Source organism: Eimeria mitis, genomic scaffold (assembly GCF_000499745.2).
Source record: "Eimeria mitis Houghton genomic scaffold, Emh_scaff33, whole genome shotgun sequence".
In the NCBI taxonomy this organism is placed as follows: Eukaryota; Apicomplexa; class Conoidasida; order Eucoccidiorida; family Eimeriidae; genus Eimeria; species Eimeria mitis.
The window spans coordinates 8,193-62,636 of record NW_013571639.1 but is presented as its reverse complement, the minus strand read 5'-3'; the positions used below and the strand labels follow the sequence as shown (position 1 = coordinate 62,636).

General features: G+C 51.4%; 9 protein-coding genes across 9 annotated transcripts in view; 5 read left to right on the top strand and 4 right to left on the bottom strand.

Moving 5' to 3' along the window:
* Positions 1 to 142: 142 nt before the first annotated feature.
* EMH_0035690 (lysyl-tRNA synthetase, putative) lies at positions 143 to 2,110 on the top strand (the record flags this gene model as incomplete). The annotated part of the gene is made up of 5 exons (XM_013498279.1): positions 143 to 395; positions 493 to 682; positions 818 to 1,155; positions 1,300 to 1,769; positions 1,895 to 2,110. The coding sequence occupies 5 exons, from the start codon at positions 143 to 145 to the stop codon at positions 2,108 to 2,110; spliced, it is 1,467 nt and encodes a 488-aa protein (XP_013353733.1).
* Positions 2,111 to 2,903: 793 nt separating this feature from the next.
* On the bottom strand, positions 2,904 to 13,996 carry EMH_0035580 (elongator complex protein 3, putative; the record flags this gene model as incomplete). The annotated part of the gene is made up of 17 exons (XM_013498278.1): positions 2,904 to 3,613; positions 4,038 to 4,148; positions 4,331 to 4,521; positions 4,732 to 4,821; positions 4,947 to 5,119; positions 5,239 to 5,385; positions 5,492 to 5,671; positions 5,811 to 5,877; positions 6,039 to 6,125; positions 6,231 to 7,210; positions 9,170 to 9,542; positions 9,767 to 10,086; positions 10,258 to 10,403; positions 10,639 to 10,810; positions 10,987 to 11,305; positions 11,426 to 11,924; positions 12,127 to 13,996. 17 exons carry the CDS (start codon positions 13,994 to 13,996, stop codon positions 2,904 to 2,906), a joined length of 6,435 nt encoding a protein of 2,144 aa, XP_013353732.1.
* A 5,549-nt stretch (positions 13,997 to 19,545) lies between these two features.
* Positions 19,546 to 27,081, top strand: EMH_0035470 (alanyl-tRNA synthetase, putative; the record flags this gene model as incomplete). The annotated part of the gene is given in 19 exon segments (XM_013498277.1): positions 19,546 to 19,825; positions 20,264 to 20,320; positions 20,616 to 20,820; positions 21,187 to 21,285; positions 21,514 to 21,605; positions 21,715 to 21,849; positions 21,947 to 22,074; positions 22,488 to 22,634; positions 23,282 to 23,448; positions 23,818 to 23,875; positions 23,879 to 23,989; positions 24,249 to 24,314; positions 24,457 to 24,651; positions 24,788 to 25,081; positions 25,377 to 25,610; positions 25,883 to 25,990; positions 26,106 to 26,261; positions 26,463 to 26,615; positions 26,824 to 27,081. Coding segments are annotated over 19 exon segments (2,943 nt in total).
* A 1,185-nt stretch (positions 27,082 to 28,266) lies between these two features.
* Positions 28,267 to 30,634, bottom strand: EMH_0035360 (RNA binding motif-containing protein, putative; the record flags this gene model as incomplete). Its single annotated transcript, XM_013498276.1, has 8 exons — positions 28,267 to 28,322; positions 28,498 to 28,768; positions 28,921 to 29,043; positions 29,367 to 29,410; positions 29,572 to 29,696; positions 29,875 to 29,977; positions 30,090 to 30,202; positions 30,342 to 30,634. The coding sequence occupies 8 exons, from the start codon at positions 30,632 to 30,634 to the stop codon at positions 28,267 to 28,269; spliced, it is 1,128 nt and encodes a 375-aa protein (XP_013353730.1).
* Positions 30,635 to 34,058: 3,424 nt separating this feature from the next.
* EMH_0035250 (uncharacterized protein) lies at positions 34,059 to 34,421 on the bottom strand (the record flags this gene model as incomplete). Its single annotated transcript, XM_013498275.1, has 1 exon — positions 34,059 to 34,421. The coding sequence occupies one exon, from the start codon at positions 34,419 to 34,421 to the stop codon at positions 34,059 to 34,061; it is 363 nt and encodes a 120-aa protein (XP_013353729.1).
* Positions 34,422 to 36,068: 1,647 nt separating this feature from the next.
* EMH_0035130 (uncharacterized protein) lies at positions 36,069 to 39,578 on the top strand (the record flags this gene model as incomplete). Its single annotated transcript, XM_013498274.1, has 1 exon — positions 36,069 to 39,578. The coding sequence occupies one exon, from the start codon at positions 36,069 to 36,071 to the stop codon at positions 39,576 to 39,578; it is 3,510 nt and encodes a 1,169-aa protein (XP_013353728.1).
* Positions 39,579 to 41,075: 1,497 nt separating this feature from the next.
* Positions 41,076 to 43,004, top strand: EMH_0035020 (uncharacterized protein; the record flags this gene model as incomplete). The annotated part of the gene is made up of 5 exons (XM_013498273.1): positions 41,076 to 41,273; positions 41,412 to 41,827; positions 41,980 to 42,245; positions 42,478 to 42,623; positions 42,972 to 43,004. The coding sequence occupies 5 exons, from the start codon at positions 41,076 to 41,078 to the stop codon at positions 43,002 to 43,004; spliced, it is 1,059 nt and encodes a 352-aa protein (XP_013353727.1).
* A 1,087-nt stretch (positions 43,005 to 44,091) lies between these two features.
* EMH_0034910 (uncharacterized protein) lies at positions 44,092 to 46,837 on the bottom strand (the record flags this gene model as incomplete). The annotated part of the gene is made up of 7 exons (XM_013498272.1): positions 44,092 to 44,317; positions 44,486 to 44,608; positions 44,868 to 44,950; positions 45,267 to 45,552; positions 45,737 to 46,241; positions 46,378 to 46,514; positions 46,734 to 46,837. The coding sequence occupies 7 exons, from the start codon at positions 46,835 to 46,837 to the stop codon at positions 44,092 to 44,094; spliced, it is 1,464 nt and encodes a 487-aa protein (XP_013353726.1).
* Positions 46,838 to 51,642: 4,805 nt separating this feature from the next.
* The window catches only part of EMH_0034800 (Similar to uniprot|Q06679 Saccharomyces cerevisiae YDR324c, related), a gene marked incomplete at both ends in the record, with an annotated part of 6,394 nt that continues 3,592 nt past the window's right edge, over positions 51,643 to 54,444 (top strand). Inside the window, 7 exons of the mRNA XM_013498271.1 lie at positions 51,643 to 51,668; positions 51,772 to 51,901; positions 52,027 to 52,248; positions 52,436 to 52,673; positions 52,941 to 53,102; positions 53,534 to 53,817; positions 54,092 to 54,246. Of these exons, the coding sequence (XP_013353725.1) occupies positions 51,643 to 51,668; positions 51,772 to 51,901; positions 52,027 to 52,248; positions 52,436 to 52,673; positions 52,941 to 53,102; positions 53,534 to 53,817; positions 54,092 to 54,246 (1,217 nt within the window). The remainder of the gene's footprint in view (positions 51,669 to 51,771; positions 51,902 to 52,026; positions 52,249 to 52,435; positions 52,674 to 52,940; positions 53,103 to 53,533; positions 53,818 to 54,091; positions 54,247 to 54,444) is intronic.

The following is a 54,444-nucleotide window of genomic DNA, read 5'->3' as shown; positions in this document are numbered from 1 at the left end:
TAGGTTACCATGACTCTTGAGGAGTTTCAGAAGAAGTACGGAGATTTGGCTGATGGAGCGCATCTGACGGAGGAGGAAGTTTGTGTGGCAGGTTCGCTTTTTTGCACTGCTGTTCCTCGAGTGGCTCGCCTGCTCGAAGAAGATGCCGCTCCTCGGTTTACTTGTTGCTGAAGCTTTTCCTGAATGCTTGGGGAGGATGTATGAAGGGAATCTCGTGTGGTTTTTGTGCACAGGTCGGTTGACTCGTGTGGCTGCAAGTGGACAGAAGCTCCGCTTCTATGACGTCCGTGGGGACGGATACCGTCTGCAAGTGATGGCAAATCTGGCTGACCACGATCCCTCGACTGGCGACTTTGTGGAAATTCACAATGCCTTCCGCAGAGGAGATATTGTCGGTAAGGCAGAACACAATCTCTTCGTTAGTTGTGGGCATGCTTCTGGGCGAAGAAGGCTGTAAGGGAGCGGTGGTGTAAGATATTCCATTTGTTTCAGGCATCCGAGGGTACCCAGGGAAATCCAAACGCGGCGAGCTCTCCATATTCCCTCACGAGATGAAGTTGCTTACACCGTGCTTGCACATGCTTCCCGAACGAAACGCACTAAAGGACCTGGATACGCGCTATCGGCATCGATTCATTGATCTCATCGTCAACGATGAACCGCGCCGCATATTTATCATCAGGTACTGCATCATGAAGATGCTAGTACTGCCCCCCTTTAGATGTGTGATATCAGAGTATTGTGAGTACTCGCATTTCGGGGACTGCGCGCCTTGTTGAGTCGAGTTCGCGCTGTTTTCCTTGTCTGCTGAGCTCAGGTCGAAGATAACGCGCTTTATTCGTGATTTTTTGGAGAAGCGTGGCTTTGTCGAAGTTGAAACGCCAATGATGCATCCTATTGTTGGCGGTGCTAATGCCAAGCCGTTCGTGACACATCACAATGACTTGAACACAGATCTCTACATGCGGATTGCCCCTGAGCTCTACCTCAAAATGCTTACCGTCGGTGGGATGGACAAAGTTTTCGAGATCGGAAAGAACTTCCGAAACGAAGGCATCGACATGACACACAATCCAGAGTTCACAGCGTGCGAGTTCTACTGGGCTTATGCGGACTACAATGATACCATGAAGCTCACGGAGGAAATGCTTTCAGGTACCACATGCGCTCTGCTTGCTGTCACCTTCAAGTAGCCCTAGTTGAGCAAATATTACACTCTCCCATGTTGCCTCGGTAAGTTTTGTAACGCCTTGCACTGAAGTATTTCTGAACATGGTTGTTTTCGAATATGAATTTCAGAGATGGTGATGGCCATCCACGGCACTTACAAGATTCCATTTCATCCTGAGGGTCCGAGCGGACCTGTCGTCGAGCTTGACTTCACGCCACCTTTCCGGCGCCTTTCCCTTGTCGAAGAAATTGAAAAGCAGGCGAATGTCACTCTGCCAAGGCCTCTGGATGGCGATGAGTGTTTGAGTTGTTTGAAAGGGTTGATGGAAAAGCACAACATTCAGCCGCCTAACCCGGTGACTCCTGCAAAGGCATTGGATGCAGTAGGCGCGCACTTTGTAGAGAGCCAATGCACCGTCAGGCCGACGTTCATCATCGAGCATCCGCAGGTCATGTCGCCGCTGGCTAAGTGGCACAGGTCTAAACCCGAATTGACTGAGAGGTTCGAGCTTTTCTTGATGGGGAAAGAACTGTGCAATGCGTACACCGAACTTAACGACCCTAAGAAACAGCGCGAATGCTTTATGCAGCAGCTCAAGGTGAGGAACATTCCATGTTCTTTTGTAGAATGCTGAGCAACAGTAGCAGTTGCTAAGTCGCAGTTGCATGATGGGGTTTTAAATGCTAGCCGTATGTGCCTTTGTTCATCTGTGCTTATCAATAGGCGAAGGAGGCCGGAGACGATGAAGCGTGTCCCATTGACGAGAACTTTTTGATGGCCTTAGAATACGGCTTACCTCCGACTTCTGGTTGGGGCATTGGAATTGATCGTTTAACGATGTTTCTGTCTGACCAGATCACCATCAAGGAGGTTATCCTCTTTCCTTCGATGCGGCCCAAGGGCAAAGAGGAGCCGAAAGACGAGAAGAGGGCTGCCTAGACTGCGTGCAGTTTTCTTATGGACAGAGTGTCTTAGTGCTGGGCACTTCACTTGATCTATTTGGAATTGGGTGTTTTCGAAGGCCAAACAGAAGCGGAACCTCCTCGTAGTATACGCAGGAGGCACGCGGCGGTGGCATAGATGATAGGACTGCCGAGTGTCCACGCCTGCGGGGTTTGATGAGCATTTAGCCAGAAGGAGTCCCAAAAGTGCTTGGCCTGGGCTCTAAACGTGACTTTATTTTGTGTGCAGCGTTCGCGATAGGAGGAGATGTGTTTGACTGGTGACGCTTGTGCCACCAGGAAGATGCGTGAATGGGAAAGGTACCAGCCAGTGCATGAACCCACGTTGCCGGACAACTAGGCGACAATGTTCAAGCCCCTCAAGCTGCCGGCAGCATCTACTTAGGAAGCATGGCGAAATTCAACCGTCCAAGGAGGTTAACCGTGCTTCATTGTGATTTAGGCCAACGGCAAACTATACGAAGCTGCGGTGACTAAGACCACCGCGGGGACGATTTTTCCTTGCAGACAATGCTTCTCAGGATGGGAAGGTGATTATTGTCGGCCCATATTTGCCCATTCAAGCCCGAGCGTGAACGATCCACCTGAAATTAACATGGACGTATTTTGCACGCTCGCGGCACCGACCGCACCCGACCAGGACAAATTTCTGTAGAGCGTAGCAGGGCTTTCGTCACTGTCAACGCAGCATCCTGGAAATAATCATTAGATGTATATATAGTTTATATATATATATATATATATATNTATATATATATATATATATATATTTACTGCCGTCTACGAACAGCAAACCACAGAAGACCGGTTGCCACGCCGGCAACAGCGACGGTTGCAGCTGAGGCGGCGATTAGCAAGACGCTCGATCCATACGCATCCGCATTGCCACCCAACAGCCAGGACGGCAGGCAACGGTGAAGAAAGGAAAGTGCAGAAGTGCTGCCTGCAGTCGATTTTTGGGATTTCTGTAATGAGGCGTACATACTGCAGTGCTCGGCAAATGTATCCTTGTCGGCAAACAGGGAGGGCGATTCTGGTGTGTCTAGTTGTGTTTTTTTGCTATCCTTCAGCCTCTGCAAAAGTGCAGGGACGTTAATAGACTCTACTTTTGTTGTATACTCTGTAAGGAAGGCACTTGCTCTTTCTCTCGTCTCCTCAATGGATGCGAGGAGGGCTGAATCCACCCCTGGCCCGCCCTTCGCCTTCCCCTTGCCTTTTCCTCTGTTTCCTTGCATCTCCTTGCGTTTCCTGAGCGGTGCCTTGGGTGGCAATGGAAGTAGCAGTTGTGCGGCTGCTCGCGGTAAGTCTTGGAACTCAATTAGCAGCTCCTTCGGCTGAACAGCAAGCAGATCCGGCCGCCCGGCATGCAAACCCGAAACAGTCAAATCTTTCACCATGTACGAGTCCTCCAGCTCGTAGCCGCTTGCGCGGTAGTACTCCCTCGTTCCGATCCCGGCAATGACTGCCATGCGCCAGTACCCTGGTTCACAACATCAACCCACCAGCTAAAACAAAAGCAATCGAACCCGCGATGCAACGAAAGGAAAAACCGCCCCCTGCGCTGTGAAGAACAAGGCAGTGGAATTCCCACTTTGAAACTGCCGAATGTTCACAGATATCCCTTCAAACTACGCACGTGGTACCGCATGCGATGGAACCAACAGCCGCGCTCCAGTACAGAACACGGCACAAGTAACCCACATCGTTACAGCAGGCCCCACTTTCAACATTCTAAAGTGTGGGAATATACAGAGAAGTGCATACATGCGTGCAGCTGTGTGTACACATGAAGCACTATCCATGCACAGACAGGCCCATCCAGAACCAAAAAAACGTCGTATGTCTAACAGGAGTTCGACTCCCAAACATGCGCATGAGAACACGCGAACAGAGAAGACTCGTACCATTGGCCATGGCAACAATTTCTGCGGCCTGTATCAACCGCCTGCCGAATCCCGCGTGTTGAGGCCGCAAGTCCCCGCTGCTCTTCGCTTCTCCGTGAGGAACTAGCCGTCCTGCGCTCATACCACAATCCCTTGCATAAAAATTCACGTTGTAGCACGACCCTGCACTGTAAAGGGCAAAGCAGCCATATAGCCATATATTTCCCTTCTCATAGTGCAATACGTACTGCAGAGACGCTCAAGATCAGCGCTCTTGCAGCACAGGCGTTCGGGTGCACGTTACAAGGACGTACCGTAGACGTGCAGCTCTCTTAAAAGCGCTGCCCCATTCAACACGCTAAAGGGGCAGTCCCGAGGAGCCCTCCGAGCACGAAGTCTTAGCCGAAGAAACCCAAAAATTGTTTTTCTATCTGGCGTTTCGAAAGACAAGAAAAACTCCACTCCTCCGTTCGTTTCGTAGCGGCGAACACACAACTCCGCTGCCCTAAAGGCGCCAGAAGACACGTAAACAATATCCAAGTTTGCTCACCAACGTTCGGGGGTGCCTGCTCCGAGAGTCACCGCATGCGTGCTCCAAGCCTAGGCACGCGGTGGCCCTTAAATATGCTTGCACACAACAGAACCGAGGACAAGCCCCACTCTGCCCCCATCGCACAACAGCAGAAATATGGGGTAGCAGAAGTTCGTGGCTCACCCCAAATCAAGCTGTTCATCCTTCACTTCGCGACAGCGGATGCACTTGCAGCGCAAATGTCGGCTTTCCAGCTCCCTAGAAAGTTCCTGCCTGCAATGAATAGACACCACATAGCGGCTAACCCCTAAACATGACAATTTCGTGGCTATACGACTGCTAATGCGAGTACTTCATTTAAGCGAGAAAAACACACAATTGGGAATGCCTCGACCTACCGGAGGTTTGTGACGTTGTTGCCGCCTATGATGGACTGATTTGGGATGTCCCGCACTACTCTATTCAGTCGCACCCACGGATGTACGGCCGCCTTTACAGAGCAAATAAGGGTCAAAAGGGCTTCCCCGTCAACGTCCGCATAGGGAATGAACTTGCCTTCCTTATACCATTGCTGAATTCCACACACAAACAAACTCGTCACCCTCCGCTCAACAGAATACCCATGCGCGAACAAACTCCCATTATATATTAGGGCACACAGCAGCGTTCAAATGAAACATAGTTCCCCACCTCTATCGTTGAAAAAGGCGTCACTTCACACGGGTATATTTTCCACTGATCAGCTTGGAGATCGGGGGAGGAAAGGACGTAGTAAAACATCTGACGGTCTGCATCTGGACTGCTTGATGGTAGATCTGGCATGAGGTGCACGTCAACCTGCGATTCGCACATATCTACAAGTTTCTATAGGGTTTCATATCTAAATGTTTCATATTCAAATCTCCGAAACAGCTCCGCTGCACCCAGGTGTACACGAACGAACCTTGAAACCCGCGTCCTTAAGCATTCGTATGGCTTTTATAGCGTCACGACGAGTGCATCCACGGTTAATGTACTGCAGCACATTGTCGTCGACGTGTTGCACGCCAATCTGCACTCGCGTGCAGCCGAAACGACGAAGCCGGCGCAGTTCGTAACGTGAAATGAAGTCAGGCCGTGTCTCCTGAACCCGAACAGCCAAATAGAGGGCGAAACAATGACCATAATTCCCAAGAAGCAGCAAGGATACTACGGTCCAGTATGAAAACGTTCCGTAAGGAGCTACAGAATGTCGACAGAATCACGTTTTATGAAAGCCTTACCAGCGTTAAGCCCACAATGCGACACCCTGCAGTTTCATTGAGGTTTTGTTCCTCCTCCAAAGAGAGGCTGCGTCAAAGCATCCAAAATACAAACAACGCACACCTGACAGAACCTTGTCCGTTCTCCCTCCCTTCCCCAGTCGTCTCAGTCGGAGGAAACTATGTCGACTGCAAAGTACGCTCTTAGGATGCAGCGCATCATTCACGCAGAGAAAGAATAGGGCTCACGGGTCGCGGACGGGCTCAGGCAATCCAAAGACATTTGCAGCGTAGTATATGTCTCGGATAAATTCTTCTTGATAGTCCTGAGGATACCTGAAGTTGCAAGGGGACAAACCTGAATTTTCTACTCTATATCCGAAGGAGGTTGAGTCTTCACAGTGCAAGCAAACACAAGCTCGATCGCAGAAAAGAACTTACCCGCTCCATGTACCTCCCAGCACAAGGACTTCTATCTTGTCAACCGCATGGCCATTCCGCTTAAGCGTACCCGCCCTGTCACGAAACTGTTTAAGAGGGCTCCACCCGTTCTGGTTGGCTCGCAACACGGCCGGCTCAGTTGAAAGGTATGAGCGCGGCTGTCCAGGTTCATTCGGGCAGTAATGGCAATCTTGCGGGCAGGAGAAACGGCCGGGGGCAGTCAAAACGGTGATCACAAGAACCCCGCTATTTGTGCGCACTGCCTTCCGCCGCATTAAGCTTTCTAGCATCGGATTGCGCAGCCCGTCTGAACAGCTTTGACTGTCCAGAGACTCCGCACCACATGGCCCCACAGGGTTGGCGTCCTGAGTCTTCTGTGAATCTGCCTCTCCATCGAGTAATCGCTTGTACGCAGCCACAAGCTGCGACTTGGCCGGAGCAACCTTATATTTTTTCCTGAGGGCTTGTATTGCGGAATCAAACTCTTTGCTCGTTTTGGGCCTTATCCTTAGCAAGTCGGCAAGAAAGGCGTTCGCCGTTTCCTCTTGCATCACATTCCTTATGCTCGGATCGTATGCTTCCCACTCCAGCATGCTCTGTTTAAAAGATTCCAAGTGCTTTCGTCTGTGGGGGTCCTCTAGATCCTCCTTTACGAGTTGTTTGACGTCGCCACAGCGGGCCTTGTAATCTGGGCAAGTGGCAGGGAACCACCTGCGCAGGGCGTCTTCATCCGCCGCTTCATATTCTGTGGCGGCGGAAGAAGGAGGCTCCGACGCCGGAGTACTAGCTGATGGTACTGCTGAAGAGGCCGAGGACGTAGCAGAAGCAGTTACTGCTGTCGAAGCACTAGCCAAGAGCTCATCCATTGTTCCACGTGAGGTTAGAGCCTTAGGGACACGACCTCCAAAGGGAAGCGCCGTGGGTATGATGCTGATCAAGGGATCATCTACGATTTCATCTGTCTCTTTCGCCTCTCCGCCCTTCGCATAGCAACGCAATGTTCAGCAGCGTGGCGTTCGGTTAGAAAAACAACGGCGACGATGAACCGCCATCTGCAGGAACTACTGCCAAGTGGGTTTTTTCAAAAATACGTCAGTACCGCTTTACGAGACCAAGGGTTAACGCCGAAGCTAAACAGCATTCGCTGCACTGCAAAGGCGGCAGCACGGGTTGCGAATTCCGGACCACTGCAACACCAACGCGATTTCTCCTCAGATGTATTTCAGTGATTCAATGACCACTGCATTAAAGATTTATTTAGATAAGTATGAAATTGTTCGTTCTAAAGGCTCCTTCGCTGCTCCAGATGAATGACTGTGGGGCCGGACCTTACCGAACCCTGCATGTAGACTGATCGGTTAGTATACCGTTCAGGCCTTAAAGAAGCCACTCAGGTATGTAAAGTTCGCGATTCATGCATTTTAAGATTATTTAGAGCTGAAAGACACATGGGTAGTGGAATGCTTTGCTAGGATGCTGCAAGCTGGCCCCTACAACTACCCTTCGAGTCTGTCACCTTGTCACGCACACTGTAGAAACGGGTGATCAATAGTGTATGTACGCGTACGTACAGAACCCCTGTACGGCAGTAATTTGGGCAGGACCCCGTTGTTTAGGCACTTCGTTTGCGCACCACCTCCCATCCCACCACGTCTCGACGCAATATTCTTGGTGAATGTTTTCTGTACGAGTAGGCAGCACCGCTACCGATGTTGTCCCTCTCAAGTAGATAGGGCCATGAGTTATATCAGTTCAAAGCCTACGAATCGATGCAATGAGAGATTAATTGATACAGCCGTTTCGAGGTGCAGGATGCAGGGAGAACAGCTCCAAAGCGTGCTACAGAATCTAATACTTGCCGACTTCTTTGCCTAGCAACCTAGGTGGCATTGTTCCCTATCGAATCAAAGCAAACTATTGCGCTCAAACTGCAAAAGTAGGACAGAAGAGGGAGTCCAATTTTGCCTGGTCTGCAGTAAGGGAGACGACTGCCGAGAGGGTCTGGAGTGTTCGCTCGCTCAGACTGGAAACGTAATAAATTGCATCATAAATAAAGCCCAAGAATGCCTGTCTAGGAGTGTCCATAAACTATCAGCATATTGTATGAGGTTGAAGCAACGGGTGACGTCGCCGAACGGAGTGCCGACCTTATGCACTCACGTCCCGATGCAACAACTTGGTGAAGCCGGCTGAGACTTCAATCTGTGAGCCACACTTGCATATAAGTGCGTCCCATTCAACGCAAAGGAGGGGAGAGACCTGCCGGGGGGCTGGCCTGCACCGACCTGAGCCGTGGCTAGTCGCAATCGGCTCAACGGAAGAATAGCTGTTCCGCGATTTGCTGCCGTTCTTTCCTTACAAACGTGGGAGAGTTCGCATGAACCGATCATTTCAAGAAAACAACCACTGGGCATCTTAATGAAAACCAAGTTTGCTGGAGCCCCTTGGTCCAGCGCTGACCGAGCTCTCCTGCTTGGAGCCTGAACTGCATTGTCTCTCTATATTGTCTGTCCTGCTGTAAAAAAGGCAATATGCCTCTGCAGAAAAAACATCTGCCTCTGAAACGGGCAGCACCAAACCGTCGTCGAAGCGAAACCACTGCAGCAGAAGGCAACAGAAACAGTATTTGCAGCATTTATTAGTTAGGCATTGGCATGTCGTCCGGTATCATGCAACAATGCAAGCAATGCTTCCACGAAGTTCATCACACATAGTGACGAGATTTCATGAGCAAGCAGGACAGCGCAACATGGGACGGAGAATATTTTTGCACTTCGAATGAACAGCATGTTGAAAAATGATGAAAGCGATGGAAGATCCTTTTTAGGACGAACAGGCTACAGCAACCAGCTAACTAGCCGCAGCATCTCGCCGTTCAGTGCAAGTTCAAGATTTTGCGAGTGGCTTGGCATGCCCTTCCGAGCAGAGGATTCCCTTACCTCTGTGCCATCGTCGGCCATCCCCTCAAATGACATCGCTTGTCTAGGCGGCCTGAGCGGTGACTCATGCGGGGGATCCCGTGGAGACGGGCCCGAAAGAGGTGCGGTTGAAGGGCCATTAGGATGCCGCAGAGAGTGGGATGCAAGGCTCGTGAAGCCCTTTAAAATGCCTATGCGCTTGAGGAATTCCGATGGAGAGCATGCAGAGCTTCTGGGTGTCTCAGGTTTTCCTGAGGCTGCCCCTGCAGTTGAGGAGGGGAGTGCAACCGGAGCTACAAATCTCCTTCGTCGCACGTACGCCACGTAGTGGCCAGACTGACAACTGCTTCCATTGTGCTCTATCACTGCAATCAAACGAAATCTGGCAGATCCGCTGCATGACATACAAACAAACAAACCCTACCTTCGCATTAGAGGGGTTCTAGAGATCACGAGCGCCACAACAGTAGCCAGAAAAAAGAACTAACTTCACTGAGCAGCTGCAGACCACTTTCCTAAAGGTAACTTTGTGCCAGGAATGTGCTGAAACAGCTGCAGATTCACGCAGTACCCCTTGAATGAGGACTGCCGCATTCATTATGGTGCTTTGCTTCGTACCGCTTTGTTTTAATGACAAGTTCTTCGAGAGGGTACTCGACGCGAGTTCTCCGCTTTTGTCCGGAAGCCGAAAACCGCTTTATTTGCAGTAAAAGCACTTTTGGAGGGTGTGTGTATCTGATTGTCCTGTGGGCCTTGCAAGCAGGGCTGTGGCAGCTGCTGCAGCTGAATTCCAGCTCCTCGGAGCCAAAGAAGCCCTCCAATAGGCTATTTAAAGATACTTTGTTGCCATCCGCGGGGAGCGGCAAAGACAAGTCCCACGCGGGCTCATATATGAACAAGGATTGGCGACATCCCGCACATTGGATCTCGCTGCAGAGCTGCAAAAAAGGCAAATAAGCATTCCTCATGATTTAGCACAGCTCCTTAAAAACGGGTTTACTGAAGGGCTACCCAGCGCTACCCTACGACCGCTACCAACTTGTTGTATACGGGAACCCCACTGGATGACCGTAACCTTCAGCTTTAAGCTCTACATCTCTAGCCCTCACCTGTCCAGCGAAGAAATCTGCCATAGGAGAAGCTTGATCTCCTATATATTCCCTCCACTTCTTTTCTGCACGTTCAGCATCCCCCGCATCGCCTCCTACCGCTTTGCCAGGGTCGCTACTTTCGTTATCCTCAGTCGGAGTGTCAGCTGAACACACACAAGCAAGCAGTCTCATGTATGCTTCATTAATCCTGCTGACAGGGGCACCACTGGGTGACGCAGGTCCCCGGCAAGAGCCATGCCTTCTGAGCCGTGCATTCTGAGCCGCTCCGACATCGCCAAGCAACGCGTGGGAATTGTGCGAATGTAAATAGCCCAGGACCAGAATCAGCAACAAAAGCAGGCGGTGACATGGCAGAAGACAGCTGCCACCATTGCTCACTTCGCTGTGCTCGAGTCTGGTTCTTGTGATGTTGCGTTGGCTGATCATTGTCCACAGCTAATGGGATGTGGAGAGAGCCGAAGGAGGTCATAACCCACGGCTCCACATCAGCCACAGGCGAAATGGCCTGCAGTTGCAGCAGCTGTTCTGCTGCTGCTGCTTCCTCTCTCTCCTGCAGCATACCAAAGAAGACCAGGGAGACATGGTTGCTTCATTATTATTATGATACGCCTTGACATGACTGAAAGGCAGAAAAATAGCCACTGCTCCTGGGTTGGCTTCCACTGCATTCGAGTCATGACAGCATGCAACAATAAAATAAAGTGGTAACAAGTCGCAGCATCCCACCCATCTGCAAGTTTTAAGTATTTCGTGAATAAGGTCGATGAGGCCCCTTAAAAACTCGTGACAGTCCTGTTGCTGTTGCATGTTGCAGTCGTTTAAAAGAAGACCCGCTAGCGGCGCAACTAGGGCTCTTCTGAGCCTCTCGGGCCGAATTGTATCCTGCTCCGCGGCAGGCATATGCGGCTGTTGCCTCAGCTGCTGCTGGTTCTGGTTCTCTGGTTTAGTTGTAGCAGCTGCGTTTGATTCCCTTGGCCTCTGAGCAGCTAAATCCTCTGCAGAGGGCTCCTGTGCGCTTCCCTGAGGCCGGATGCTCGGGCAGCACCTGAATTCGCATTCACATCAGTAGCTAAACCCATGAGAAAACGAACCCTAATCAGTTAACCCCCACAGCACAAGGCAAGCCCTGCTTCCTGAACTATTAAACCCTGAGCCCCCAGCGCACGTCAATCTGCAAAGCAAGGTGAAGAATTCCCTAAGAAGGAGTTTCCTTTGGTTCTCGTCAAGAGTGCCGAGGCATTCAGGCTGATGCTTTTCCCTCCTCTCTTGCTGCAGGCGCAGCCGCCGCAAAAGTTCCTCGCGCCGTACGAGCTGCTGCTGCAGCAAATCCTGCTGCTGGTGCCTCTGCTGCTCGGATCGATTCTGGAGGTGCTGGGCTTGGTGCGCCTGTTGACCTCGTGTCTCTTCGCTGTCCGGGGATGCCGTGGTGCTGCTGCATGCCGCAGCTGCAGTGGCGTTCGCGGCCGCCTTAATTCCTTCATGTGAAGCATCGCAAGCCCGTGGAGACTCCCGCCACTGCGCCTCTCTAGCACCCGGCTCAGGCGGTAGGCCAGCTTGGATCGACGCTACAAAGGAAGGAATGCCCGCTAAGGCCTGCAGTGCTGCATTGAGGAAGCATGTGTTCTTAAGGTTGGCAAGACCTCGCGGGAACAACGCCCCTTCATCTGAGCAGAAAAGCAATCGCGAAGAGCAAATGAAGCATAAAAAGCCTAATCCGTAGACCAGTACTCTCACCGCATGTAAAAGCGACAGAAAACAGCCCGTAGGTCCCGAAAGACGTAACAGGAAGACCCTCAGTTGTGAACGGCACTGATGCCAATAAGATGATATTTTATGTGCTTCGACCAGTCCGTGTCAAATACCTACAGTTTTCTCGCTGTGTCTCTGTCCTGCGCTGTGACGCCTCTCCAAAGCAGCCAAAAGAAAACGCCATTCGTTGCAGTTTGCCTGGTGCCCTCCGATAGCCCCCCAACGCGGTGCCATTGTTGGCGTTGCTGCGGCTGTTAGCAGCAGGAATATCCTTTTTCTCGTCTGCTGGCTGCAACAGACAGCAAGCCTCCCACTCGGCTCCGTCATCCTGCTGCTCCTGTGGCTGTTGCTGTTGTGGCTCTTGTTCGTGCTGCTGTTGTTGTTGCTCTGGCTGCATTTGGCTCATTCTGCCGCCGCTGCTATTGCAGCGGCCGAGCCAAGTGCGCCTTTCCTTCCTGCCAGCTCTGCGTCCAATAAGCAAGCCCAAGGCGAGTCGTCGAACAAACTCTCGAGGCTTTTGCTGTTGTTGCTGCTTCTGCGCCTGTGGGTTCTGCTGCGGTTCATTTTCCTTCTCTTCTTGAAGGATTTCAGGCTGTTTGCGCGGCTTTTGTTGTTGCAATGGACGCTGCAGGTGCTCTCCTTCGTGCAATCCTTGGTGCTCTCTTGGAGAAATGCTACCTGGGGAGCCAAATCTACCACTACACGGGACGAGTGCCTCGACAGTCGCAACCCTGCGTTGTTGCCTCTGTGGGCCTCCTACATTCTTGGAGAGTTTTGGATAGGTGTCCTCGAAGACAGGAACATGGCAGCACGGCCTTTGCGCGTTGTCAGCGTCATTGTTGTTGCTTCCACCACCGTTATTGCTCGTGCTGCCCCTTCGTTCGGCCGGTGGAGACTCACACTCACCATCTTGGAGGCCTTCCTCCGTTTCAGCTTTTTTGTCTGCGGCGGTCACTGTTGCGCACGCTTCCGCACGGGTACCTGCCCAAGCTGCTGCCGTTGGTGATGATGATGCTGCTGCAGAAGGTCTTCCAGTGGCAACGACACCCAAAGGGCCATCCGGGCAATCCCCGCCGGGTTGCGTGACTCCTGCCAATGCACAGGGAATATCGCATGTCATAGGCAGTTGTTGAGGTCTGCTCAGCCGGCTACTTTGGTTGCTGCTGTTCTTGCTGCGGCGGTTGTTGCTGTCATCCGCGCCGCCGCAGCCATTGTTGACAACTCTTGTATGCATGCTGCTGCCATTGATATTTCGCACAGCGACTACCGAAGAGACCGTCCCCATTTCCTCTCTAGACTTCGTTAGTTCAGATGGCACAATTTGAATTGGTACTACTGCTTCCGCTGGCTTTGCGGGGTTTAAATCAGCTGGAGTAAGTGTGCCGATGGGATCCTCATGCTTGTCTGCTGCCACTCTACTGCCGAGGTGGTGCAGCATTTCTGCAGAAGGACGCCGTGCAAGGTTTAAGGGAAGGAAGTCTTCTATACAGTTTTCTTTCGATGGCATGGTCATAGGACTCAGAAGCATTTCTTTCTGTTGCTCTTTCTGCCCTTGTTTCTGTTGGTCCTGCTGTTGCTGGCGTTGTTCTTGCTGCGTTTGTGGAGCTTGAGGTTGTTTGGGGTCCGCCAGGCAACACCCCGTAGGAGAGCTAGCAAACAGCTCATCGGACTCATACAGATCAAAGCCTGTTACTCGTCGTGCTGGCGCTGCTCGTGCTGCTCCTTGAATAGGAATTCTGGAGGCGTTGGGCCCTTCAGTATGAGGAAACGATGATAGCGCATCTCGTGCGGTTTCACCGGGGGTTGTGAGGGCTTCGTGCTGTTGGCTCCCCTCAACGCTGTTATTCAAAGCCTCAGGACGCATCTGAAGAGATCCGTCACTTCTTGGGGAGCTGGATGTGTTAGTAGAGGCTCTGCGCTCCTGGTGACCACCACCGGAGGCCTCGGCAAGGGTCCTCGAACGGGACCCACTATTCTGAACAGTCATGCGTCTTTCTTGCCTAGTAAGTGCATGGCACCGAGGTAGCCATTGCTTGCTCGAGCGGAGCCAGCTCGGCTGGGGGAGCTGCTGCAGGTCGTGTTACTGCTGCAGCTTCTGAAACAACTGCGGGTACTGCTGCTCCTACTCGCGCTGCAGCTGCGAGTATTCCAGATGGGGCCAAGTGCTGACCTGAGAATCTAAAGAGACCAAAAGATGGGGCTGTTAACATGGAGGCACTTCGGAGAGTGTCGCAGTACCTCATACCCGTCGCTTCCTGAAAGAGTTGCGATAGGGGAGAGAGGAGACAGGCACGGGAGGGTAAAAGTGCTCATCCTGAGGGTTCGCTCTAGTCAAACCTGTTGCTGCAGTCGCAGTTATTGCTTCCTACGTTGCTGATGCTGATAGTTCTGCTGGTGCTGCCCCCCTCGTTACAGCTGCGGCTGCGGGCACTGCACTTCCGGGGCAGTTGTTGCCCAAAGTGCAGTTGGTGACACTGCAGCTCCCACCTAGGGCCCAGACATAAAGGCTGCTGCCACAGTGAAATTTGTCTGCCCTACTGATGCGCCTCAGGAAGAAGGGACTTCCACTGTCGGTGGGGAATTGTAGCAGAGCAGGGCTGGCCGAGCAGCGCACGACTACGGGGTAACTGAGGTGGTTTCGCCGGGACGCGATGGAGTAGAAAGAAACAAACAGCAAAACAACTCAAAAATAGGGGCTGTGGCTCTCGATACACCGAATACTCTCCGTCTCCATGGCGCTATCGCTCTATCGGAGGACGAGCAGGAGGAAATACTTGCGGCGTTCTGTCATTAAACAGTATGCCTCAAAGTTGACTCTCCAATCGGCGAACCAAATGTTATTCATCCATTTTTGCTTGGCTATATTTCATAAAAACGCTAGCAAAGAAAGCACGCCATTCTCTGAACCACAGAACCCCGCCCGAGTTTAGGGCTGAGCCACAGAGACATCGCCTCGCCGCAGCAGTGCAGACCTTCCGCCCTTGAGAAGAACCCAATCATCAATAAGAATAGCCCGATCTTCGGTTTTTGTCGACAGTTTTGATATTCTGCATGACATGACGCTACTGTAGCTAAAAAAACTACCTTTATAAGGTGACCAACAACTCACCAGCTACAACATGTCGGCAACCGCCGCGCGAGCAACGGTTAGCTCATCTCCGAGCTTCGCCTTTTCTTACAAGATTGAACGCGTTAATTTACCCTTTCCCCTTTCAAGTGAAAATCTCAAGTCAATGTCGAGGAATATGTGCTAATGCTGCGCCCGTCGTAGCTTGTGTGCGGAGCTGCAGCATGCTCTGTATTGTACGTGTTTGTCTGAAGTTGGTACATGCATGCTTGCGTGCATGCAGATCGGCTACGGATGGCCAAATCTCTCTTTACCGCCTGTATACGGAGGTAGTGCATGCATCAATAGGGGTCTTGACTGTGCTTACACGTGGGATTGTCCTTCAACAGGCGTTGCCGCTGTGGGCACTGTATCGAGTCCCCAATGGAGGACACACGTACGATACAGTACAACCGAACGACTTAATATAAGCATTTCAAAAAGCAAGGTATATCTCGCCCTTCCCCAAAGTTCGGGGGCAAAGCGATAGAAAGGCCTGGGTCTCGCGTGGAGACGAGGCTGTAGCATTGTTACGAGAGTGCTCGGTCGTATCCGAGGATCTTCAATAGAGTAAAAATACTTATAATAAAACTCTCCAGTAAGCATCTGTCATCTTCTCTTGCCATCACGAGGCATGGTACCGCCAGCACAAGGGCCTGGAGCCGGTGGAGAGGAGACAGTCTGACACGCGTCGCACCGTACCGTGCAGCACGAGCTGCAACTCAACTCCACGTGCACGCACAACCAACCCTTATGGCTGCATGTGCCAACTCTATAGACGATGCTTGAACGCTTGCTTGTCATTCGGTGTCCAACATGCACGCGTGTAGAAGTGCCACTAGTCACTTGCGGTGCTCCGTGTCGCCTAATTGGGTTTAGCGCCGCGTTTTCGGAGCGGGCGTCCCACCAATGTAAAAAATATATGGTGAGCATCTGCCTCTGAGCAGCTTTTGTAGTCACGTGAGCAGCGGTTGCGCCAACCCCAAAGTATAGGGCAAAGTCGTAGAATGGAAACATTGAGACTGCAGTAGGCGGCGATAGGGGGAGGAGTACTGATCACAGTATAGGAGGAAGCAGCCCTTGAAGCCAGATACATACAGAGATAGGAGCGAAACCTTTGTTAGTACACAGCAGTTGTGGCATGATTAGTGGGAAATTGCTCTACTTCCTCTGCTGAAACGGAAGTTTGGCAAGGGATGAAGCCAGCATACATGCTGCGTCTGTCCACGGAAACGTAGATACTACAGCATCTTCAGACTGACGGTAGACGCACTATAAAATCAATTAAACTACCCGTCCATATTTGTTCAGGAATCAGAAGACTCCGCAACTGGCTTGACGTTGTTCCATGCCTTTTGCTGCTGACATTCCGGACAAGGGAGAAAATATTCCTTGGCTGAGGGGTGCGGCTCAGGCCACTAAAAAGACCTGGCCACTAGCGCTACTGTTGTGTTGAGCGCATCGTGATAGTTCGTCTCGCGCAAAACGTCTGTGCGAGACGAAGCTGGGACGTATAATCTGCTGACTGCACACTTCGTTTGGTCTCCCCAGGTGTCGCCTTCTATGTCGTAATGCTTAACCTGTCGAGTGTTGTTAAGCTTAACGAGAGCCGCATCTGCCCGTGTATTTAAAGAGCAAGAAGAATAGGCAGGGAAAAGGGAATCATCGCATACAAGCGCAGTTGGAAAACCCTGTGGCTGACCTGTAAGGCGTCGGGAGATTGCGCCAGCAGCAACGTTGGTGGTATCCTTGATATACTCGACCGTGAAGCCATATTGTGTGAGCCGGCAAAGAGGCCAAACAAATCATTTGCTATCATAGTCTTGACGACTCTTCGTCAAGTGAGTAAAGTGTTAATGATCGGTTTGGAGGGCAAAGTTCCTGCTATATAGGCAATGTTTTCATTTCTCTACACTTCACCCGACCGTTCAGAGCTCGTAATGTATCGTATACTTTTGTTCCCTTACTGTGAAATTATGGCCGTATGAGACGATTATTTGGAGTCGTTAGCTTGCTGAGATAGCACCAATCCAACAGCTGTGCCCCTGGTAACGGTGTTAAGGAGAGCGCTTCGTTGAAATCAGGGAGCGCGCGCACAGGAGACGATATCAGGTTTCTGCCGAGGCTGCTGGCGGCTGCGTCTCCATTCTCTTTCCAAATAAGCTGCTTGTCCCTAGGCACTTCAGTTAGAGGGTTTAAGGTTTAGGGTGAGTCGTCCTTGGTGAAAGTGCATCTCTCCCTGGGACGCCGAAATATAACTTGTTTCCGCTCTTCGAAGCTCTAGACAGTGAGTTGCCTCCCCACCGGAGGGCAAATCATGCTCAATATCCAATATGCAAGGTATTGTGTCTGGGATTTGATAGGGATTTGGGGGAAGTGTTTATGCTTACATTTTTTTTTTCTTTCCCGTGCTGACAGGAGCTATGCAAGAGGCCGGCCTGCTCAGGCTTGGGATTGGACGCTTGCACCTGCCCCGATGAACCATACGATGTCACCAGGTGTAACGAGCGAGTCACGGCCTTATTCAAGGACTTTCAGGAGCTGCAATGAAGCCAAAGGCCTAAGGCAACGAAGCAGCTGACCTGTCTCCCCCGTCTCCAGGCATCCCGGGCACAGTAGGTCAGGAACTGGGATTAGGGGGGAAGACAGATCCTGACATGTGTTGCAGTTTACCCAGTTGCAGCTGGTGATGCAAGCCCGTTGCAGACGAAGCTCCCTTTACTGCATGCTTTATCTTTCTAGACGCGTATAAAGCATTTGTATTTGTTTGCGGACAGTTTGTCAGGGCAAAGCAAATGCTCCCCTGCTAACTTCAGGCAGCCCATGCTACACTCACCGTGGGGGCCGACCCGAGCCAGTTACTACGCCGGGTGGATGAGGAACAGACAAACAGAAATGTGTTCCCTGTGAGAAATTCGGAGCCACAATCGAGAGCGGTTCCGTCCGGCGGCTCCCACCTTTCCTCCCTTTGCAACAGCTATCTGAGCAGTGCCGTTCATAACGCTAGCTTCCTGGCCACAATCAAGGACAGAGGTGAGTCGCAAGGAAGGTAAAGACTTGAAGTAAGAATTTTCCCAAAGCAGCAAGCCTCCTTACCCTGTCCCCAGACGTCCTGGGCATTGAACACGGGGCCTGAATGTTGCGTGGAGGAGGCAGCCTAAAGGAGTTGCAGCGCGACTCGCTGCAGCTGACAATGCAAGGCAGCCTTATAACGCCTGTTCTCTGGCCTTTTTCCGGCCAGAGGCGAGCCGCAATTTAGGCAAAGACTTAAAGCAAGAGTTTCCCAAAAGAAGCTAACCTCCTTCCCCGGTCCCTAGGCATCCTGGGCGTTGAGCTCAGGGCCTGGGTGTTGCGGGGAGGAGGCAACCAGAAATGGGGTTGCAGCGCACTCCGCTGCGGCTGGTAGTACAAGCCAGCCCCACGCGTGCACGCAAGGAAGCTTCAGCGAAGCTTCCTTTGCTGGATGTTTTACCTCTGAGAGTACTTGTAGAACGTTTGCAAGCGTTTACACGCAACTTGTCGGAACCAGGTGAAAGCTTCTGCGCTAACTCATGCTACAAGCCTCATGTGCACACGAGGAAGCTTCAATGAAGTCTTCTTTACTGCATCTTTACCTCTGTATACACTTGTGAAGTGTTTGCATTCACTTGGAGGCAACCTACCCAAGGCCAAGTGAATGCTCATCTGCTATTTGTAGGCAGACGACGCTACACCGTTGTCTTAGTTGGTCCGGTATAGGGACAGAGATACTACCATATACATCTCCCCCTTCTTCTAGTCACACTTACTGGAATATAATTGAACTATACGTTAGTAAACGAAAAAAAACTATATTGTTTAGCGGCAGTTCCCCATGGCGTCGGATCTGATCGTCAGCCACTGAACCCTCGGGCACTGCGCATGAAGCCCACACATTGGGGCTTGTGCCTTGTTCGCCCTAGGCACAAGCCAATCAGATTGAAGAGGACAAAAACCTTTTGTTCTAGCGCATTCTTTCTACTATTGTTTGTCTGACCTTTCCCCAGTTCGAGACAGGCCTACTGCACCGCCTGGCGCTGCACGAGCCCCATAGACTATACCGTGGGGTTCTCTGCTGCTTGAAAGGCTTGAGCATAGCTTTGTTATTGATGCAGAAGTGGCTGGCGCTAAGCTTTTTATTCGTGGCTTTACCTTCTCTGCGCTTACCTTGCGTCTCCTCTGTTCTTACGCGCTGTTCCCCCACAGCCCGTCTTTCTTCGAGTTCGTTTTTTCTCAGCTCCGCAAAGGTTTGCTCCCCTTATACTTATCTCCGCTGCCGTCCCTTGGCATACTCATTGCCTTTGTATCCGGAGATCCAGGGTATCCGGAGCAAGCCGTCGTTACTTTCACTAGGAAGCAAGAGTGCAAATCGATTGTGCGTCGGCACCTCGAGGCAGCACTGCGGAGCGAAAATGGCAACCCTCAGCAATGGAGTTCCTTCAATGGAACAGCTGCATCAGTTGGCGGAGAGAGCGCGGGAGAAAGGTTGGCCCTCAGCGGATGTGCGAGAGTTGTACATTGCATTCTTCGAGCATGTGAAGCACAAGAGATACCCGTCCTCACCGGTGGTGCCCCATGGGGACAACACCCTGCTTTTTATCAATGCTGGTAAGGCAGTACACATGCCTAGGCTCGTGCTGGAGATGCCGGGTGCCGCAGGGCTACGTTCAGTTGCAGGGGTCATTTGTGCAGGTGTGATGCTGGTGCGTAGTGCTCTTGTGCCTAGTTTCCGCCATTAACACTAAGTGCGCGTCGGAAATTGTAGAGGTTCCTGCACACTGGGATGTATGTACATGAGTCCAAAGGCACGGGCACGCACAGCTGTTGCTGTATGCACGCCTCATTGATTTCGTCCCATTCGTTTATATGGATGAATTAGCGCTGCCTGCAGACCGTTGTGCAGTGGTTCTATGATGAGCGCCTAGCGGGGCCCTCTACGGGTGTCCCATAACTCGTCGATTTAGCAGATGTGTTGGCACATGTATCTTGTGGACGAATATTCCAGTAGTGTGTGTTCTGCTCGCGTGAGTTGGGGCATTCTGTCTCCACCATGCTGAACTTTCGTAGAATAGTGATAGGGAAAGAACCCTATTGATTCTTTGGATGCCTGTCTTCACTGGCCTTTCGCAGGTATGAATCAATTCAAGCCCATCTTCTTGGGACAGGTTGACAAGAACTCCCCACTCGGTGAGCCTTAGATATACAGCAACACACTGCCCGCGTAGGATGTACATTATCTCCAGTGTTTGGTCTCCGCACAGCTGCATGCGTAACTGAATTGTGGTTCGTGTACGCGCGCATCTGCCTATCACTTATCTCTCGTTGGTAGCGCCTGTGCAGCAAACCACTGTTCCTTCGCTTCATGATATCTATTTAAATATACCGGGATGGTTGCTATTTCTGCAGCTGACGGCACGCTAGCCTCGGGGGTAGCAGACTCGATACCGACTTGCAGTAAAGTATTCTTCTGTTGTGCTTTTAGGGAGGCTGCGCCGTGTGGTGGATACTCAGAAGTGCATCCGCGCCGGAGGAAAGCACAACGACCTGGAGGACGTGGGTAAGGACGAGTATCACCATACGTTCTTTGAGATGCTCGGCAACTGGAGCTTCGGCGACTATTTTAAGGAGGAGGCTATCGATTGGGCGTGGAAACTCCTCACAGAGGTGTACAAGCTTCCGAAAGACAGGTAAGATGGGCGCATCGGTGATTCAGCAGTTGCAGAGTCGAGCAGTAAGCACCTTTGATGTCGGCGGGATGTCAAACGTCTGTGCAGACATGACGGGAGGAAGAAGGGCGCTAAAAGGATTGAGAAATGGGGGCATATTTTTAGTCACATATCACTGAGCCACCGCGAGCGGCTACATTTTCCTGTTTCTCTTTTATGGATGCATCTAGGCATGCTGCAGTGTAGTTGAATTCGGTTGATACCCACGAACCACCGGCTCGGTTGCTCGCAGCCCCGTGTTTTTGTATGTCTTGCTTGGGCCGAATTTTCGTTGCTGTGCCATCCCCACTTTTTAACTCGTCTGTGCGGGTGTGGTGTGCTTCGTAGACTTTACGCGACGTACTTCGGAGGTGACCCGAAATTCCCCAGTTGCCCTCCGGATCTGGAGGCGAAGCAAATCTGGCTGAAGTATCTCCCGGAGGATCGGTGAGCTTGGTATTCACTATCTGCGTGGATGTTGTGCTCAGCAGGGGGTCGATATCTAGAAACCGGGGAAGCTACTTGCTGAAACCTTCACAGTTAGTTGGTGTATATGTTGTGCGTACATCTGCAACTCCAGGCGCATCCTTGAGTGTTGCCATGTTCGGTGGTGCACACCGCTTCGTGTACCTTTTTCCTTGCCTTTTTATTTGTCCCAAACATGTTGACTTTCAGGGTTCTGCCATTCGGTGCAAAAGAAAACTTCTGGGAAATGGCGGACGTCGGCCCATGCGGCCCTTGCACTGAAATCCACTTCGACAGAATCGGTGCGCCGTTAGTCACGGTACCTGAACTCAAAACCAACGCCCTAGAAGCAGACACCCCCAAACCACTGTGTATGAAACGCTGTGCTGACTGCCCTTCTGCGAACTGCAGGGGGCCGGAACGCTGCGAGTCTGGTAAACATGGACGACCCTTCGGTGCTGGAGATATGGAACTTAGTGTTCATGCAGTTCAACCGGGAAAACGCGCAGACGCTGACGCCGCTTCCAGCCCCCTGTGTTGATACGGGTGAGTAAACTTCATGTGCTTACGACGGGGGATAAATTATTTCTTCCGTGCTTCTCTGTGCTCAGCTGTTCAGCGTTGCCGTGTGTGGAGCGCGCAGGCATGGGCTTGGAGCGTCTTGTCTCGGTTTTGCAAGAGAAGAAGTCCAACTACGACACGGACCTCTTCCTGCCGATCTTCGACCGCATTCATTCTTTCAACACTAAGCTTCCAAAATACCAGGGAAAGGTGAACAGGCTCTCTATGCTTCCCTTTCCCCTCCTGTGCCCATCGGTTGCTGAGTTGTCGCAGTTCTCATCTGTCGCATTGACCCAACATCGCACTCGCGCAATTTCCGTCCAGTATGCACCTCAGCATTAGACGTATTCATACCTTTACGTTCATTCTTGTCGTGGGATAATGGCGCAGAGAGCCATTGTATATGACCATAAGCTTGTTATCTGCTGGGACGACTGCGTGAATGCCCAGTGCCCTCCTGCCTCCGCCGGGAGGCTGCACGCATGCGGAGGAAGCAACGTGCATCTGCACGACTGCTTTCTTGCACTGGAGCTGGTGCAGCAAAGAACACACAGAGGTGAGGGCAAGTATGCGGACCCGGGCATGCACTTGTCGAGCGTGGCTGCGTTGGCCTGTTTCTGCAGGTTGGTGAAGAAGACACGAATAAGATAGACACGGCCTACCGGGTGCTGGCTGACCATATACGTTGTCTGACGGTGGCCATCACTGACGGAGCCGAGCCATCCAACGAAGGCAGGGGCTATGTTCTCAGGAGAATCCTCAGACGGGCGGTCAGATTTGCAAAACAGACGCTTCAGTTGCCTGGTATGACGGAAAGGGGAGTGAATTAGTCCCCGAGACGGATTCGTGCGCCAGTCAGAGTGTGATGGTTTTATCACGTTCGCATGACTCCTCTCCGTATTTCTGTTGCCGCCAATCTAAGTGTCCGTCCCCGAATTCCCGTTACCACTTGAAATTCAGTCGTTCTCTCCTGCCATTGGGTGAAGGACCACTGCGTTGTACTCTCTTGCTGCTGCAGACGGGAGCTTCCCTCAGCTGGCCTCCTGCGTCTGCTCCTCCCTTGGCTCCGTGTTCCCAGAGCTGCTAAGATCCCAGGATCGCGTCCAGTCCGTGCTCCTCAAAGAGGAGCAGCAGTTTACGAAAACTCTTGACAAGGCATGTCTCCAGCCCTAGAGTCGAGTGTTCTGCACAGACACATGCTGTGGCGGTTTCGCAAGCGGGTGCTAGTATCCGTGGCACTGCACGCAAGGCACAGCTGTCGGTCGATTCCTGCTTGTGCAGAAATGGCTTCCTGCCTTCTGTTGATTATGGCATTTTACTTCTCGCGTCGTATTCGACTCTTTCCTTATTCTGTAGTGTAGCAGCTGAGAACAGGGTGGCAAGATGTTCACTGTGCCATGGGTGCTTGTATGTGTAGGGGGTGGATCGCTTTAAGAAGGTCGTCGCCTCCCTTGCCCCCGGTGGCAAGTTCCCCGGGTCGGAGGCATTTACTCTTTACACCACTTATGGATTCCCGCTCGATCTCACGCAGCTCATGGCTGAGGAAGAGGGTCGAGAGGTCAACGTTGAGGAATTCAACAAGAAGTCAGTGTACACAAAGCCTAGAGCACGGGGGCATAGCTAAAGTTGCACATTGTATAGGTCCAAGCAAACACGAAAGCAACACGAAAGCATCTTGTTTTGCGATCACTATACGCCTGCGTTTTCTTGGACGGTCCAGTGGATTGTCTGCTTAGCCTCATGTCTCGTCCTCAGACGAAGCATCTGGGGGCGGCAGCAAGGTTTCACGTTGAAATTGGTCTCTGTGGGCACAAGGCTTGATTGCTTCTTTCTTGCGAGTGTGAATCAACGCGTATTTGTTTAGGGTTTAGGGCTTAGGTTTTAGCGCGCCAGTGCTTCGGCATCCCAGTATCGCCTGCCAACGGGATGCTGCGTCTTCTGTTTGCTCTACAGGTTCGACGAACATCGCGCTGCCTCTGAAAACATAGCATTTAAAGCGAGTGGAGGGGCANCTGTCTCCCGCTTGCCTCCAGACCAGCATCACAAGCTTGAGCAGCAAGGCCTTGCTCCAACTGATGACTCTTACAAATACCACTGGAACATCGCTCAACGGCCATACAACCCGGTGTGTGGCACCGCATAACTTTCATCACCCTTGACTTTACAAGGTTGCATGGCAGTGCATTGGCGACGTTAGTCAAACTGGAAATGCCTGGAAAGTGAAGTAGAGCTCGTTGTCTCTGTTACTGCTTCGAGTGACGACGTATGCGCATCGGCGGATTCACTCTCGTGGTTGATTGTATCTGGTGGCATATCACGGAGGTTCAGCTGTGTTGTGCCTAGACGTTCTGTACTTCAACGGGCTGTGCTGGCTATTGTCTCAGGACTCAGAAGCAACGCCACCGTGCTCCTGCACACTCCAAGCCATTTGGAACGGTGCTAACTTTGTTGTAAGCTGTATTTAAGGGCTCAGCGCACTCGTGGACCCTTGCTCCTGAAGCACTCGTTACAGCTGCAGTTGAGTTGCGAGGGAAGAGCGCATGCATAATGAGATTCTCGCGTCTGTAGGGCTCTGCGCTTTTGTTTACTTAGGACACCGTATCTGAGGACGGAACTGTCATAGCCCTAGTGCTCGACAAGACTCCTTTCTACGCGGAGCAGGGCGGACAACTGGGAGACGAGGGTTTCCTCGAGCTGAATGGGCATCACTTCAGAGTCAGAGACACGCAGAAGAGTGGTAGCTACATCCTTCATATCGGAACCTTGTTCGGGGGAGCCTCACTCAAGGTAACTGAACAACACGAGCATGGGGAAGGAGTACTTGCCCACGGCTTAATAATATCGTGCGCTACCGCTTATGTTCGGCTCAAATAGAGGAGTAGAAACACGTACAACCCTTAAAGTGGTTATTCGATGCTCGCAGGTTGGGGATGTGTTGACACCCCGAGTGAACTACGCACGGCGTCTTGGCCTCGCCCAACACCACACAGGAACTCACCTTTTGGCGGCGGCCCTTCGGCAAGTGTTGCTGGATAAGGATAACGGCAAGAGAGAAACAGGAAAGGGAACTGAGGACAAGGACGCAGATGGGGAAAGACGTACTATTAAGCAAAAAGGGTCTCTTGTAGAAGAAAGGAGACTGAGGTTTGACTTCGACTGGGATGCCCCTCTCACAAACCAACAGATTGAAGCGATTGAACTGAACGTTCAGAGAGCGGTAACTCAAAATTTAGTTGACATGGAACCCAGTGGCCTCGTAGATATCACCTCAAAGGGCCATATATGCTTGCTAAGTATTAAGCAGGACTAGCGTGCAGAGCATTCGTTGAAACCGAAACCGCGCGATAGGCGGGTTCGTTGGTCTGTGACTGCCTTTTTGGGCCTCCGTCGATGCGCTTTTGCTGGGTCTCTTTGTATTCCAGTTCGTAGAGGGTCCGTGTTTTTGGGAAAAGCTGTCCCCCCGTACGCCTTTCCATGTCCCAGTTCCGGTCTGTTTTTCTTTGATTTCTCAGATTGCCTCCTCTTTGCCGGTAAACACAGCTGTGTTGCCGTTGAAGACCGCCATGGACCTTCCCGCCTTGTGTGCAGTTTTTGGTGAGGTGTACCCGGATCCAGTGAGAGTAGTAAGCATTGGTCCAGACGCAGACGAACTCAAAAAGATACAAGGAACACAAGGGGCTGACAAAGTAAACGCCAGTGTCGAACTGTGCGGAGGTACTCACCTCAGCAACGCCTCCCAGCTCGAGGTACTTAGCACAGGGTTCTAGATATGGGGCTTCAGGGGAGAGCTTGGGAGGGCTGGGAGACGTTGGGTCGCTTAGGGTGTTTTGCGTGCATCGACACCTGCTCGTATAGGAATTAGTAAAGGCGCGCATACGTTTTGATGCGTGGAATTGCACCCCTGCGCACGCTTGTGTTCTGAAGGGGATACATTTACACGTTCCACATTCCTACACATTTGTGGGTGGGGGACGTTGGTATGCGGATGATTCGCTCTGGTTTATCCTTTGATTTGCAGGACTTTGTCGTGATATCGGAGGAGAGCATCGCAAAAGGAATCAGGAGAATCGTTGCAGTGGCTGGCGAGGCAGCACTCAGTGCGCGCAGTGAACTTAGAGACGTCTGCGTAAGTTTGCATTTCTGCGTAATCGAGCAGGTGCTATTTTAGGTTCCGCTGCGTTCTTGTCTTCGTTGTTTGACGGATCATGCTTTAGGGTATGTGGTGTTGGGTGCCTGCGCAGTTGTCACTAGCAAACCTGGAATCCGCCTCCCCAACATTTCCGTTTTTTGAAAAGGAGGTGCAGCAGGCGAAATCATTCGTTGAGAGCAACAAAAATATTCCTCTGCTGTCCAGGCGGCGTTTGCTGGCAGAGATCGAGCACAAGCAAAAGCTCGGGGTGAGGCTCCCTACGAGCTGCCGGCTTGTTCTGGAAGTCAACGCACAGATCCGATATAGTAAATAAGCGCTGCACGCTGCAGTTATTCTCCTTCGGAAGCCTGCTGTGTGCGTACAAGTTCTTGAGTACAGCTTTCGTATGCATGATCCCGTCCTTAGCTGCCTACCGTGTTTTTGCTTTGCGTGGGTGACTTCATTGCAGCTGGAGCTGAGCAAGTTCCGTGCTAAGGAGCTGTTGCGAGTTGGTAAGGTCCTCGGCCAGGAGGCAGCGAACGCGGCAAAAGGTAAAAAGTTCGTTGTCCTAAATCTAACGCAACTCCAGGGAGACGGGAAGGCCTTAGATGAGGCTGCAAAGGTGAGCACAATTGTTTTGCATGCGTCTGTATCTCCCGAGACGCCCACTTTCCAAAGGGGTTTGCTGCTTTATACCGCTATATGCATGTGGCAAGGTTCAATTGTTATATTGTTTGGACCGTTGGACGTGGATTATCCAGGTAGAACCTTGCTATTCGGGGATTGTTCATCATTGATGATAGTGTCCGGTGACCTCTTTCTTTCTTCAGGCTTTGCAGGCTGCCGCTCCATCGCTGCCATTCTTGTTGCTGACCGGGCTGGAGAGTCGCGGGACGTCCTGCATTTCCTTCAGTCCAAAGGGTACACCTTTAGAGTCCTCCAAGTGGCTGAACGAAGCACTGAAGGAGCTAGGAGGCAAAGGAGGTGGCAAGGAAAGGAGCGTCGGGGCAGCCAAGGATGGAACTATCAATGGGTTAAAGCGGGCTGTCAGCGCTGCCGTGGCTTTTGCGGAAGCCGCCCTGCAGTAGCTCCCACCTTAGCAACTCAGTTCTTACGATCAGATAGTATGCAGTTCATTGCGTCTGTGCGTACAAATATCCCACCAGATGTCTGTCGAATGTGAGAAACGCTTATTGGCACCCAAGTAATTCGTTTGCGTTGCACAAGCTTTATACAGCACGAGAGGCCCTTGCGGACTGCGGGCCGCACCCCAAGGTCACGCGGAGCATGCATGAAACCGAATTGCTTTTGTATGCATGCATTCGGAGGGGGCCACTTGCTCATACGTTCGGTTTACGGAATGCATGCCCTTTACTGATGCTGCAGCGCAGCTCGGGGCGCATTCTTTGTTCTTGCTTTTAAAGTTGCTCAGCAAGGCAGCGTAGGTGGTTGAACAACACATTTATAAGCTTCCATGCAAGGATGCGTGTGCAGGGGCACGCGGCTGCCCATATTAGAAACAGGCATACAGAAGTGCCTGTAGAGCCAACCTATTTTTCAGCGTCCCCTTCCAACTTCTTGTATGCTAGAAGCGCTTCGCGCTCCGCCCCCTTCATGGATAATTGTTACGGGTTTGGGCATGGGCGGACCGTGTGACTTGTAAAGAAGTACATTCTCGAGAACGATAGATGAAAATCGTATCATCCTGTAAGCGGTGGTCAGCTAGAGGCGGCAAGCCGCCAGTTCGATAGCTCTCTAAAAAAAGGAAACTGCTTAGAGGAAACAAACCTCGGAGTTTTCGGCCTCGGGGGAACGCCGCTAAACGGCGCCGCAGACTGCGGTTACAGCCACAGAAAACGGCGCGGGGTGAGCCGCTCATGCGTTTGTGTGGCTGCCCAAGCTGCAGTTGCAGCTGCGCCCGCAGAAGGCCCCCTTGACCACAAAGCACAAGTATCCCTGGAATGTACATGCATACGCATTGGCGATTGTGTATTTGTAAAATGTTCACATGCAATAACGCATTTGTGCATGTACATAACATCATCCTGGCATTTGCAGTGTTTCTACCCCCCCCACAGGCACCATTTGTATGTAATAGCACCGCAACAAAAGTGCCATCTGCACACGTCGTGTTCTCTTTCATCGCCCATGCCGCGCATTGGCACCCGGCGTATAAGCCATTTGAAAGCTCAACTCGATGTTCGATCCCCCAGCAGTCTCTACACACAACAATTTTACTTTTACTCAGTTTCCCCGAGCCCTAAGTTCAACTGTCAGTATGGAGCGCCTCGGGCTGAGCGCGCTGACCCTCCAGACTGGCTCTCATCCCCTGCAACGACATAAGCAGCAACAATAGCCATAAGCTGACTCTTTATCAGATGCCCCTGTATCCCCTGATATTTGTAGGCAGTTAAGGCAAACCGCATTCTTCTTTGCTGCGTACCAAAGCAAAGCATTCAACTAGAGTGGCGGCCCCTTAACAAACCGCGTCAACGCAATCTCACCTCTTCTGACGGCCCCGTAGCCACCATCCGCGCAACCGTATGCGTCTCCGTAGCCTGTCCCATAATACCCCCCATAGCTCCCGTAAGCTCCGTAAGGACTGGGGCTGTACATGGGGGAATACGCAGTGGCTGCAGCATGATAACCATACGGTCCAGCTGCTCCCCCATAGGTGCCGTAGTTATAGTAACTCTGATCGTAGTATGGAGAGGTAGCGTAGCGGCCTCCCGGCAGCCTGCGAGCTCCTCTGTCTTGGGCTGGTTGAGCATCCACCTACAGCAGTCATCAAACAGATTCAAATGTGTAAATGACAGCTAGTGCCTTGCAAGCAAACGCAAGTATTTACGCAAATGCAGGTGTGCACATTCGTTTACATATTTTGTATCACTTTCATATATAAGGGTACTGTGACCAGCCAGGCGCACTCTGTTATCAGCGTCGAGTTGGTGAGGCGAAGCGCCAACGGCGACGGCAACTGAATCCACAGAGGTGAACTGGACAAATCCAAATCCTCGGCTCTTTCCAGAGCCGTCCCGGATTATGGTCGCCTGCATGCACACCCCACCACAGAGAAGACGTGACCTGCATACACCGCCGGGCTCGCCCTGCACGGACTCCAACGCGCACTCCATTGCACATATATACGAACACTGCTGCTCAGATGCAACCTAAAAATCAGAGTCAGGGCAGAGGAAACGGCGCACTGCAAGGCAGAGCGATGCAGGACCCCATAGAAACCATCGGCAGCGAAAAGCAGGAGAACCTAGAGGCAAAACCAGACTACAGAGTAGAGAAATGTTGTGCTAAAAAAGTAAGTAAATATGAAGAGATGCCACTGATGCAACAAGCGAGAAAGACAAAAGCTTCTGACCTTCTCAATGGACCCATACTTCTCGAAGTGCTGCTGTAAAGTTTCTGCAGGACAAAACCACAAGAAACCAAAATCAAGCGCACCCTCAACACTTCTGAGGATCCAGAGTTACTTCTCAAGGAATCAGGGTCACTAGGCCTGCGACCGCTGTACTGCTGGGGTAGAATTTGTCTGGATGTTATAAGTTTTGGAATCCATGTCGTACCTTCCGTGACAGAAGAGGTAATGCCTCCTATGAATATTTTGTGCCTGTTCGCACTGCTACAGCTAAGACGCCTCTCGGGCTGCCGTTCCGGCTGCCTCTCTGGTCCAGGCTTGCTGCTTAGTTCCCTGTTCCACAAGTCACAAAGTCTATACGCCTGAATCTGCAGGGCCTAGGCCGCTGGTAAACAAATTGAAGCACGAAGAATGGGTCAAGAAGGTGCATCCGCTGACAATCTGCAAGTGTCTATAAACTCCGACCCCCAGACTGTGGCAAAGAACAACTTTTTGGCCTTATTCCGATTACCTAATGTCCAGTTGTCTGTCCCTGATCACGTGTTCTGTGTTCAAGAAGGCTTCCGTGTTCGAAGGCTGACGAACTGATATAAAAGCGTATCCTCTGTTCTTCCCTAAACAAGAGGACAGCAACGCGCGTACACTTAGCTGACGGATACAAAAAAGGAGACCCAAAAGGACGGCACGGATCCCTAAACGGTAAGCAAGCCCTCAAGGTCATTTTACCTGTAACGGGATCAATTTTAATGTCAATCTCGTCCACTGTGACAAACCCTGAAAGATACTCCAGGAGCTCTTCTCGGCTAACTTCCGGATGAAGGGCCCCAACAAAGAAACTCCTGTGCAGACAACAACTCAAGAGTAGAGCCCGGCAATCGTCACCCCAAACCACGAACCTCCGGCTCACCAAGCGTAAACTTTAGCGAAGTGCGCCAACAACAAGGGAAGTAGCTGCTGCAGTGGTTGATTTGTCCTTACAATAACTCTCCGCTGTCTTCTGAATTTCCATTCCTCTGGTTGTCATAGTCTGCCTGTCTGTCTCCGGATTCAGGCTGCGCAGACACTCCCGCCTGGCTTTCTCCCCCGGCATATGAGGAGGGAGCATTCGCAGCATCTGCGGGTGGATCTGCAGGCTCCGTTGCTCCGTCAGGCGTCCATACACTCGGCTCAGGTGCGCCCTCAGGAGGCGCTACCTGAGCATCCGCTTGGGGCCCTTCATGCAAACTGCCGCCACCCCCCGCGCTCTGAGGGGAAGCGGATCCTTCATACATAGTCAAAAGAGCGCAGCCTAAACACTCGAATCCGGATCCTCGAACCCCCCAAGAAGTCACGCGGGGAGGTGAAACGAGCGCTAAAGCCCTAAGTTCTGACCTTTACGACTTCAGGTCTCGGCTTATCGTTTTCCCACCCGCAAAACGCAAGCCCTTCCGGAAGCGCAGGGCCCGGGAGAGCCTCCCGAGAGGAGAAACGCGAAAGCCTCACGATTGGGGTTGGGTAAAGGATAGAGATGAAGGGGAAACAAGAAAGAAGAGGGAAATTGGCCTGGAATCCGTAGCGAGGGCACCCCGCACCTCCCTCCTGTTGTGTTACGTGCACTGCAGGCGCATATACGCCTGCGCCTAAACTTTTTGTTGTAAACCGTAAGTAACAAATTAAACGAAACAAAGATAGTGCCCTTGTCTCTTTAAGCCCTAACCCACGCCCTCAGGGGCCCGTGGCTGTGCATGCCCCGCGCTGGTGTGTGTTACGTGCACTCTAGGCGCGTATACGCCCGCCCCAGAATTCTTTGCCGTAAACCGTAATTAGCAAATTAAAAGAAACAAAGATAGTGTCACTGCGTCTTTAAGCACTAACCCACACCCCCAGGCTTTCGGAGTCTTTGAATGGGACTGGATCTCCAGTCCTCCTCCTGCTGAGCGTGTCCACGAAAGAGTGACTAGTGGGTGACCGCGCGGATCGGTTGTATGCAAGGCAAAAGGAATCTGAAGGAAGTAACATAAAGTGGGGAAAGAGTGGCCGTCCGTCCTTGTACTCTCACCAGACCTCACAACCCTGTGTAGCGTAGTGTTGCATGAGTTAGCGCAGAAGCTTTCACTTGGTCTTAGCACGCTGCGCGGAAACGCTTGCAAACATTCTACAAGTACGTTCAAAGGTAAAACATGCAACAAAGGAAGCTTCGCTGAAGCTTCCTTGCGTGCACGCGTGGGACTGGCTTGTACTACCGGCCGCAGCAGGGTGCGCTGCAAGCCCATTTCTGGCTGCCTCCTGCCCACAACATCCAGGCCGTGAGCTCAACGTCCAGGACGCCTAGGGACTGGGGAAGGAGGTCAGGTGCTTTTGGGAAACTCTTGCCTCAAGTCTTTGCCTACATGGGCTCGCCCCTGGCCACATAAAGGCCAGAGAACAAGCGTAATACGGAGTGTGGCGACTGGCTGTAGCCGAAGTTAGCACGAGAATAATCACTTGGCCTTGGTAGGCTGCTTGCACGCAAATACAAATATTCGTCAAGTGTCTACAGAGATAGAGCATGCAGCAGAGGCAGGTTGGTTGCCACTGCGCGCGAGGCTGTCTTGCATCTATGGGGTGCACTGGGATTCATATGAGCCTGCCTGTAGCATGATCTGTTTGAAAGTAGGAGAGAGATATTCGCTTTGGGTTGATAGATTGCCTGCAGGCAAATAAAAATGCTCAATAAGTGCTCAAAGAGGTAAAGCATGCAGTAAAGCAAACTTGTGCGTTGTGCTCAATTGTGAGGCACACTTGCATTTTTAGCTGGAGCGAGGTGCGCTGCAACTCACGTCGGGCTGCCTCCTCCCAGGCTTCTCCAGTTACTATCCCAGGCACTATGTTTCGGGGCCGACGATGCGTGGCGGCAGGTGAGATGGATCAGTAGCCTTTATCTCGCTAAGAGCACCTGGCCCATCTCCCGTTGGCACAATTCCAACCCCCACAATGCTGAGCTTGCCGGCTTTATTCGTAGCATGGTCTAGATGAAAAACTTTACGAAGATAAATATCTACCTAATTTTTCTTATCAAGACCCCAACCCTCTCTTCCTGTGTAATGGAGATTGACCATGATCTGTCCTTGGATGGAGAGGCAACTCACCGTAGAGGGCCTGCTCGCGCGGAAACAAGCGCGAAGTCGCAGTTCCATCGGTTTAAAGGTGCGTATTCACGTTGAAGAGTTCCCTGTTTCCCTCCGATTATACCTTCTGCTTCAAAATGCGCCGGAAGAACTACGACTAGCTGCAATTGCTATTCGGGACTTCTCTATTAGCAGGGGGGCACTCAACGATCCTGGCTACATCTAAGCGAAGGATCTACTTTCCCGGAGCGCATCAGCTTAACGTAAACCTTCAGAGTTGCGCTGCAGTGTACGGCCATTCACTGTTCCGTAGAGGAACAGGCTATGGCGGGACTGAGAAATGTTAAGCAAGGGACCTGTTGATGGAGTGCTATGTCGAACAGTATTAGTCCTTGGTGGACAGAAGTCCAGTGGTGGACCCGCAGCTTCTCTATAATATGATGATAGCAAGGCCTTCCGCCGTAGAGAGGCAATCGGTTACCGGCTAGGCCGATGACAGGGAAATGAAGTGCGTGCCGGTCCAGCTCGCTGAGATGGCGGATTACCTTCGCGGAAAAGGAAGAGAAGTGCAACATAAACAGCGCTATCTCGAAAGGAAGAAAACGGATTTGGAAACGACCCGAATTTAGATCCCACTCATCGTGGAGAGTTGAATGGCATATCAGCACAAACCGCTACTAGATGCGGTAACCCACAACAGCCGGCGATATCAAGAACCAGAAGGCCAGAAGGACGTACTGAGCGGCGTATCTGCTTCTTTTGCAATAAAAAAAGATCATGCAATTCGATATTCGACACAGTTGGCAAAATCCGAGGAACTAGAGGTGCTAGACTTCCAGCAACGCCACGAGAGGAAGAAACTAAGCAATCAAGGAGAGGCCTATGCCCCCGTGCAATGTGCGGCGCAGCGATGGGGAAGAAAGAGACGAAAGCCGTACCCTCATATTCACACCGCATCAACTGCGTGCATATACAAGCTCGTACTAGTGGCCAGGAGTTGCTTGTGCCCCTAGTTTGATATCGAAAGTCCCGGCATGGAGCTGCAGTCTAACTGTCTACTCGTTGGTGCAGCGTCTGAGACCACGCTTCGAGCAAAGGTAGGCAAGGCACGATAATCGGCTAAATCATGGTGGCAGATTGTGACTTTAACTCCGAACTCAGACTACCATGGTACGGTCCTTGCCGGCTCATGCAGTACGACTTCACGGTATATTCGGAATATCACCAACGTTGTCGCTGACGCGCTATACCGACGCCGTCCATATCAGGCACAGCGTTCTGCAACCGCGCTTCTCTGTGGTGATCTTTTTTTTCTTTTTCCCGAATTTTTTTCTTCTTACTCTTGAGCTAAAGGAGAACCGCAGCTGCCCGAGTATCTAAACAGCACTCGACGGCTTAAGCAACACAGCATACATGGTGAGATCTGGCAGTACCAAACAAGGCCTGAAGCCAGCAGACTATACTTTCCAGTTTTGTCTCGCGAGGAACTCTTGCGCAAAACGCACTATCTTACTCCAGCAGGTCTTTCTGGGCTCAACAAAACAGTGGGGCTAGTTTGCAGCTCCTTATGGTGGCCTCAGCCGAAGAATTTGTCCTCACTTGTCTGGAATTAGCAGCAAAGCGAAACATCCTCCACCCCAGACTCCTGCAGATTTTTCCGATTCCTGAACGGATCAGGACGCATATCACAATGGTTTCCATCGTAGGCTTGCCACCAGTCAAAGACTACTATAGTATCTATTTTGTCACTGGTAGACTCAGCAAAGGCGCCAACTCTGTGCCCTGTTCGAGGAATGTTATGGCGGAGGGAGTGGTACAGTGATCCATTATTCATACCTGGAAGCTCTATAACTTTACAAAATGCATTATTATCGTCAGATATCCGAAGATCGTTAGCGCCTTCTGCGGCAGTCTCATGGGACGGCTCAATTTCGATCACTACATAGCCATCACGAACAATACGGAAGCACATGCTCAACTTCACGGCGGTGCAGCGTTCGTGACTCTCTAAACGAAAGAATATATCTAAGTCGCTTGATTTCCTCCCTTGTACAAAATGAGTTTATTGTACAGCAGTGCAATTTTCGATCCGTTGCGGCGAGGACAGAACGTTGTCTTGTGCCTGTTGCCTTGATGTTTTGGGACATAAATGTATTGGGAGAGACGAAAAATGCCATCGAAATCAAATGCTACGTATGCTAATGAGCCATAAAAACTGTCAAATCATTTGTCTATCCGAGGCATTGGAGCCTTATGTTTCACCGTGCTTTTACTGCGGTTACGTAAGTCTTCAACTTAGAGGCGCATTGAGAGGTGCAGCGGTGTCTAAATACTTAATCTGGGACCTCACAAAAACGGCCGACTGCCCGTCCAGTATCGACTATGGCACAAGGGCCTAAAGCTGGTGCGGAGAGGGGGATGTCTGTGACAAATTGCTGCGCACCTTCCTGCAACTCTTGCTGCAGGTTAACCCCACGCACTGCAAGGCAACCCCACATGATACGTTATCTACAGCCGTAAATAGTTGTTAAACAGTGGAGTGCCTCTCAGTAGCGAGCCTGCAGCCAACTCGAAACACGTGTACAATATTTTTGTGCACGGCTGTCGAGCGGGCACCTACACTATTCGGTGGAAGAAAAGGAAGTGATGTTTGCCGGCAAGGCCCATAATTGTGCCCTTTGATAGGGCTTCTCAACCAACTGAGTAGCCACTCGGGGGAAGAATGCTCATAAGCCGCAATTCCGGCTACTCATCCACCTTACTATTCGCCCTCTGAGCCACTCTTTTTCCCTGTGAAACGCCTCACACCAATGTGGGCGCGCACGGAGCCTCGCGGCTCCGTGCGCGTAAACGAGGTGAGCAAGCTAATAATAATATCATACTAACAGTGATAATAATGATAATAATAATAAGTATATAAAAAAGCAAGTATTAGCTGCAACGGTGATGTAAATTTACAGGTGAACTTCAAAGCTTGATCAGTTTTCTGGGGCTGCAGCGCTCGGTCGGCAGCGCCTCTGGAGCCTCGCTCTCTTCTGCTACTATTCCATAATTTGTCTCTACCCAAGAGAGAAATCTTCATATCTACAAACGAGCAGGTGCCACTCGCTGAGCTGCCGAAGCTGACGGAACAGCAGCGATAAATGAAATACGAGCATCCCGTACTAGCGTGTTTACCCAAGAGCAGGAAGGCAATCCAACTGCATAGCTTGGCTTCCTCCTCTTCTGCGGGTTTGTTGCTAGGGGCGAAGTCAAATATCGGGCGGCTCGATTCCCCGTTTTCCTCTTTTCTATAATAGGGCAATATCCCCACTGAACTGCGGATTCAACGAAGCCAGCAACGGCGTGTGCAACCTCACGAACGGCAGCAGTCGCTGTCCTTCAGCAGGAAGAAAACTGCGGAATCGAGAAACACGGGACGCCACCTCAACAAACGTTTTGCCCGTTCGAGACGTAGATTCCTAATGGCGAATATTCCCGGTTTTGCAAGAGAGCTTCTTGCGCACAGAGATATGCCACGCTGCCTCCGTTATTCTGTATCCCTACAGTTCTGTTTCTTGACGTACCTCTGCGTGAGTTGACTGCGGAGCAAGCAAGTACAAATATACGCGGCGGTACAATGGCAATACCATTGCGGCTAACTCCGTTCGGCTTGGAGCAGCGTAGTGCTTACGTACAGCAAGACAGGCATGACGAGTACTACGAGGAGCTGCTGTCTCCCCGCCACAGCAGGAGTGCAAGGCAAGATTGTTGTTGCATCAGTGTCCTGCTTCTGGGCGACCAAAATGCTGGCAAAAGCGCTTTGCTGTATTCGCTCGTAGCCTCCAAAGATCCTAGGTACACTGCACTCACCTCCCTACTGCCCATTATTCAGGGAGAATTTTCGAACAGGAGGGAAATCCTACCGCGAACGGGTGCTTCTGCCGTTCTTGCCACCGACAAGAGGGGGTTAGGATCAACAGCGACGGTGCAAGTAGACCCTGACTGCGCACCGACTGTGACAACTGAAAAAGACGAACGGGAACAGCTGCATCGCATGCTACCAGAAAACACGGTGACAGATGAGGTAAACACACACACAGGTACTGTAACGGCAATGGCAACTGAAGCAGTGGAAGCTTTGGTGAGCAGGTCCCGGGATGAGCTGCCTTTTCTGGATTCGGATGTTGCGCGGTCTGCGGCTTTACTGTCTGCTGAAGACTTTGCCTTCTTCTGCAATGAGTTCAGCCTTCAGGTGCAGCAGCAACAGCAGCAGCACCAATTGCACGGCCTCTGGAGGAAGGTGAACGACAACCGCTACGTACTGCTTCACCTTCTGGAGTTCGGGGGTGACCATCTCGACCGCATGCACTCATTCTACAATCTAGACGGTTCCCGCAACAGCATGGCTAGCAGTAGCAGCAGCACAAGCAACAGCACCTGCTGTGGGAAATGTGCCTTCAGCAGTAACTGCAGCAAGTGTGATCAGGCCGCTGCGGCTGCTCTACTACGCCGAGAACGAGATTCCGAAAGCCAAGATGCAGCTTTCAAAGCGCTTTACAACTCGGCGAGAGAAGCAACTGCAGACGAAGCAGCAGGGAGTAACGAGTCCGCAGATCAAACTCCGGTGACACCAGCAGCGCAAGATGGGGGAGCCAGTGTTTCAGCAACTCACGCAACTGTTCTGGCGCAGTCTCTCCGCCGCTCCTTCGAGCTGGCTGCTGAGGTCCCGTTGCTTGTTTACTTTGTAAACTGCAGCACGATGTTTATTCCTCCTGTATCGCGCAATGTGGCAGCTAGTGCTGCTGTCACCGCTATTGAGCTAAGTTCTCCAGCCTTCCTCAGATTGCTGCTCCGATTGCACAGCTGCTGCTCGTTTGTTCAACCCGCAGGAAACAGAATGAGGCCCATACATTTTGCATGCTCACGTCTCTCCTGTCGGTCAGCTACTTCCGCGGCGACGGATGAAGTGACGAGCGATGCATCAGATAGAGCCACAGCAGATAGTGCAACAGGTTGCTGCTGCAGTGGCTTCGATGAAAGAGAAAGCTTTCGCAAGGCTCTGGAGGCGTTGAAAAGGTTTGTTTGGATGGCCAGTTCTGCCGCTGGATCAGAATCAGGAGCTTCGAGAACAGTTGCAGGAGCTGCTGCTGCTGCTGCTGCTGAAAAGAACATTGCCTCTGTAAGCATGTGTCTCGACCAGCCGTTCGAGTCACTCTACTCTCGTTTTCTCTCAGACACCGACAACAGCAGCGACAGCAGCTGCAGCACCGGAACTGGTGGTGACAGGATCCCCACCAACATAAGCTGGGCACCATTTGAGGACTGCTGGGGTGTTTCTGCATGCGCCCGTTTGAAGGCTGAGGATGAACGACTGCAACAATGCGCCTCTGTCGTTTTCTTGGAGAGGTTGCTAAGATTTGTTTGGAGGGTTTGCTCGCCTTTTCCATTCTGCAGCAGCCTAACTTTCCGAGGTGTGTCAGCAGTCAGGGTTTTGGAACGAAACAGTCATTGGCAACAAAAACAACATCTGTCGCCTCCGCAGGACCACCAGCTCCAACATGAGGCGTGGGGGCCTGGCTGGCAGTTGTGTGTCGTTTCAATAATTTCATTTCTAGCGCGCGTGTTTTTCCTTCTAGCTGAGGCGGAGGAACTTGCTGAAGCATGTACGGAAGCAGCGGTGGGCAGCGGGACAGAAGCAAATGTGCGTGAGCACCAACAGTTAGATAAAAGAGCCTTGCCAGCCACTGACACAGAGAATGAGATAAATACAGTTCTCGAAATTGGAGGGTTCAAAAACCAAGAAGACGAATCAGCCAGCTGGAAGCAGCTGCAGCTGCTACAGCAGAACAATATAATCACAGGTGAAACAGGGCGGCAACTCATTTCTCTGTTCTCCGCATGTGCCAATTTGCACCGCCAGCAGCAGCATCAGGTCTCCCCAAACGAAGTTTCTGTAGACCTTTGGCTATCTTACACCGACTGGAGAGACTTCATTGCTGATTTTGACCCGGTGGAGCAGCAGAACGCATCACAAGACCAGCAGAAACAACAGACCCATATCACGCTATCTGCCACAGGGGAGATCGTGATTGCCTCTGCAGTGGAAGGAGATTATCTGCTGCTACTTCCTGCTGCTGCTGCTGCTGCTGCATTCAACCCTTTGGCAAGGGAACTGGTTTCCTTGGGCTGCTGTCTTCCGTGTTGTTTCAACGGCGGTCCTTGGGCACCTGTCGCGGTCCAATTGTATATCGATCTGCCGGGTATAGGAAACCAGTTGCATTTGTTACTTCTCCCGGAAGTACTTAAAGAGCACTTCAGCGATATTCAGCAAACGCTCCAGGAGGCCCATTACCCCCCGGTGCCGTTGAGCCGGAAGGAGTTGCTGAGGGAAGGACTAGTTCCATGTCTTGCTGCTGTACGTTTGCCGTTTCATCCTGCGGTTTGTGAGCTGGTTAACAGCGTTCTCAGCAGTTGTGCCCGAGAGCCGCTCCCTGCAGATTTCTGGACGGCAGGAGCTGCTGCCACTGTTGCAGCTGTCACCACATCGGCGAGTGCACCGGAAGAAGCTGACGCCGAATATGGGAGGCTCTCGAAGCTTGCAACGGTACGCAATACAGCTGGTGCAGCGGTGGATGCTGCAGGGCGAAACGCACAGGCTCTCTTGCAGCAGAGATTGCAGCAGGAATTATTGCATTCAGAAAATACGGGAGAGAAAGTATTTGGTGAGAAGACCCTCATAAATTGTTTGCAGGTGCTGTTGCACCTTTCTGGAGATGTAGTGCTCCTGCAGCAAATGGCCGCAGTTGCCATCTCAGTGAAGGGCTCTGAGCAGCAGAAGGGATGTTTGGAAAGTCAGGGAGAGAGCGAAACAAAGCAAGAATGGAAACGCCGTATAGGGGGTCCGTACTGCTCGCAAAACCAGTTGTTTTGGACAGTAGACCTGCAGCTTCCAGCAGAAGAACCTCCAGAAGCATCTGTAACGGGATCAGGAAACGGCGCTCCAGCGGTAAATGAATGCTGCGGTGCACAGACAGCCAACTCAGATGTGTTTACCTGCACACTTCGATCAATAAATAGAGAGCTTACCGAGTTCGGTTTGCTACTGCTGCCCGTGCCCCAAACCAGCCCCATTTTGCCGCCCGTGTAGCCTCCTAAGCAAAAGCCTTCAACTGTTTCACTTTTTCAACACAGCTGTGAGCTGGAATAGCATCTGCCTTATGCGACACTTAGTGAAGCCCTGCCCGGCAGTCCTTTGCAGGCCGCGTGCATTCGCTAGTGAGCATCTGATTACCCAGAAATTGTTCCATTATCTTTTTATGGGAGGTTTTTTTGGCTGCTATTGTGAGAAAAACGTTCGAGTTGTCCGCACTTGTAGATGTGCTAGATAGCTAGACACTTGACATACCAAGGCAAACGGGCTGACTTACGAACATTCCTATAGGAGGATTATGCATAGCAGCAGCTCTGTCTCCCGCAGGAAAGTGGACGGGAGCTTCGCTTCCTTGTTGGCAGCAAGAGGGTAACAGAAAAAACCTTGCGGCGGTCTGTGACATGCGTCAAGGCGATATCCGCTCAAAAGCAGCGGTAAAGCTTCACTCCACCACGAATTTCCTAACTAGTAAGATAGGCTTCCTCTCGCAGGATCTGCCTAGTGTAGCTCCTTGCTTTCGCGTAAGCATGCATGTTGGAAACAACTTCAGCTGCCTCTAGTGGATCTGTTCCCCAAACAGCTCTGATCATGTTGCAGCTCATGACGTTCATAGGCTACGGCTGAGGAATCTCATTACGGCTCACTGAGAATTTGGGGGGCGGAGCTGGCCTAAAATGCCGAGGTTCCTCAGGCTGTGATAGGGGATTTTCGTAACGGACGGAGGATCTACTTTCGCGACTACGCTAAAGCTTCGAATGAAGAAATCTATCCACAGACCGAAATATACATTGCTGAGAAGCGTTCGATGCAGTCTGATATCCCTCTACGGCCACGTCGTCCGGCGACGTTCCCCCCGTAGGGGTAGTAGGGAGCTCCCCTCATTGGGCTCATTGTCCAGGTGAAAGAAGCGACGAGCAGAAGCGAAGAGACTCTAGAGGTATAAGAGGTAAAATCGAATAGAGTTTGCCATTACCTGTAGAGGGTGCATAGTCTAAGGCAAAACATTACTTTCGGCAACGCGATCTCGCTGCAGCCGACCGGGGTTCTACTGGAAACTGACTTCTGTAAACACACACACAAAATTAACGGAATTGCATGTTGATAAATATGCTATCGGACCCTCAAAATCACCCCTATGCTCTTGGTCATGGTGTGTAGTCCCGGTTAGGTCTTTGCTTTCCTCGGGCTGTGTTGTCTGATGTCCACTGGCAACACCGAACTACAAGATTCGTTAATATCTTCCTTCTCTGGGAGAAAAGGAAATTTTCGCAAGTTGAATCTGCTGTATGATGTAGACGACTTATCTGTATGTTTCTTGGAGCCCAGTGCTTATGCTGAAATATTGCTGCCGAAGGTCTCCTCTGCCGGACCTACTGCTTTTCTTGAACTGAAAGCCTACGACAATAGACCTTCTCACTTGGATGGTGTTCAAAAGCAAAAAAAGAGTATTTTTTTCTGCTTTTCCTCGGCGAATCACCTTTCTTTCCTCCTATGATGGTGCCCAGTGGCCCAGCTGGCAATCGCCCGACACAGAACGAGGAAGTGACAGAACCCAAAGAACTTAGCGGCCCTAAACGGCTTGCATCATCACTGTCTAATATCACTTCTCGCCTTTCTACTGCTACAGGGGGCTGGGGCAAATGGTTGCTTAACTCCGCCTCAGACATAGTCGCGGAAATCGGCGCCGAATCCGTACGGCCCCAACCCCTCACGTACTGGCGAGAGAACGACTGCGCTGTGATATGAGTTTTGCGCAATAGGTCCATATAACCTCAAAGCCTCCTGGTGCTGTACGCCAGTCTGCATGCTGCGTTTATGCTTTCTGTTCAGGAAGAGGCCAAGAATGACCTCAAGGAGTTTTGTCAAACAATTGTCTCAGACTCGACGGCTTGGATACGAAGACACACAGGGAGCTGCCCTACTGATGAATCTTCTGTCCAGCCCCCCCCTAATGATGCCAACAGCAGTCGCACGGGAGACGACGGCAGCCATAGCAGCAGTGCCACCGACAGCAGCACAAACACTGTTACAAGCCGCCACAACGACGAGCATAGCAGTAGCAGCAGTTGTTCCGGCACACCTTCTTTAGATGACACTATCACTCACGCGGGCAGAACAGCGACCTCTCCTCCGTCACCTCTTCACTCATCCTCTGCGCAAACTGATCATAGCGCGGAAAGTCCCCCAAAGGAAGTCAATTTGTTTATTTTGGAAAAAACCAAAGAGCCGTCTTTGCCTATTTGGATGTGGGTGAAGGTTTCAGTTAGGGGACAATCTAGATTTTTGGCTGTACGCGGTCGCGCACTTCGTACATGTTCGCAATAAGGCCCAATCAACCTGATTCACCTTAGCTTGTCTCCCTTCGATTTCGTCTTGTCATGCGCTTTCTGGCATTCAGGACCGATCCAGCATTTAAACGCCGCTTTCGGTGTATAGCAACGTCAGATGAATCTTTCACTTCGGATCCGCTGCCCGCCTTTCCCAGTAGCAGTGCGAACAACACGCAGCAGCATCAACAAAAGCAGCAGGAGCCTGCATGCGAGGAACCCACTTGTGGGTCAGCAGTTTGCGCAACTGACGGCAACGATGATGCAGGGCCATCTGAGGCAGAAATAAAGGAGTACATGAAGGATCCTTATGTCGCCGCAGCTCGACAAAGACTTGGTAACTCTGCCCGTCCATGGCCATCTCTACGTCAATTATAGTTGGCAGTTTCCCACTGTAGCTTATTGCTTGTTCACCACACGCTTTCCCGTACTACTCCTTTGCTTTACTAAGAGCCGCAGATAGCATACATTTCCGCCTAGTTTATTTTATATGGATAGAAACTATGATGTGCGTTGTTGTGGTCTGTTTGCGTTTGGTATTTCGAACGATCGGTTACGCACTGCTGCAGTCCCTGAGAAAGTAACCGAGGAATTGTTCTGGCGACGGTTTCACGCCCGTGTCCGGCACATGGTGGAACAGGAAGAACAACTGTCTGTACACCTCAGCAAACTAAAAACACCAACAAAGGCCGTAGACGACTCAGAAAGCGAAGAGGTGAATACTACGGACTTACAATTCACACCGACTCCTCTCACTGCTTGGCGTATCCATAACAACGTTTACCTATTGCTGTCCTCATTGTTATTTGAATGCTTATTTTATTTGCGTTTGAGAAGTCGGAACATAAGTCAACGCCTTCAACCCCCCACCTTGCACGAACTGAGTGCACATCTGGACAGATTTAATGCAAATTTGCCGCTGATGACACGTTTGCTAAGAACAGAGACGGAAGGCCACGCGTATGACACCATTCCCTTATAGTTGCATAAAATTGATGGATATTTACCCTTGGTTGATCGCTCCTTTGTCACCCCCCATCATTGCCGACCGTTTTTGCTTCAGGACATATCGTGGGAAGATCTTGGCGACGATTAGGAGGAGACCGCGTCAGAGGCTGCAGGCAGCCCTTCGATTTCTTCACTGGGAATGTGTTACATCGTCCCTTGTATCGTACGCGTTTATACTATTTTGTGCAACTTTGGAGAAGATGGGCGGGTGGTTACAGAAAGGCCTGTAAAACCCCCTTCCCCATCCCCTCCTAATGAAGTCGTTTTATTTGAATTTCGTTTCAATTTTTTTGGGGAATACACTCAACATTCGTTCCCAAAGTATTGCCTATTCTGAAGATCCATTAGGATCGTGTTGCACAGTTGCATCAGCAGCTTGTATACAGCTAAACTGGTGTAGATTTAGCCGTCGCACCTTATTTATGCCGTATCAACTGGTTTCCCATCAAAGAGACGTTAGTTAACAAAGAACGCTAATGTGAAAGATATAGGAAGACTGCCAAAGTCCATGGGCATATATGCGTAACTGCATGAACGTTACAATAGAAGTATGGGCACATTCCACGCACGAGCATACCCTTAGGTAAAATCGTTCAGTCGTTGTTGCGACGCACCAGCCAGGTGTGCCGGTAGCGGAAAGCATAAATGAAAGAAACGAATCATCCATGCTTCCCCTTCTTTGTTTTGTGCTCTAGGCTGCATGTCCTTGCAGTAGCCACTAACTGCGCAGGGGGCCGCCAGCCATCTATCACACAGCAAACACTCTGCTGTGCAGAATGCGACTGTTGCAGCCCCAGAAAGTGCAGTGACACCGCTACAGTTCTAGCAGAGAGTGACCCTGGTGCAGCTGGTAGCCCGTGCCGCCGCAACGACATAACAGCGCAAGGTATGCCTGCAGCCGCACGCGCATTTCCTGCCCCAGAAAACTGTCCTGAGAGAACAAGAAGAAAATACTGAATTGAGCATTCTTTGCCTCAAGTGGGTACATTACTCAGTTGACGGACTTCTCTCAGTGTGCAGCGTTAGTGTTCTAATTTGTATTCAAGCGAACGTGCACCGACAGCACCCGTTCGGTACATTTCAATCTACATCTATGCATAGCCAGCAGGCGCAAACTGCCAAGTATACTCTGAAAAAGTATAGAGACGCACCGCGCTTCCTTAGATGGCTTCAGCCTACATGCCTCTCCTTCCCCTTCCACCTCTGAAGCCGCCACGGCCTCTTCCCCTCATGTTCCTCCCCCTGCCTCCGAAGGGTGGACCCCCGCCGGAACGGCCGCCATTCCCCTCGTTTGCGTCGTCACCTCCCGACATGTGCACCAACTCGTACTCCTGCTCGCTCATGTTTCTGGTGGTACAAACTGAAAAATTGAAGTCCTTGAAGTCGTCGTCTCGAGCGTCACTGCAATCACGCCACAGCATCGGCAGCCACAGCACTGCGGTGAAAGAGAAGATACAGCGGCGGAAGAAGACCATAGAAATCACCAGCAACGCCCCAGCAGTCCCAACCAGAGCAGCCGCAGCAACACGAGTGGAGCTGCAACATCCGATAGCCGGCATCGCGTCTTACGAAATCTTTCCCCATTTGTCCACTGCAAGTCTCATGTGACCGTCTTCCATTTCGACTTTTGCGTTTCTGATCAACAGGGGTGTGTTCACGACGTCGGGCAGTTCAAGTTGTGCGCCTTCCAAGCTGAAACGCAGGGAAACGCATCACTACAGCAAAACGAGGATCATTACACCCATGGATAAACTGTTTACCGACGAATCACGTTGCAGGCCCTCCTGTTGCAGCCTAACGCATATCGCCCATTTCGGAAACTTATCCAGCACATCACCAAGCAGAAAGGCAGCTGCAGAGGCTATCATCAATTTTCAGCGACGAACCCACAACTGCTGCTGCCGCAGCAGTAGCAGTTGCTAGTGCCCCAACTGTAGCTGCAGACGCTTACTTCAGAGTTATCATTGCTTCGTCGTCCCCAACGACCATGGTGGCTCTCTTGATTGTCTGACCGCGGGGCAGAATGATGTCAGGCTGCGTGTCAGAGCAAACACCACAAAGCAAATGCAAGAACATGAATGGCATGCTAGACTCCACTGCGCCTATCCTGGCGGCCCAATGCCAACCCACCCCACGCAGTCAGCATAGCTACTATCTTTTGTTGCGTCTATCCCCCCGCCGCCCGTCTACTAAGTTAAGATGGAGAGGAAAAGGGGAAAACACTGTGCTCCCTATGTGGCAACGTAATCTGCTGGTTTGTCTATAGATCGAGAATGCAAAGAATCTGGTGAATTCATTCTCCTCAATAGGGCGACCACGGATCTCCTGCCTCCCGGTTTTCCCTCCTTACTGCGGGCTTGATTGGCTCGACAACTTTAACGCGCAAGTTGACGCCCGTGCAGAGGGGACTGAGCGAAGATATCTTCCTGAACTGCGCAACTGCCTTCTTAGGAGGCACTCCAAGGGTTGCGTTGCCAGCATCGCCCCTACGAGCTAATGTTTTTCCATCGTGCGCTGCATCTCTCGGGGGCTTTGGGAGCTTCAACTGGTGGTAACGGAACTCCACGAGCAGGAAGAGAGCAAACACTGCACGAGGGTCCAACATCGCGCGCCAGGTGTCGCCCATGTACACCACGCTGCAACGCCAGCAAATGCAGAAGCAATATATCCGCTGAGTCCCAGCAACAGTAGCTTAGATCGTTTTGCCTCAACTGACGCACCTCTATAGGGAAGAAATGACGTGCAAAGAACAACGATGCACAGGATAGTCAAGCATGCATAACAGCACAACGAAACACTCCCGTTGCCCCCACAGCTTACCTAAGGCCCAAAAGACCGTCCCCCTCCTCCGTTCCAATTGTTGCTGGGGGATACCCGTGTTTCTTGGTCCTTCCTACATCATGCTCCAGCTTCTGCAACACGTCCGGTGTAGCGACACTTCGGTACAACAGAAGCCGCGACCTGATGGCCGGAGGAGCGTCTGCGGTTGCTGAGGAAGGGCAGCAGGTGACCCCTGAATCTCCAACTATCCTTCCATGTGCCGCCGTCAAGAGGTCCACGCAGTCGTCTCTGTGCAGCGACAGGTTTAGGTGTTTCTCCAGCAGAGCTCCACACGGGCCTTCCAGCTTCCCCTGTTGGTCGAAGGTGCCTTCCACCAAAGCCAAGCTCGCGTTCAGACCAGTGGCGAGATCCGGTCTCTTGCAGAATACACACAACTCCAAATTCGTCACCGAGTTACGCAGCACGATCAGGATGGCAGACTGCATCGGTCGCAGGTACACTGGCCCATTCACGGCGGTGCCTTGACTGTTCGTCGCCTCCACGTCTGCAGATGCAACGAACCACAAAGACGCCGCCTACACAGCTAGTAGTTGCGCAGGCATATCTGTACATCCACGTCCCGTTACTTGGGCCGCTATCACTGCTACTGCTACTGTTTCTGCGCCGGAATGCGGCCTTACTGAAGCATATCTCCGGCTTCAGCTGCTGAATGGTGATGCGCTCTACTTTTAACCTGCCCTCGTGGCAAAGGTTAGAAGCCCATTCCCCAAAGAGGGGATTTGTGTAGACCTGCTCCCATGCATCTGCGGGCAGGCCCCTGCAAGAGAACATCACGGAAGAGATGCACACAGCGGAGAAGACACGAAGATACGCTGTACACCACAAGGGGGAGCATCAGCCTGCACTCATGGATACGCCCTAGCTCGTGTTAATGCGGGAATCGAGCAATATGTGGTGACCTATACGATGGGAGACGCATGGGAAGGTATGTAGAGGAGAATTAAGCAGTCTAGGACGGCTCCTGGGTATGGCTTACTTTGCCTGGTGCACATACACCGGAACGTTCCTGTAAGGACCGCTGTTTAAGCTGAAAGAAGGCGACCCAGCGTCAACTGACGCAACCGTGAAACACTCCGCCATCTGCAGCGAATGCATGCGAACACGAATGCAGGTGACACGTTTGTTCTGATCAGATGGCATTGCATCATAGAGCAACCTGATACGGCTTATTCCTGAGCGCGTTCACACTCTACAACAGAAGACAAGAGCAAATGAGTAGTGGGAAATTGCCGTCGGCACGACGGCGTCCAGTCAACCACCCCCTGGAGGCCGAACGGGTGGGGAGGAAACAGAAGACACAAAGTGGTGCCTATTCACTCCAGGGTGCTATACAGAGACTTGAGTTTTCAAGCATTCAAGTAACGGCAGAGGAGACGGAGCCACAGGAAAGCAAGGAGCACCGTTGCCGTGGGCGTGGTCGCTGCCGCGTAGACTTCTTACCCTCGCTGCGCTGTAGGAAGCGAGTGAAAGGCCGAGAATAAATGTTTACTATTAACAGGGAGATTACAATTTAAAATATCCCCACAGCACAGCTGCAGCTCATCCTGCACGGTGTTGCCGCTGCAGAGGCGGGGCAGCTGTTGACCGCCAGGCCCTGCAGTCGCGCCTCTCCCTTTCGCCCCGTAGAGCTTCCTTCTTCCTCTCGTTAAGTTCCCCCCTACAAATGCGTGTAAAAACTATATTTTAAATGCAAATATGGTTTAATAACATCATACACAATCATCTTTTAAGCACACACACCGGCAGTCAGACGTTGCTTTTTGCTTAGCACACCCCGCGTTGCGGTGCGATTTGCCGCTCAACGATGAAGGACAGAATTAATCGAGAAATGCGTTTTTGTATACCCACATCTTTTACCTGAATTTTGAGCTATTGGGCATTTGCTTCCACAGTCAAGCGTCAGGCTCACCGAGCGACCTGGCGTCTCCTCCGTAGCACGTTCTGATAGGCAGCATATGTATTTCTACTCTCGTACTGGTTGCTTACTGAAGACAAAGAAATATTTTATCAATTCTCTACACTGTTAGTCTATGCAGCAAAGATAACTTGGGTGGGCTTGCCTGTGGGGTTGCCTTACTGCCGGTGTTGCAGCTATGTAAGCAATGTACTGGGTGTCCTCGATGTTGCCTGGGGGCCGTCGTGAACTGCAGTGGACTCAAAATACTAGAGATTTCCCAAAAAGCAGCTTCTTTTCACACCAGCTCCCAGGAATTGCGGTACGACGGCTCACGGGTCTGGAGTTAGGGGGGATGAGGCTGCCTGGTATGGGCTGCAATGCACCTCGCTGCAACTAGTCCTACAGGGCAGTCACATATGCAAGCAAAACAAAGAGCCATTTGCTTAATGTACTGGCTTGAGTTCCAGCTGCCTACTAAGGGCCAAGTAGCTGGCTGAACAACTACTTGGCCCTTAGTAAGTAGCTGGAACTCAAGAATGTAGATGCACCAACTTCAGACGAAACATGCTACTGAAACTGCTGCCAATCTTGGCAGGAGATGTGCTCTCCTAACCATCCCCAGGTCCTTGCAACGTTATGCTCAGGACGCAAATAGCCTGGGAGGGAAAGTCACGTGCCGCAAGGCCTGTGTGAAGTTTGCAAGCGTATCCTTACTTGCGCGTGGCAGCTATGGAGGGTCAAGTACGTATTCAGCAATTGCCTACAGTGCTACTGCATGCACAAGGGAATGTTTTGTGCCTGCATACGGAGTTGCCTTGCAATACTAGTTGCGCCGGCGGTACGTTGCAACTACGTCGGACGATAATAATGGCTCTTGTTCCATTTGGTAACACCTCCTGGCTCATTGGAGAATGCACGAGAGGCAAACCCCACTCCCACAGCCGGGCGAACTGGTGCATAGCAGGGATTAGTTGGGAAAACTCTCTGCAAGGCAGTTATATAGAAAAAACTTGTCCTACAGTCTTCGCAAAAGAACTCGGCCCCTTACCCCTTTCTCACAATGGATATTGATCAGGTCCTGCTCTCCGCCGGTGGGGCAGTGGCGAACGCCTGGGAGGCTTGTCAACCAATATCTACATACAATCCGGCGAAAAACGCGATTGCACCAAGAGCAGTTCACAGACAATGCCTCCGCCTTTGCTAATCGTCCTGAAATGACGAGCGCCGCGACGTGGAGGGAGCGGAGGAATTCCTTGGTCCTCTAGAAATGCATGTTCTTCCTCTTACTGCACGCGAACAGGTAAAGCTTTTTATTAGAGGTGAGGGACGGAGGCATGATGAGGGCGGTTGCCTGTAGGTAGACCAGTTCGAGAACGTATCCGGAGCCAGGAATCCTCCTAGCATGAGCTGCGATGTAGGTTTATCCGCAGGGCAAGACGAGAGGGTATGATGGAAGTGAGAACATGTAACGAGGGAAGCTATCGATAGGGACTGCGACAAATATATCAGCCGGTAGTGAACAGAATTCCAGTGGACGACTCGGAGGTTCTATCTCAGTGGCACATAGAATGGCTGTCCTCCGGAACCTGCTATTGGTAACCAGCTGGGCACTGGAGAAAGAACTAATTGATGGAAGGCGTTGAGTCGCCGAGATGAGGAAGAACTTCCCCATTCAAGAGAGAAAAGGCGCCACCTCCACTGCCATATCTGGAAAGGCCGAAGGCAGACTTAGAAAAGCCCCAGATATACTCGCCATGGATATTGAGGCTGTGTATGCCAGCCCCGCCCAGGAAAGGATAAGAAGCGGTAACTGTGAGCAGCCCGTGAGTTTGGCATCCAGGAAGCCAGCCCGTAAATTTGGCATCGGGAAAGCCAGGGTCTAATCCCGAGAGGCGCATATACCTCGCTTGCAATAAGCAAGAACACCTTTCACTACTGAGGGGGGGACCCAAAGTTCTTTAGCGCGTCCTGGCGCGAATTCATCATGCACTTAAATATCAACCATAGCATGACCACCGCGAACCATCAGGGGGCAGACGGGAAAGCAGAGTTGACGAAACTAGCGCTTGTTCGGTCTTCGCGACTCCGGTCAATGGTGAATTCACCAATGTGATTTGATACCATCCCATGTGCGGCATGGCTAATCATACAACAGTGCAACTATCGACCCGCTGTTCTCCGGGTTCCCTGATCTACAACGGGACATCTCGGAGGTTGCCGTTACAGCAAGCTGCGCACAAGCGCAGCTGCAAACTTTCATGCACAGCTTGTAGCAGCTTGGGACAACATACACAGAAGTGGGAACATCAGCAAAAGCACCAAGGATATCGGTCAGTAGGAAGGGCACTAAACGCAGCAGAAACAGCTACCCATTTGTATATACATGAATGCACCGCACCGACGATACCACTACCAGATCACAGCAGCGCCCAAACCACCAGCAGCCGCAGCAGCAGTAGCAAAAGCAGTGCAAGGTGCAGTAGCAACAGAAACTGAACTACACCCCGGAGGAAATCCAACAGCAACATGTGCAGTAGAAGGAAACGACGGATCAGCGATAAAAGCACGCGCTGCGGCAGCAACTGCAGCTGCGACAGTCCTCTCGATCCACCCAGCCGTTGCTGGGTGTCAAAGCACGCAAGGAACGGTGCCGTTTGAGCGGAGAGGGAGCCGCATGCGAAGTTGGTTCATCCAAAGTTCGTTCTTATGTTTTTAACTGCACGCTGGCTGGGCACTGAGGAGCAAGCAAGCATTTTACACTTGCCTGCACTGTTAGCGCGTGCATCACATGGGAACATGGTTGTCCATACATGTCGGCTTACCTTATAGCAGGAGTTGCAGCAAAGTGTACTGCAGCTCATTGTAACCAGCGTCCTCTATCTTGGCAGAGAATTGTTGTGTGCTGCAGTGAAGTCCAACCGTTAAGGGTCCCCGCAAAGCAGCTGGAATCCCCTCCTGCATGAGCCAACCTGGACATAGCGGCCACAGGGCCTGGGGCTGATGTGGAGAGGCAGCCTATCATTAGTTGAGGATTACCCTACTCAAACTAATTGTGCAAGGAAACCCCATATGCAATAACAACCAAACTCACGTTGGTAGCATTCACTAACCATGTAGAGAATTGTTGAAACAAAGCATCCCTCTAAGTATCGAGCCTCTGCGTAAGCAAAAAAAGCACATACCAAGTGCAGATAAACAATGCAACACTCATGTCAGCCCGTCTCGCTTCCCTGGGCCGCTGCGCCCAGGACACCAGGAGGCAGGGGGGAGGTTGGCTGCCCCGCGTAACTCCTATCTTGAGTCCTTCCACTCTATTGCAGCTTCTGACTGTCCCATGCAAATATCGGGGACCCTTATTACAACAATTTTAACGTTGTCGAGCACGCGGGAAATACTGCAGGGAGAGACTACACCGACATCTGCCGTTCCGCCGTTCTGGTGAGGCCTTGTTAAGAAACGGAGAACTATACGGAAGCGTTTATTACCTTGAAGCGTAGAGTGAACATCATATTTATCATATGATAACATATGCTGAACATTTTATTTATTTTTAACAACTTCCGTTGTACTACACCACGCCGGCGTGGCTTTGGGGCTGCAGCCCTGTATCACCCCTCACTGGTTTGCAGCCCGATTGCACAGGATATAATGCGGAGCTGCTCAGAGCCCCAGCTACCTCTTCCTTCTTCTACTTATAAGTATCTATATTTAGACTGTAATCTATGGGTGAAGCTGCTCAAGTTGATTCCCAGCTTTCTATGGTTTTCATCTAAGGCACGCCGGTCTTTGCCGCATGCAGGAGCCGGCCCCATCGATGCATGTTAACAACTCATTGCTGGTATCGTCCTAGGGGCCCATTGAAAGTTTTTCTTGTTCTTATGTACAGCAACACTGGGGAGTGGTCTAACTACACGGGTACAGGACGAGCTGCAGTCCTCCCTTCTCCGTCGTTGCAGGGAGCCGAGCTCAGACTGGAAGGGATGCGAAGATGGAAACAGCGATATTATCATGCAGGTGGGGAATTAAATTACATTTTCCTTTTTTGTGCTGCGAAAGGGGGCGAATATATACTTTTTGAGCTGCTGCGTTTTCAGCTTCATCTCTGTCGTCGTTTCAGGTGTATCGACAGCCAACCGCCGTCCAGCGTGGAGGCGTTGCAGTTCAGCCCGGACGGTCGATGGCTGGCAGTCGGCCGATCGAGCGGCATAGTTGAAGTGTTTAGTTCCGTCAGTCGTCACGTGAAGCTGGTGAGTGTGTGTAGACTCTCGTCTCTTACTTAGCCTTATGAGTTTCTTCTGACTTTCGTGGTTGTTCATGCTGTATGGGGGGTTATATATCTTGCGGATCGCGTTTGCTTGGGTTTTATTTACAGAGGCTTTCAACTGCTTCTTGCAGCTCTGTACGGAATATTATATGGCTGCCGTTGACGCTGGGGGCCGCCGCCTCTTCAGCGGTTTCTGAGGCAGGCGGCGCCACTACAGACCATACAGACCTCAACGAGGTCACCAGCACTTCCCTTTTTGAATGGCGGCTCATAACCACTGGACTTCATGGTGTAATTACATCGTGGAACCTCCGCACATGCCGTGTACAGGTGAGAAGAGCGCAGGAATACCGGGCGAACTGAACGCACGTACCAGCAGAAAGAAAACACAGCGATGGACTGGTGCATACCAAGATTGTTTAAGAATTCAGGATCGCTTTTTTCTTCTTTACACTTCTTGATTTACGTTTCGTGTAGTTTTTTTTCTCTGCATGCGCTGTTGTGTTGCACCGAGCAGGCCGAGTGCCCTTCCAATGGCGGGGCTGTGTTCTGCCTCTGTCGCTGCCCCCCCGAAATGGGATCTCCAGCTTTCGCTGCTGCATGCGATGACGGCCGCGTTCGACTCCTCCACGTCTCGGGGGCTGCAGACAGGGCCTGCCGCGAGCGCAGTGAAGACCCGTATGTGGGGATGTTGTCAAGCGACAACGAGACAGCGGAGGAGATTCATGTTACACACACGCTCCCCAAAACCAAAAGTAAATCTCCTTTTTACACTCTGCATATTTCTTGCTGCTACTCCTTCAAGGCCCACAACAGACAGCACACAGTGTCTGTCTATGAACGGGTAGTGGCTTTGTTGTAGTATACCGCTGGGCTGTGTGCATGAACTGCAAGCAGGAGAAATAGATGAAGAAAAATATATTGAATTTATAAGGATAGGGGCTGACAGACAGACACACCCATAAGCAGAATGAACTGATGCATGCATGCTGCGGTGTATGTATGCTTCTCTTCTCTCTCAGGCCGTCTGCTGTCAGTGTGTTGGTATTCACAAGATTTAATTTTCGCTGGAAATGCCTCTTCATGTATTCTGCGGTTTTCACGTGGGGGGCCGCAGAGCGCCTTCGTTGCGGACGGCCAGATGGCGCTGGAGAACAAATCCTTAACAGGAGACAGAACAGAGAGTGAGCTGAAATCATAAAAAAAAAACTATTTTCATTCTTTTTAGTACTTGTATTTTTACTAGTTTATCATCGTGCATTTCTTTCTTCTAAGCCGCTCTTTAGATTGCGAGATGTGGGTAGTGGGTTCTTCACACCGCTGCAGCAACAGTAGCAGCTATAGCAGCAACGGTAGCAGCTGTAGCAGCAACAGCAGCAGGCGTAGCAGCAGTAGCAGCAGCCTTAACAACAGGAGCAGCAGCATCAGCAGCAGAAGAATACGGAACGCTGAATGCTTTTTGTTGGGGTGTACAGGCAGGGGATGTGCATAATATCTCCACTTTTTGTTTGTTTTTTTTGCGTGTACGTGTTTCGTTGAGCCTATTTTATTTGAATATTCAATATTCTGTTGTTGAATATTTTTTATGTTTTTCTTTGATGTTTCTGAACTGCAGGCAACAGTACCCTCGTCTGGAACCTGAGGGCGCTGCGCCGCCGCTCGTTGCTGCTGAGCGGCGACAGCAGGGGCCGTATAACTCTGTGGAGTTTGCCCACTTGTGTGGCGCTGCAAACTTTGCATGTTCACGTTGCTGACATACTGGACATCCAGTTGATGGTGTGTATAGACAGCCTCATCGCGGATACGAATCAGAGCGACGCGCAAACTGTCAGAAGAAAAGAAGAAGTTGTTCTCTCCGTTGGGGTTGACGGAAAGCTCTCTGCAATAAGCAGAACGGAGGTCAGNGAAAAGAAGAAGTTGTTCTCTCCGTTGGGGTTGACGGAAAGCTCTCTGCAATAAGCAGAACGGAGGTCAGGAGAAACACCAAATTAACTGCAATTGATAAACAACATGGGGGCTCATACACTAGACTAGGGGAAGTACACGCTCGTAGCTCTTGTTCTGTCGTTCTTTCGGGGCTTGCTCTGCACCCACATCAGGAGTAGTAACCACAGTAGCGGCAGCAGCAGCAGAAAATATGAAGCATGCTGTGGATGCTTGGGCTGCTGCGCAGGGTGATCGCTGGGTTGTTCGTGCGTGTCGCTATCCGCACTTGTGCGACAGTCAAGCGGTTGCCTGTCTGCCTAGAGTGCCTGGGGGCCCTGATGGCTCTTTGATTGTCACTGGGGCTGCAGACGGCAGCATCAAATGGATGCGAAACCTCACGGAGTTGGCGGTGGGTCGCATTGCGACTATCTGAGAGTGTGTTGCTTAGCTTTGGTATTCGCATGTGAATCAATGTGTACATATAATACTTTTTGTTTATACACTCGCGTATGCATCTGTTCTTAATGTGCTGGCCTGCAGGGTCTTAAGGCACCGTGTCTACCCTTCTGCTTGTCCCCCTCTCTACGGGGCCTCCAGCGA